We start from the raw sequence: 72,089 nt of genomic DNA, 5'->3' as shown, positions 1-72,089 counted from the left end.
AAATTTTAGTTCTAATTAAAAAATAACCCCAATGAAACATCCTTCACTTCCAAACATATGTTTATGAAATCACATTAATAAGATATATATTTCCTCACCTACCTATCATTGTGAAAAACATAAGGATAAGAAAGATGAAACTCTTCATCTAAAGTAATGCCTAAATGTTTTGAAGTGGCTCTTGATTAATGTTTTTTCCACACCAATGTCTCTTGACATTGTGATAACATTCTTTGTCTCAAGGAATAAGTACAAAACATCTCCCTATACATCAACACCATATGAACCTTTTTATTTTCAACAAGAGTACTAACATCTTAAGTAATTTGATTGAAAAAACTCAATCCTAAGCTAACTGTCTAGAAACCATATAACAACTTGTAGTTTCAGTATTCTAACACAACTCACCAAACAGACAAATAGAAAACCATCGAAATATGGTCCACCATTATGACCCAATCCATTAAACTTCAAGAGATAGAATAAATAATTGGAACATTTTCACAAAGAATCAAAGCTTGATCCTACGTACTATATTGAGATGTGATTCCATTTATGGAAGCTCTTATGTGAAAATGGAAAACTCAGAAAACAAGATCGCAGTTATAATATCACCCAAGATACAATTTGCATATCCTTTATAACTTTAGAAAAATGAGTGTATGGGAACAATAGGAAAAACATACAACTTAAATGGAAAAGCATAGAAATATGTTCCACCACTGTCCCAATCCATCAAACTCCAAGAAATATAAATAATAAATAATTGGTTCATTTTCACAAAGCCTCAAATTTTGATCCTACATATTGTATCGAGGTGTGCTTTCATTTATTAAATGTCTTATGTGAAAATGGAAAACTCAGAAAATAAGATGGCAATGTTAATAGAACCCAATATACAATTCAATATCCCTTTTATTATAATTTATCTTTGAAAAAATAAATGAATGGAAAATAAAGGAGTGAGGAAGATGTGAGGTAAATTAGTAACTAAAGAAATTTTGCATGGTGAACCCGAGAAAATAAACGGAGGAAAGTAAAATGATATCAACTTTCAAATGATAAGTGGGAAAAAGGGGCAGATATCTAATTTTTTAAGAAATTAGTACACTGCATACAAAATCCTACAGCTTGTGAACAACTTGAGTTATTTTTCATGGTGTTTCAGGGATAGGGGCGAGGGGAAGGGTTTCAAGGATGGCTAGAATTTAAGCCCAATTTTTAAAGGAACAACAAAAATATTTAATATATATATATATATATATATATATATATATATATATATATATATATATATATATATATATATATATATATATATATATATATATATATAATTTAAAAACAAAGATTCTACAACATAGTTCTATAATATAAGTCAATAAAAGTAACTGCCTTAGATAATAGATCTAATATAACTTAATAAAAGTAACAAGTCTTAGATAATAGATCTAAAATATCTTGTCTAAATAGATATTATAACCCTCCCAAAAGAAAGGGTTGATATAGGATACACAAACCTACCAAACATGGGAACCAAAACTGTGAAGGAAATTAACCGTCATTACGAAAACATACTACATGGTATTCAAGCATGCAATGCATAGATAACCTTTGTCCAAATTTGAATTTAGAACAACTCGGTGAAATTTTTTTATTTGAGAATTGGAACCAAATGGGAACTATTTTCGATAGTGGGTATTCAAATTTCCTCAAAACCATCCCAACATATCTCCCAAAACTCCTTGTTTTTCAAAAGAACCATCTAGAGGATCTAGGATAAGTCCCCAAACCATCATAAGACTTCTCCCAAACATCCCATTTTCTGGCAAGAAACATTTAGACAATGTGGGAAAGGATCACACATCCTCATAGATGTCTCATTCAAAATAGGTACTTTCCCCTTGCAATGCCCAAGGAGGGGAAAATCTAGAGGATGCATCCCAAAAGTAGGGACAAGTCCCCCTATGCAACATCGTCCTGAGTGCATAACCCATATGATACACTATAAAGTGATCTAAGAGAGTGACACACTAACATATTAACTCATGACCAAGTGTCGAAATTGACCTATATATCCACAAGTAGAATGAATATAAGGAAATTATGAAATCATTCCACAAATGCATGGAAGATAGGCTATCAACCAAGGCCAAAATATCTCCCACTTGAGAGGAAAAACCAAACAAATTCATCTTCTTATAGAGATTCCAATTTAAGAATAGCAAGACCAAGACCCTTAACCTATTTGCCTCTCTAAGACCAAGACACAAATTGATCTCCACCCTTCTGCTCCTTCTTCTCAACTCCTCTTCCACTTCGACCTCCTTCTGCTTCAAACCTTCGACCTCCTTGAATTAGTTCTTGAATCCTAATTTAAAAACCTTAGCTTGTACATAGGACCTCTTCTTATTTCTTGATTTCCTTCGCTCGGGATGGAGTCTCCTTCTAGCTTGACTCGGCCTCCCTCATTCCTTGAACTACTTCCAACTCGACTACCTAAGAGGACTGTAATTCCTCTTGGTTCTTTCTACAACAAAATTCATCTTCTTTCTTTGCTCGTATGTCGAAAAAAATATTCCAAAAAAGGATCCAAATAATACCAGAAACCTCACTTTACTTATGCTTCACTTCATTGGCTAGAGAACTATCTTTCTTGACCCTTTCGTTGATCTTCACACCACTAGTTGACTTCAAAACTTGACGAAAAAGTTCTTACTATGAAATGAGGCCAAGTGGCCTATTTCTATTTGTTTTCCATCATAATAAGCAGACATGATTGCAAGTTCAGTCGACGTGTCATTTAGAGAGGTATTATTATTGTTCTTGAAGTCGACTTGAAGGGAGATGTCGTGTGCTTGTCAGGGAGGGATTTCATAGTTATCTAATGACTCACAAAATGTAACATGCCCAAGAAGGGTTCTTCATACATGACAAACTCGAATTTACTTTTTATGACTAGATGAAAAATCGTAAAGGCTCACAATGGGAGCCATTACTAAAATAAAAATCGTTGCTCATGAAACCTATCTCACAAGCATTACAATATTTTTTTTTCTTTTCATCAATTACATAAAATCACAATTACGCGTCATTATTAAGACCAAACGTAATTACAATTTTCAACATATTTTACTTGTAATTCCTAAGTAGGAGTTAGGAATCTAGTTACAAAAACCAATGACAAATAAAATTTTAAGATTAAAAATGTCATGATAAAAGGAAACCACACTCGAAATTACAAAATTTAAAAAATATGAGGCACCAAATTTATACAAAATTGTATACTAAGGTCTCATTCCAAGACATCGCGAATTTGTGAAAACTATTTGAAGACACTAGATATAATTTACATGACAATTTAATGTTCCAAATTTTAGTATGTGCATGCATTTCCACATGATAATAAAGGATATTCATCTCAAAACCAATCAACCATTACATTGCTAAGAGAACCACTACCTTTTGCACACCCCAATTCACATAGGAATAATGGTATGATGCACACCCTATTCAAAAGGGAATAATAGTGTGATGAGACTTTTGTCCTACTACAAACCAATGTAACACAACAAAGGAGAGATTGGGAAGCATTTCTTCTTAGAAACTTTTCATGTGGTTGTTTTGCCTAACGTAGGATTAGAATCCTAACATTATCATTCATAGAGAGAAAATAATGTATTTAGAAATCCACATGGAGTAACTCTTATATTTCCATCCAACGAATCTTAAGAAATAAATTCACAAGAAAATATTTATTCTTCTGATATTTTCTCCATGGGGTTAACTTGCTTACTTAGAGACTCCAATGAGATTAATTGGTTTTCGTTTATCTCACCAAAGTAACTTAAGTGGGTTAATGGTATATACAAGTTATGTCAATTTTTTTTAGAGTAGCTTTTGGAATAGTAGGTTATGTAAGTTATAAGGGTTGAAAAGGTAAGGAAGGTTGAGTTAAAAGGATTATACAGTTTACATAAGTTGCATAGATCGATATGGTAAGAGAAAATATAAAATTTGGTGTGATATTGGGTTAGCAAGAAAGGTGGCTTTGTGAATTGGAAGATTATGTAGGTTAGTGGGGTAAATTAACATTTAATTGGGTTAGCTAGGTTAATGTTGTAGATTACGGGTGAATAAATATATTAGGTGGTGAGTGAGTTTCGAAAATTAGGCAGATAAGGTGAGTCGGTGGGGTCACATTTGTTGAATAAGGAATAGGTTGTGGAGTAGATTATGTATGTTAGATTTTGGCATTTTGTATTGAATTAGGTTAGTGGATAAGTAGATCTCAATTATGTGCATTATCGACTTATTATTTACAAATTCCTAATTCCATTTAACACTTATAACCAAAGAATTGTCATTAGTAATATGCAGATGATAGTCTTGTTTTATTGTGATCATTGTGAACCATTCCATTGCACAACACTCTCTAGTAGGTCTTCTATAGCTCAATATCTCCTTTAATTAAATTTCTTGTGTTGCAAGAAACTCGATTTCTCCTTGATTTAATCTGATGTTGTAGTACCTACCACTTGATTATTCCTTTAACTGGGTCACTAAGTAGATCATATTTATGGGTGCTCTATTAAAGTACTATGTAAAAAAATCTTGATGTGCATTATTATATAATTTTATTCCATTATAAATGGATTGCTTTTTTCTTTAATAAACAACCTCACTGAGACTTAGACCCATTACGGAAAACATAAACTTAATAACCTGGTCGAGGCTTAGACTCATTGTAAAAAGCATAAACATAATAGAATAAAAATAAAAGAGAGACATTAAAACTAGTCATTACTGAGAGAGCTTTAACTAATACTTCATAAAGAAATCAATTAGATGCACGAGTCCCTATGTGGACAAGCGAATCTGTAAGGCTAATCAGAAGTGCCCTATGTGTGCAAGGAATCATCAAAGACAACAACCACTACTTCAACTATCAAGGAAAAATAAAATTTTAAAATAAAAAATACCAACACTCGAAATTATAAAATTTTTAAAATATGAGGCACCAAATTTATACAGAATTGTATACTAAGGTCTCATTCCAAGACACCGGGAATTTGTGAAAACTATTTAAAGACATTATATACAATTCAATTTAATGTTTTGAAGTTTAATATGTACCTACATTTCCACATAATAAAGGATATTCATTTCAAAATGAATCAACCATTACATTGCTAAGAGAACCACTACCTTTTTGACACCCCATCGGCATAGGAGTAATGGTATAATGCAAACCTGAATAATGGTATCATGCACACCCCTATTCACAATGGAATAATGATATGATGAGACTTATATCCTACTACAAACCAATGTAGCATAGCAAAGGAGAGACTAGGAAGCATTTCCATTCAGAAAATTTTCATGTGGCCATTGAGCCTAACCCGTGACTTTCACCAATTCACCTTACCCAAAATATCCCTTCTACGAATTCTCTAGGAGAGACTTGGAAGGATTGCCATTCAGAAACTTTTGATGTGGCCATTTCACTTAACCTGTGATTTTCACCAATTGACCTTACCCAAAATCTCCCTTCTACGAATTCTCTCTCTGGTGGTATGGTTAGAGACTACAAAAGTGAGAAAATGGCTAAGAAATTAAAAAGATAAAAGACAAACCTGGTTATGTGAGTTACCGCTGGAGGGACAAATCACTACAGCTTTCTTGTAATAATTTGTAGCAATGGTCCAGTCACGATTCTTGGGATTTCGCACAACATAGAGCTCTTTATATCTTTCTAGATCCCCCAAATATGTGAACAATTGATGGCAGGAAACAACGTGGTGACTCCAACCATATGTGGTATTGATGCACCTAGACACCTCCAGTGTTGAAGGGGTGGTGGGAGCCCATAATTTTCCCTGAATTTGAGAATAAGCCCATGGAAATAGCCGCAAGCCTCTTCCAAAAATGCCTTAAACAGATTCACAACCCACGACAAACTATGTTTGTGGAGGTTTCGTCTATCAGTCTTGTTGTTGTAGGGAGATGCAGAAGATTGCGCATTTTGGTGCGGACCTCTTCAATGCCTCTATAATGAAGCATCCAGGGGGCCTGTTCAACTTCTACGGTGTAAGTGTGTGCAGAGGTATCTGATGTGAGAAAGAGGGCTTCATAGCTATCCCTAAGGCTAACACGGACACCTCTAATGGCCGGGTCCAATGAGCCTATGCTCTTTAGCAATGTGGAAAACTTCTTCTTCATGTTGACAATCCTCTGAAATTGTGTCTGCAATCCCTGTTCGAATCCCAGGACTGATCGACATTGCTGGTGATTCTGTTTGGGCGAATTCACTTCTCTCTCTCTTGAAACACTGATGTTCCTACTTACGTGAATTTTTTTTCCTAGTTCATATTCATGTCGCCTACCTGGGCACTCAATATTTCAAACTTCCCATGCTTTCTCTGAGAGCTTCCCGTGACCTCTACGCTTACCCAGTAAAGGGAATTCTTTTGATATTTTCTTTATCGACCCAGTGTTCATTTCTCCTTGTGTAGCTTTGCCTTACCCAAGATTACCATATTGAAGTCTTATGTGACTTACCTACAACCAGGGGTATTGAGGAAGGTGATGTATTGGTGGTAGAGGGATCCATTGGGATTTACATGTTAATGATCTGTAAGGAAAATGGTTACTTTAAAATCTGTAGCTAAAATGACATTGCAGATCAATGACATACAATGTGATTTGAAGTTCTCTTCTCCCTCCATTCTTCGAATCGAACCCGAGACCAGAGAATATAGTTTTTCTAGAAGGTTAAGCCGATGTAAAAGATTAGAATGCGATTACTTAAATATCAGAGATTTAAATTACCTTAGGGAACTTTGTGCTGTACAAGCAAAATTTTTGGGTAAAAAAAATGAAATTAATAGTTGGTCATTATAATGATTTGAAAACTATATATAATTATTGTTTATTTTTTAACCTAAAAATGCGATGATTTATGAACATAATGATAGAATTTTAAGTTTTCTTAAACTATTTATTTATATTATTTTTTATTTTAGGGAACTTTGGGCCAGATGAGCAATGTTTTTGGGTAAAAAATATGAAATTATTAATTGGGTCATTGTAATGTTTTAAAAATTGTATATAATTATTGTTTATTTTTTAACCTAAATTATTTATTTATATTATTTTTTATTTTAGGCCACTTTGGACGGGACGAACAAAGTTTTTGGGTAAAAACTTATGAAATTAATAATTAGGTCATTATAATTATTTAAAAATTGTACGTAATTATTGTTTATTTTTTAACCTAAAAATGCAGTGATTTATGAACATAATGATAGAATTTTATTTTTTCTTAAATTATTTGTTTATATTATTTTTTAATAAATAAAAAACAATATCATTTTTATATTTTTTGGTGTACGATGTTTATCAAGGATAATATGACTGAGAGCTTCCAGCATCCTGATTGCCCTACCATTTAAAATCATGATGGAGGAAAAATTATTAGAGTTTAATGTTAAGCGTGTTATCTAGCCATCAGGGATCACCAAGGTCGATTTTGTCACCTTCTTCCTACTCTCTACAATGACTCTCATTGAAAACATCATATCACTAGTGGTGGGTGCAGTTCGGTATTTGGAATGCATATCACTAAACAATTATGGAATGTTATGAGTGTGTTACCCGAAATCAATGGCTATCTCTTACTCAAGTACATGCTTAGGGTAAGTTATCTATTATATATTTGGCTCTCCCCTAGCTTTTGCATGTTTTATTTATTTTTCATTCTACTTTTTCCTCCTCCCTTCTCTCTTAATCCTCTATTTTTCAACATGATCATCCTTGTTCCTCTTTGATTATATTTTATCTTAATCCCTCTCTCAACTCCATCATGCTCTTTCACCGCTCTATTGGAGTGCTCCTCTACTCCTTTTTTATGTTTGTGTGAGTATTTTCGAGTCTGTTGGCCTTGGCCCTCATTTCCGACCTTGTCCTTCTTCCCCAATTCCTTCCTACTAGTAGCCATAATGCCTCGTCATGGTTGCAAATCCTCTAAACTTGGTGGTAGTAGCAGAGCACAACCTCCCAACACTAAGGCCCAAGCCAATTTAAAGGCCTATGACAATCAATATTGGGAGTGTACCTCACGGTCTACTTATGATGAAATAGATATAACAGAGTAAGAAGTTTAGTTGGAGCATAAGTTCTTGTCTAACATTGAGGTGGTGGAAAGACTAAGACATCGTGAAAAATAATAGATACAATATTTTATTTTCACTTACATTTGATTTTATTTGTATTTGAGAAACTAACATACTTTTACATGTTTTTGGTTGTGATATTACGTGGTATTTACTACAATAATAATCTAAGGTTGCATTTTTATGCAATGATTTTTCTATTAAAGTTTATGGAGGAAACATGTAATATGTTGGATGAAAACAAGCTCTTTTAACTTGGTTTTATTGAAAGCATTTAGTTGTTCTTGAATATTAGATGGGTGCAAACAAAATAGATAATATAGTGAATGGATTAAATTGTTAAAAACGAGTGTTAGTTTCTTAAAATTCATATGTCAAATTTGGAAGGATTAGGATACATATCCTTCTTTAGGTTAAATATATTCAAATTGTTGAATGAACGGGGTTATAAGACCCTATGTTCTCATCTTGAGAAAATGGAGTTCTCTCCTAGTCACTCACATATTTTAGGTTGTTATAAGAAAATTACGTGTTTTTCCTTCAGATGTGAACATTTCATTTTAAGCAGTGTGATAATGAGGTTTCAACGAGGCATCAAAAGAGGGAATGAACATGCACATTCAAGATGCTAGTGTTATGTTATGCATTAGGCATAAGTGCACATCTAAGAAGAATCTAACAAGGGTTGAAGGGTTTGAATACTTGGAGATGTTGGAGGGTTGTAGTCTCAATTATAGGTTTAGACAAGTAAGCTAAGCACCATGAGAAGTTGTGAAGAAAACTTAAGACATTTGACAAGTTGCACGAATGAAACTTGGTAGTGGTACTAATGGAAAATTCCTTTATCAAAGTTCATACCCACTCCTTGGCACTACCAATTTGCAAGACGAAGAAGAAATGTGAAATAGATGTGCAACCAACTAAATAAGTTGGCAAGGTTGTTGCAACATATATAGGTGGTCATGTTCTGTTGCAAAGTGAGGTGTTGGCCCACTCCCATTTTCTATAATTTGTTAATGTTTGAGTTTAATTCCTTATGAATATGATCAATCATATAACCCCCAATATTATAATAAGCTCCATAATTCTATTCATCCTCTGATCCAATAAAGAAGTGTATAAGGAAGTATATCCTTTCATTCAATCTATAATAGAATTTGAATCCCCTATCAATTGCAAGTTTAGATTGTTGAAGTGACAATTAAAATGACTAACATAAATGACTAATTTGTATTATTGTAGTTCTTGTTATATAGTTATATTTTTGTTCCTCGACTAAATTAGTCATTCACATTAGTCATTTTTAGTAGTATCACTTATTAGCTAGTTGTGTATTTTAACTTGGGACTAAATTAGTCATTTATGTTAGTCGTTTTTAGTTTGGTCTCTTAATATTGCTATTTTTTGGCAGTATTTCACTTGGAAAACTTGTGGTGGCTAACATTTTTAGTCACCTAGTGACTAATTTCACCATTTTCTACTAGTGATATGACACTCCACAAACTCCTCCTACTAGGGTGAATCAATCCCACCTCTGCATACGAGATCAGTCCCCTCCATCACATATGATAGGGGGAAGTATTCCATGCTTGGGGACATGATGGTTCCCCTCTTAGCCACTTTATCACTTGATCAACATAAGTCTCAGCCTAGATCCCAACGATCTAGTTGTGGTATATTATCCTTCCATTCCTTGGATAGTTTGTGCTACCAGCCTCTTCGGTGAGCCATATACACTTCAAAAATTGTAGATGCCTGATACCATATATTAAAACACTCTACTCTATGCGATACCACATTTACCATCTGGTCCCCATGTTTGACTTGCTAGTTAGGGATGATCATAGAACTTATCTAATAGTTCATTCCTATATCCCTTTCTTACCCTCATCCTTAACCAAGAACGATTCTTCTAAGAAGCATTGAGGCCATATTTAGACAAGTAAGGCCACCTATCTGAAAGTCGTAGATTATCATTCTGATGGTTAAATTGTTTGCTATGATCTCCAGAAGATTTAGGGCCTTCTCCTCCTCTACAAATTGTCAACAGCTCAATATGCAAATGAATTGGATTTTGAGGCAAACAATCCTTTTATAGGAAAAACCCAAGTTTTTCCATCGCCCATTGCAACCGAACCATACCTCCACTTGATGAATTGTCAAAGCAATTGGAAAGCTCTCACCGGGTTATCTAATGGGTATCTCTTTATGATTGGCAATTTGAACCTTACCCTAGAAGCCATTCTTTTCCATGAGGTCTCACTTTGCTACCTTGTAAAACTAAATCTCTTCATTTCAGACACTCGTACTCTGGTACAAATTTACCTTTATATTGGTTGACTCACGTGTTTATTTTCCTAATGAGTAACAATCATTTACTCATGTTTTCATGGTCCCAACCAGGCCTCCTCCACATTATAGCATCATTGATTCACCCGTGTTCAGAGCATCCAAGATGTGTCACCCTTGTACTTATGAAGTATATTATGAGTCCTCATTGAGTCCAGTTACAATGTTTCATTCGTCCTCATGTTGCATTTCTTCCATTTTATTCATATTCAGTCTCCAATCCTTCTACTTTGTCTTTGTCGAGCCCCCATTTCAGTCATCGACCATCCCCTTTGGAATCAAGTCAGTCACTGCTATGTCAACCAATTTATTATGCTCTAACAATGGAAGTCATCGGTCCACCATCCTTCTTGTTTCCTTCCATCATTATCCCTATTGTTATTCCATCAATCACTCTACTATATTCCCTTGTGCCTTTGTTGAGGATTCATCATTGCCTTGAATCATGTGGGATCTCTTCTTTCGACCTCAACACATTTATTCCAGAATCTTAGTCTAGAGGGAGGTGTAACTTGGTTCTAGCTTCCATATATTTTTGGTGCCTCATATCAAGCAAAGGGAATCAATAGTTCCCTTTGACTTTTTTTCTTCTCATGTGCTCAACTTCAACTCCTTATCGCAATATTTATATTCATACACTTGATGGTTTGGTGATCCAGATGATTGTCCCAGTGATTCCCTTATGTGTGTGGTATGTTTGAAACCTAATGAGGGGGTGCCCATTTAGGTAGCCACCCACATGCCTAGATAACCATAAATGTTGATTCATCCTCTGATGCAGTTATGCAGATTTGATGGGTTCAATTTCCACCGCTTGCATCCGCCACAACATGCATGTCTCTTCCAGATGATCCATTCAAATCTTCATAGCCTTTTCTGTTCAGCAGGGATTCCTTGATTTTGACCCCCCCTCCGAATGTCATGTTGAGGGGCATTATATCTCATGTACTCAGATGCTATTGTCTTCATTCCCAACCTATGTTTTTTGAGGTGCATTGTGTACATGAGATTCGTTGTATTATTTTCTAGTCAATTGATGCCAATGAATCATGTATCATGTACTTTACAACTCAATCACACATTTTCGTGCTCACCATTATTCTTTGTACTCAATTATCTCAGCGGGTATGGGTATGCCTCCCTTGCTTCATTTGAGATCATGTACTACCACATAAAATGATACCTCTATCATTATTGTAAGTCTCGCCCCTCCATTATTTGCCCATCCTTGATTTTCTTTAGATCTCTCTCTCTCTCTCTCTCTCTCTCTCTCTCTCTCTCTCTCTCTCTCTCTCTCGGCATCTCGTGGAAGCATACTTTACAACATACTCTCTCTCTCTCTCTCTCTCTCTCTCTCTCTCTCTCTCTCTCTCTCTCTCTCTCTCTCTCTCTGCATCTTGTGGAAGCATACTTTACAACATATTTCAGTCGTACAGTCAACATATAAATGATCACTTAGACATTTATAGCTAGGTGGATCAAAATATATGATGTACATTTCATTTCACCATAGTAAAATCACTTTCATTGTGGAAAATAATTGAGTAAACCACTTTTATTAAAATAATTTTTGATTTCAATAAAAAAACCCCATGCAAATAATTAGATAAATCATTATCTACTTAATTTTCTCTAGGAATGATTATTAAATCATTATTTAATAAAGCCCGGGAGGCTTTGGATTGATGATGAATTGGTGTACTATTAAGGCACTACTTGCGAGAGGTCACTAGTTCAAATCCCCCGTGGGTTCTTACCTACCAGAGCAAAATCATTATTTAATAATTATGCCTTGTCACATTTGACTAAATCTCTCAGGAATATTTAAATAAATCATTGTTTATTTGAATTTCCTTATTTATGTTACTAGAATAATTATTAAATCACTATTTAATAACTATTTTGATTTCACACCTTTCTTGCTTCTCACTAAATAATTAATAAATCATTTTATTTGTTAATTATTTATAAATAAAGGTATTTAACCAATTTAAATTCCTCTTCCCTCTCCAGTAAATATAATAACATATTTACAGTAGTTAGATCTGAATTTGGTTAATAATATTTTATTATTGACCATTTTTTAGATTAACTCCATACTTTTCTATATAAATGAGGGTTTTTCATTCATTCATCATCATGATCATATTCGTTGTCAATATTATCGTAATTTGTCTTGAGCTCCCATTTTGAGTTCTTCACTTTTGTTTGGGTTTTTCACATTAAGAAAGAGGATCAATTTTTTGAAGCGTCAAAGATATCAAAGGACCCATCCCATGTAGGGGGACTTATAGAGCAATCTATAGATCTACTTCACCAGGTGTTATCAATAAAAGATTAATTCATTTAAAATTGTCTTTCCAATTGGGTTATTATACAAGATACTTTATAATGTTGGTTTTTATTTTGGGTTATATTTTATTTTGCTGCAGATTTTCCATTTGTGTTTCAGATCTAAGATGACAACAACCATCAACTTGTTTTTAGGGTCACTCTTCACCTAATGAATTAAGTGAAGTATTTTTGGTACACCTACCAAGAATTTTCACAGTAACACCTTTGTTAGTAAAATGAACATACATTGTCATATATCCTTATATGGCATGCAAGATTTGGATATACGAATTATGATACTAAAAACTATTGTTATTACTTGCTTTCCAACCATTTCTAGGAAACTAAAGCAATGCAATGCTCACATGACATGAAAACATAGAAAAAAAGCATATCATATTTCTACTTTTATAGCACATAGAAAGTTTGCAATTATTCATTCTTATTTGTGTGTCCCAATTCTTGTTCCTTATTCAAATTGAAACAAATATATGATGAATTTTATTCATTATTACACTAGGACATGTTGGGTATATTTGTCAAAATGAAAGTTAGAATCTTTTAAAACTTTCAAAAGTTTTCATGTATGAATTTAAAATGAGAATACTTGTATATATATATATATATATATATATATATATATATATATATATATATATATATATATATATATATATATATATATATATATATATATATATGTGTGTGTGTGTGTGTGTGTGTGTGTGTGAAATTTATATAATAAAAATAACGATGATAAGAATCAGCATAGATCCATTTTAACTAAGGATTTATCAAGTTATGAGAGGAATCAAATTTCTCTAGATACAAAACTTTCCTCAAAATTTTCACTCGAAAAGAAGTTTGGATGTTGAGAGATTTGATCCTTCTAAGTGCCTGAGATATGGATTTATGCTTGTATATATGAATTGTTGGAAATAATACTGAGAGGGGGGGGGGGTGAATCAGTATTATTAAATCAATATAACTTTTTCATTTCCATATTAAGATTCATATATGCTACTTCAGTTAAGGAAAATTGCGTGTATATGCAACTATGTGTAATGCGACAAGCATATATCTAGTAAACTTATGATTTAGTTAGTTGATCCTTAATGAGTGCATCAGAACATTATTGACCATATGAATAGTGAACAGGAGCAGTAAAATAGAACAGATCATCACACACAAGAAGCACACATGAACACCATGATGTAAGGTGGAAACCCAATGTGGGTGAAAACCACCCGCTGCAAGTCGTCTCAATCTTCTTTTTAATAAGAAAATTCATTTTACAATAGTTCTGTATTGGTGCAGTCTTATACCAGTACATAGGCTTCTACCTGCAGAAGGCTACAACCTTCTTTCGTTCTCGAGACTATCCTAGAAGGGAGCTACTAGTACATAGGTGCCAGCCTACTGAATGCTCCAACATTCACTCGTTTTCTAGCTGCTACTGGAAGGGAGCTACCACCCCCTTAGCTCTTGTACTAGCTAATGTACTAGTACGTAGGTGCCAACCTACAGAAGGCTACAACCTTCTCTTTCTTCCTCCAAGTACTATGTTTCATAAATTTTCGTACTGGATACTCATGGAACACAACATCATACTATGAAGGCCACGTTTCATCCAATTTTCATACTGGACCCATCAATATCATTGAAGCACACAATCAATCAACACTAGCATCATCAATCTCTGAATCACCAAATACTGAATCACTGAAACTCTGTCAACAAAATGTAGTCACCAGAACACAGAGCAGAACACTAAGCTCTGCAACAATATTCAGAACCAACTGTATCATCAAAAATCATGCATCAGAGTGCATACGCTACTTGGAAGTGCCAAACTAGCATGTATTCACAACTTCACCAAAGCAAACCAGCGTATATGTCATTAATTACTTACTTATAACTTAGTTGCACTTCCTGACTTTAGACATACCCAGATCATTTCATATACAAGAATAATACATATGTTAGCAACTAGATCTAGTCCACCAGATCACATAAAGATATGTCATTATGATGCTGATCTATTATAGATCTCATCCATCAACACTGAAGCTAAACACAATCAACCAAACTAACTATGCAGAATACTAACACCAGTAAATAGTCATCAACAACCAGAACCACTTGTAACTTCAAAATCATAGCTCATATGGTATATGCTACTCAGATCTATCTAACCTATGTATGTATGTGCTTCTATCATAGTCAACCAGCGTATACATCTATAAATATTCATTCATGAGTTGCAGTTATTTCAAACTTAATTTATACCCAGATCAGAACATTACATGTGTTAGTATACAGATCTAGAATAAACATGATCAAACCATATAGAGATGATTCATTCCAAGCCATTAGATCCCGATCTATCCTTAGATCTTGTTCTCCATCTACCACTGAGATTCCTCCTTAGCTCAGATCAAGCAAAGAATCATGAACCCATAACCTGCATACTAGATCTCATACTTCATCAGATATTCAAGACTTTCTCAATGTCTTTTCCTAATGATCGTCTTCTCCTTTTATAGTCTTAGGCCTTACTCAATACCATGGTCCAAAACCATTGAGAACCAATACTAGGGACCCAATACCTGGGTTCAACACTTCAGGCGCAATACCAAGGACCAAAACCATAGGTCTAAATACCACGGACCCAAAAATAAGCTTTCCCATATGTACGTGCTTTTCCGTGCATGAAAGTGTGTGCATACACATACGCAAATTTTGATCAGCAATCTCGCATGTATACGCGCCTTTGTATATAGTTAACCTGCGTGTATAACCTCGTGTGTACGCGACTTGGTATATAGTGAACTTGCATATATACTCTTCTTTCTTCATTATTTGTAGTCTGATCATCAACGCTTTGCTACTAACCTGCTGCACTATGATCTGTCATCTGTGTGAGTTGCCATCAAGGACAACACTTGTATCATAATGCCAACAATCTCACCCTTTGGACTTGATGGCAAAGTTAACTTGTCGTACTAATAATTTTCATCTGATTCCTTTGAGTTGTCCTGCATCCCATGTATTCTATCACATCTGATATCTCTTCTGTGGATTCATCTAGTTATAAATAAGTGAGTTGTTCTTATACGAGTGGGTTGCCATCAAGTACAACACATGCATCATAATGCCAACAATCTCCCCCTTTCGACTTGATGGCAACAACACCAAATCACTCTCCCCCTTTGACATCAAGGGAAAAGGGCAGACCAAGATATTCTCTTTCCTTGATAAACATTTCGATGTCCATACTCCCCCTGAGTACCTGTTGAAATCTCTCGATGAGCTGCCCCTTTGTATATGCTAAGGTGTACCAATCTGTCCATTCTCCCTCTGAGTACATGCTGAAATATCTGCTCTGTTGAGGTGTGTTGTTCATGCTCCCCCTGACTGTAAGAAAGGTCTGCAAAAATATGTTCTACAAGAAGAACATGACTCTATAATAAATGACCTTCCTATCACCAAAGGCTCATACGTATCCATCTCCCAACCAAGTGGGGATATACCAATATTGACTCATCCACCCAACCAAGTGGGGATACACCAAATACCAATTGTTTATACATTACTGAAACATTACATCATTTTTCCCATGCATAGTGGGGGTACAAATTACATCATATGACCAAAAGGGATTCATCAAATGAATACAATAGATAGAGACAAACTATTACATTAGGAGTCTTGATGTGACCTCTATATGACATTTATAATAGAGACCAAGCATCTAAATAAGGCCATGATAGTCATCAGCAACTATCATACACAGTGTATGATCTGCTCCATAAGCATCTGTTAACAACATCTAGACCAGCAACCTCTATATGTCCATTAGTGTATAAGTCATCAACCTATAAAAAGGTATGTCTGCATCAACTCATCCTCTTGAACAGAATTCTACATATGACATACAAAATCATTCACATTATATCATATGTGAAAAACACCATAGTCGTCTCATCAAGATCTGCATGATCCAAGTATCATCACTTTGGGAACATCTGCATCAATCAACATACGTAAGTATCGACCTATCATCATCATGTCTCCAACAATGCAACTTTGAGTAATCATTCATGTATCCAACACTATGTATCTTGAGCTCAAGATCATTTGTCAAGACTTCTTGATATCATCAACAGCAACAATCCTCATCCACATGAGTGTCAAGAACTATAGGAATCCTACATCATAATTGTATTATATGATCTTTATGCATATGAAGGCAACAGCATATGAGTGACTCATCATCAAGTGTATTCAAGCTTTGTACTTCTCCTTATTTTTATGAAGATCACCATGTAAGCACCATATATGCATCCACAAATATGATGAGAACACCAACTATGTAAACCCAAGAATCATATGAGATTTTGTCATGGAAAAATCATAACCATATCATAGCAAGATGTATCATTTAGCCATATAAGCATCATCGCTAAGGACTATTAACCATAATGCCAACAATGCATTATTAAAAGCATATGCTCCCCCTGAACCTGTGCCATCTTGCTTACCAAATCTGATCATGCATATATCAGCAAGAAGTATCATCATCCACAAGTTAAGATCAAATCATTCCTAAACATCTTACAAATATCAAGACATTTCACACAACATCAATAGATTGCAACCATTATGAAACAGAGCAAATAATGAACTGAATCATATCAGGCCCCTTTTCCTGAGCCTGTCCCACTGCTTTTCCTCAAACTAACATATATGCGACTGTGCAGTAACCAACTCGCGTATATACACAACTTCCCTTTATGAAACTTGCGTATGAGATTTAGGACACTGACAAGGAAAAATTTAAGTATGGAAAATTTTCTTGAAGTTTAAAACATTGGCGAATCTCACTAATCCCTAATATGCAAATTATAAATGTTTATTGATATATTTGTAAAATTAATCAAATTTATAATTATTTTATATATAGTCTCTCTATAATGTTGGCGATTTTTAAGGTAAAATAATTTTATATTCTAAAATTTGGGCGAATCGTCTTTTATAAAATTGGAAATTGGCGAATCTTTTTTGTGGAAAAATCATGGAAAATTAGCCCACTGGGCGAACATTAGCCCCTAAAATTTTCCATGGACACTGATGTTTTGCACTTTAAGGTCTCTTTGAATCTGTTATGTCTGCATATTGTTCTGTGCCACATCTTTCTAACTGTACTTCCTTCTTCTTCCATATCTTCAAGTGTGATGATGTTTTCTCCTTTTGGTATGGTGCCCATAATTCATTCCTGCATTCCTTTGTTGTATGTCCAAGCTTGTTACATGCATAACATGTTACATGTTTCATATTGCTTCTCTAGCAATCAATAGCTCTGTGACCAAACATATTGCAAGCAAAGCAATATCCCTTAAAGTACCTGGAACGTGATGATCTTTCTTAGTGATAGTCTTGAACCATTTTTCTTTAGCATCTGGCTGCAACATGTCCAAGATTATGACATACATAACATTCAACATTATTCATTTGAGGAATTGACCGACTATTATTTCCATAGTTAGGAACAAAAGATTTTCTTTAAAGAATTTCTTTCCTTGGTTGTTGATGGGATTGACCTCTCATCTCCTTGTTGAGCATTTCAAATTTTACATTAGAGTCCCTTGTCTTACTTTGTGAACTAGATTCTCCTTCATGAAAACCAAGATCGGTTTTGATAGCAAGAGACCTTTGACTACTAAGAATATCATCCAAGATCTTAGTACTATCTTGAAATCGTAAGAGATTATCCTTTTCTTCTAAGTTATCTTTAAGAATATTTACCTCAACCTGATGTTGCTCCTCCTTTTCATGATACTGCTTCTTCATGTTTTCTTTAGCTTTTCTTCCTTCTTCCAACTGATGTCTTAGTTCAAGAAATTCGTTTTCTTTTTTTTCAAGAGCTTGGAGTAGTTCTTTATTCTACCTTTTTGATTCTTCAAGATCTTCTTTTAGCGATAGGATTGTAGCTTCAAGACTTTCATAGTAACTGGATCTATCTCTGAGTTTTCTTGATTATTGTGCTCCTTTTAGTGACTTCATTTCTTAATGATGTCACTTCATCCTGTACTTTTTACATTGATCTTCCTTGTCCTTGAATAACTTACCTTGTTTCGTTCCTCTAGTTGAGCTTTTAGTTTGGTAGCTTCTTCTTTGAAGGCACATTCACTTTTGTTCAATAGATCTTGTTGATCTCTAATTTTGTCTGTAAGCCTTTTAAATTCTGCCTCTATTTTATATCTTTCTTGCTCACCCATACGAGAAAATTCAGTTGTTTCGCTATCACTTTCATCATCTTCAAATGGATGGATAAATGTATCACCAGAGTATAACAAATTTATACCTGCTAGTTATTTTTCTTGTTCATCTTCATTCTGAAGTGATTCTGAATTTGAAGTGCTTCTTCCACATATTCCCCAATCAATTCTCCCACTGTCATAAATCTTCTGATATGTTTTTTTCTTCTTAGGCACTTTCTTCTTAAGCTTCTTTCCCATTGATCTACGGATCTCCTTCAAGTGATCAAGCTTCTACCAAAGGACCTGCTCTGATTCCAATTGTTGGAAATAATACTGAGAGGGGGGGCTGAATTAGTATTATTAAGTCAATATAACTTTTTCATTTCCATATTAAGATTCATATATGCTACCTCAGTTAAGGAAAACCACGTGTATACGCAACAGTGTGTAATGCAACAAGCATATATCCAATAAACTTATGGTTCAGTTAGTTTATCCTTAATGAGTGCATCAGAGCATTATTAACTATATGAACAATAAACAGGAGCAGTAAAATAGAACAGATCATCACACACACGAAGCACACTTGAACACCATGATGTAAGGTGGAAAACCAATGTGGGTGAAAACCACCTGCTACAAGTCATCTCATTCTTCTTTTTAATAAGAAACTTCATTTTACAATAGTTCTGTATTGGTGCAGTCTTATACGAGTACATAGGCTTCTACCTGCAGAAGGCTACAATCTTCTTTCGTTCTCCAGACTCTCTTGGAAGGGAGCTACAACCCCCTTAGATCTTGTACTAGCCGATGTACTAGTACGTAGGTGCCAACCTACTGAATGCTCCAACCTTCACTCGTTTTCCAGCTGCTACTGGAAGGGAGCTACCGCCCCCTTAGCTCTTGTACTAGCTGATGTACTAGTATGTAGGTACCGACCTATAGAAGGCTACAACCTTATCTTTCTTCCTCTAGGTACCACGTTTCATAAATTTTCAGACTGGATACTCATGGAACAAAACATCATACTCTGAAGGCCATGCTTCATCTAATTTTCATACTGGACCCATCAATATCATTGAAGCACACAATCAATCAACACTAGCATCATCAATCTCTGAATCACCAAATACTGAATCACTGAAACTTTGTCAACAAAATGCAGTCACTAGAACACGGAGTAGAACACAGAGCAGAACACTGAACTCTGCAACAATATTTAGAACCAACTGTATCATCAAAAATCATGCATCAGAGTGCATACACTACTTGGAAGTGCCAAACGAGCATGTATTCGCAACTTCACCAAAGCGAACCAACGTATATGTCGTTAATTACTTACTTATAACAACGTTGCACTTCCTGACTTCAGAAATACCCGGATCATTTCATATACAAGGATAATACATATGTTAACAACCAGATCTAGTCCATCAGATCACTTAAAGATAAGTCATTATGATCCTGATCTATTATAGATCTCATCCATCAACACTGAAGCTAAACACAATCAACCAAACTGACTATGCAGAATACTAACACCAATAAACAGTCATCAACAACCAGAACCACTTGTAACTTCAACATCATATCTCATATGGTATATGCTACTTGGATGTATCTAGCCTACATATGTACGCGCTTCTATCATAGTCAACCAGCGTATACATTTGTAAATATTCATTCATGAGTTGCAGCTATTTCAAACTTAAGTTATACCCAGATCAGAGCATTGCATGTGTCAGTATATAGATCTAGAATAAACATGATCAAACCATATATAGATGATTCATTCCAAGCCATTAGATCCCGATCTATCCTTAGATCTTGTTCTCCATCTACCGTTGAGATTCCTCGTTAGCTCAGATCAAGCAAAGCATCATGAACCCATAACCTGCATACTAGATCTCATACTTGATCAGATATTCAAGACTTTCTCAATGCCTTTGCCTAATGATCTTCTTCTCCTTTTATAGTCCTAGGCCTTACTCAATACCATGGTCAGAAACCATTGAGAACCAATACTAGGGACCCAATACCTAGGTTCAACACTTTTGACACAATACCAAGGACCAAAACCATAGATTTAAATACCACGGATGCAAAACTAAGCTTTCCCACATGTACGCACTTTTCGTGCATGAAAGTGTGTGCATACGTATACACGACTTTTGATCAGTAATCCCCCGTGTATACGCGCCTTTGTATATAGTGAACCTGCATGTATAACCTGTGTGTGTACGCGACTTGGTATATAGTGAACTCGCGTATATACTCTTCTTTCTTCATTCTTTGTAGTCTGATCATCAACTCTTTGCTACTGACCTGCTGCACTATGATCTGTCATCTGTGTGAGTTTCCATCAAGGACAACACTTGTATCATAATTCCAACATGAAGTTCGATATTGAAATAAATTAGTTAATAATTTATTTATGTATTAGCAAATTGTATAAAAACGTATTAAAAATTGTAGGTATTATATATGTTTCACACATTCAAAACTGAAAATATAAGTTGTTTTTTTTAATTGCTTATACCTTTTAAAAATTGATATAAAATTATGTTAGTTCATATGGATTTCCAATATTTTGTTTAAGTTGAGAATAAGAGTGAAATATTTTTACCACATATACTTCATATTAGGGTATAATGTATGAAAAGTTGAGTGAGTACAATGAGAGTAGAATTAATTATATTTTATAATATTTTTAATTAGAACTAACCAAACATGTATATATATTTTTGTTTCTCATTATAATCCACATTAATTTTTTTAATATAGAGAATATTTTATTTGTATTATAAAAGAACATATCAACTTGAAGTTGTGTATTGAAAGAATTACACATCTTCTTCATACTAAGTTATAGAATACATTTCTCAACACAAAAATAAATTTATTTTAACCATAAATAATCTTAATTCCAAACAAACCTTAAATTTGAGATGTCATATATATATATATATATGTTTTTTCCTAAAAATGATTTATATTTCTTTAAAACATTAAAATATGTATAATTTGAATATTTTAATTTCTTTTCAATCTCCAACAATGTGCTAATATATTGACTTCATTGTAATATAAACTTCGATACCTCTTAAAATATTTAAAACACTCAAATTTAAATGTGAGAACTAATATAATATAATTTACTTTAGAATCAATTTGTTTAAATAGTTGTTGTATATTTAAAATAAAATTTATTCTTGCTAATTAATTATTAATTTTTTAAAGTAATATAATTATTTTAAATAATTATAATTAATTTATTATATTCATCTATAATAATTAACTTAATAAGATATATTTTTGGTGGTCGATAAGAATGAGTTATATATTTTCTTTTTAGGTTTAAATTTTGCAAATTATTTAATGAATATTACTATAATAGTTTCAAACTTATGATATACTGAAACATGTATATTCCTCATATAAGACATATAATATATGGAGGTACTTCTCAAACTAGAAATAATAATTACTTTAATTACAAATTAACAATTCCTCATCAACATATTTCTAGAACATATTTTACATAAATGCCAATACGATATAAAAAATATTTTCAAAATTATATATATATATATATATAGTTTTAGGCTATATATTAAAAAATACCTAATCAAATAGAAAAGAAATAAAATTAAAAAATTAACATAAGTGTCCATAGAGTAACCATGAGGGGAATGAATGACTAGTATTATAAATATCTAAATTCTATAATAAAGTTTTAGGCAATATATTAAAAAATCCTTAATAATAAAATTGAAAGTGAACATAAACATCCATATAAAAACCATAAATTAATATAATTAATGCAAATTTCATCATAACGGTTAAACAATGAACACACATATTCATGAAAAGACCATAAACAAATAAATATCTAGATAGCAATATATTAAAAATTCCTTAATCAAATTGAAAATAATAAAATTGAAGAATAAACATAATCATCCCTACAAAAACCATAAATTAACCATAAATTGGTATAAATAATTGAACTTGCCTATGACAACTGAACTGTGTACATAAGTATCCATATAGAAGCAATAACTAAAATGAATGACTGTTAATATAACAAAAATTTGTATTAACCGTTGCAAAGTATAAATGGCGAATCGATATTAATAAAAAATTAATTCTGGAGAGTGAAGTACTACCAGAATATTATAAACTACCAATGTTAACTGAGATAAAACTGCACCACACAAAACCAAGATATGAACCAAACATCCCAGCAAGTAGATGTTGATACTTTACAGAGTCTTAAAATGACAGACATGATTAAGAGCTAGAAGAAAAAGTTAATAGCCACCTCACCATAAATAATGTGGCAAGTAAATCAGATATCAAACCAATTAAAGATGAAATGAAAAAATTGATAGAATTAGACCATGAGCATAGAAAATTTTAGGGGCGAATGTTCGCCCTTCGCCGAAATTAAGGGGTTTTAAATTTTTAGTGGATGAATATTTTGTATCATAGTACATTTTTACAAATCACCTCAAATAGCCCACCTTATTTTAAGGGAGAGGGTAAAAAAGGTAAATTTAGCCCTTGAAATTAGGAGTTACAACCTTCCATTCGCCCATTTTCAAGAATAGGTTTTATTTAGGTGAATCCATTCGCCCATTTTCAAGAATAGGTTTTATTTAGGTGAATCCATTGGCCCATTTTCAAGAATAGGTTTTATTTAAAGAGGCATGGTAAATTAATAAAAATATAAATAAATGAGAGGTATGGTAAATAAATAAAACATTTTTTATATTTACTCCATAAGTCACCTTATATACATGCAAGGGTGTAAACAAATAAAAATATAAGTAAAGTGGAGGTATGGTAAATAAATAAAACCTCTTTTAATATTTAGTCCATAACCTTCATTCTATTTATGAAGGCTCAAGAAAGAGGTTTTATTTAAGTGAATCCTATAAATACCATATTTGTAAAAGAGGTAGGGTAAATTAATAAAAATATAAATAAACGAGAGGTATGGTAAACAAATAAAACATTTTTTTATATTTACTCCATAAGTCACCTTATATTTACGAACACTCAAAAAATGCGTTATATTTAGGTGAAACCTATGGGAAAAATACTATGGGACAAATACCATGGACTAGATTGTTATTAATACCATGCAAAAAAACATTATTAACCCTAATATTAGTATTAATAAAATAAAAATGGCACATGGTATTCGCCCATGGTATTCCCCAAAATGGACATGGTATTGACCCATGGTATTCACCTAGAATGTAGCCTATTTAAATGGGGGAATTAAACCAGCATAGATCCATCTTTACTCTAGATCTACTAACCCCCGAGAGGTATCAAATATGGTGATATGCAAACTAGTATAGAGTGAAAAAATATTTGATCCAATCAAGAGTAAAAATGGATGTTGTAATTTAATGTATGTTAAACATTTCAGCTTGGTTAAAATAAAAAATAAAATAAAAATCAACTATTAAATTTATTAATTTTTATAAATTACTAATAGTAATTTTTAAGCTCTAGGTTTATGGTAACCCATGGTATTGACCCATGGTAATACCATGGTATTCATGTGAGCATAGACTATTTAAAGGGGAAATTCTATCATCTTAGATCCATCTTAATTCTGGGTCTACCAAGTGATCAGAGGGATAAATAGATTTCATCCCCTTAAGAGTGGTAGATGAGGAGTTAAGATGGATATAGGTTGGTTTTTATGATAATGAAGATATTAAATTGACTTAAGAATTATATTGTGAAAGCATCTTAAGGTGAATGGTTAAAGCATAGACATTGGACAAGTATATTTGTATACTTCTGTTTTAAACTGAAACAAATCCAGGGCTAAAAGGAATGGATTGATTGCACTAGTCATCCTTCTATAAATTTCCAACATATGCTGGAGTAAACAGATTGTAATTTGGGTAATTTTCTAATTGAAAAAAGGAACATACTTTTGTATTGGCAGGGTGGTTACGAGGTCCCTAGAAGTGATGAATTTGAATTTTTCGTGGTTTTATATATAGTATTAGGTTTTTTCTCATGCTTTCTGTGAATGGCACGGGTGAATTTTATCCTACACCCCCTAGGTTATCGATATGTAATTTCGGTAATTTTGATTTCAAAAGATATTTTAAAGGAATGCAATGATTTCATTTGTGTATTCTATAAACACAAGATTTTAGAATTGACTAAAATATTTGCCATGCCTGGTCAGAGATTTGCTAAAAAATTATATATACATATCATATTATTGATAAAATCGCCTTCCATTTTTCCTATATACCATGGAGATTCGCCCATTTATTATACATGTAAATTTAGGGGGGGTTCTTAAAATTTTCCCTAACCATGAGCATAACAAAAGGGCCTTGGACCTTATAATCTTCGGTTTTAAAGAGGACGTAGACGAGGATACTTTAGCCATAGCTCAGACAGAATTACATAACATATTACAAATTGAAACAACGTGTCTCACAAAAGCAGCAAGGTTGGGGAAACTAACTAAGAATAAAGGAAGGCTGATCTGAATAAAGGTGAGCTCTACTGACCATAAGTATGACATATTTAGTAAAACCTCAAGTCTAAAAGGAATGGGAATATTTATAAATGAAGATATCAATCCAGAAGCTCAAGTAGAATTGAGAAAGCAAGTTCAAAAGGTAAAGGAAGCTAGGAAGGAAGGAAAATGGACAATAATAAAAAATATAAAAGTCGTTATTTGATATAGAAACCAAAAAGATAATAATAAATAAAAATTCACCATGCTCTGAATTCTTTCTTAAAATTGTTGGGGCTTTCCATGGGACAAAGGCCCTAATCAAAGTTGGATCTCGAATGATGTTGATATTATTTTTCTTGTTGAAACTTGGGAGCAAGAAGAGTAGATGGCTTTACATTATGGTCTACCTGGAATAAGCGATCCTCCCATAGAGACATTGGGGGTATAGCTTGTTACATTAAGAATAACATCTCTCCCCATGCTACGATTCATAAAAACGACCCTTACAACCAATATAGCTGGATAGAAATTACTGGCATTTATGATAAAAAGACCTACATAGCAATTTGTTATTCCCCCCATCAATTCTAACTTCTATAAGAAAAACAATCTAGATAAAAATAGTCCTTAGAATAGTTTAGAGAATGATATTTCTCAGTGTTCCACCAAGGTTCGGGGACGAGGGGGCGTGGGAGCTGCCAATGCAAAAGCTCCCTACCATTTTTTAGGAAACGTGGGGGAGCGTCAGGGTCTTAAAAATTTATAAATATAAAATATAATTTATTAATTGAGTCCACTATGACAATTTGCCAATTTGGTTTGAATTGAAAAGATGCAAAGCATGATCATTGATATGAATATCATTTAACATTATCTAAATTTATAATATCATATAAGTTTTCTTTTGGACAATGGTTTCTAAGTTTGCTATTAACATCTGCCAAGTGTATTAATTTATTCACCTCATTTGGTAAGTTATATTCCTTGAGTTAAAGAATTCCTAGAGCAAGAAAGCAATGAATTTGAAAATTTACATAATCCTTCTTAGAAGAAAACTTAAACAAAGAGAGAACTGTCCTTAGAAAAACAATGATGACCAATTTTTTGGTAGAAAAAGGTGGCATGGAAGAAGTAAACTACCAAATTCCAGATCTTTATGAGGTGCAGCACAGTGGCACACTATAGATTTAAATTTTGGTCAGACAGAGGGAGAGCTTCAGCTTGATAAGGTAGCCAGTAGCCATTGAATTCTTTGAAAAGGTAAATGAACAGATCAGGAAGACTGCATTGGCAGTAGAAGGGGCAACTACAATGGGTTGTCCAGCTTTATTGGAAATTTGGATCCAATAGCTAGAAAGTTTGTTATATAATATAGACAGTACACCATATGCTGAAAATCATACTATGTAATTAACTCCAAAAAATTATGAAAATTGTATGATGTAATAATAAAAACCAACATCTATGATTGTAAACCTAATTAGTCAAAGGATTGAATCCATAAAACACCCTTCATGGGATCTTGGAAAAGGATTATTGGATGAACAGAAGTGGAGGAATATGATACCTACATTAAATCTTTGGAAGGTAAAAATTTAAAGCAAGGATTGCAAGAACTTGATGAAATATTGGAGGCCTTGACATTGGATTATTTTCAATAAAACCAAAGTTTCTGTTTTTTTGTATTGTGTGGAAATCAACATCTTCATAAGTTTGCAGGCTGTGTAAAAGACTATATAATGGAGTATTGGGATAAGCTCTAACACAGGCGAGAAACAATGTTTCATATTTAGATGGATAAACTTCTCCAAACCTTTGTGTTATATAATATATTTTAAAGTTGAAACGGTTCATATATTTTAGAGCCGCAATCATGTTTTTATAAAAGCTTCTAGCTTAATTGGCATCAATATGAGCGTTGTCATATACATTATTAGCAATATTGCTCAATCATACCGATGTTGACTGGGCAGGGTGTAGAAGGGCATTTATGATTTAACCATGGAAAAACATTGTAATTTAACTCTAACTGCACCAACAGTACACACGCATCACAAAAGCAAACCGATTTCAATTTTCAGGGCTACTTCACAGCAATAAATTTTATATTGATATTAGTTAGGCAGGCCATAGATTTTCAACTGATAATATTAATATATGAATAGAGGCTAGCCTATTTGGTTGACAGTGGACACTGCTCTGAGACAGACACTCTGATGATTGCCTAAACTTCATTCACATGCCCAATGATTCGGAAAGGGTTGATGTACTGTGCAATGATAAATCATAAAAACTGCAGAATATATGTAAAATCGAGACAAGGCCGTCATATGAAAACCAGTGTGGCCGTAGACAAGGTCGTCCAGCGTCATATGAAACCCTGCATAATATATTTAAAATTTTTAATTTATAACTGAAACATGGAAACTTGGTTTCTTTCGAGACCATGGTGACTCTACGGGAGAACTGATGGCTGGAAGTTACGATAGCATTGTCGCTTAAAAAAAAGTTAAAACAGCCGTCAAGACGCACCAAACAATGCGCACTATTGATATGTTGGAGACTTATAAGTTATATTGTTATATCACTTATTGAACTGTTAGTCTGTTACTAACCTGTTCAGCTGTAGCAGTCCGCTCCTCAACACGCAGCGCTGCTCAGCGAGGTGCTGCTCACACGATGCTCGATGGGAGCTGCTACTTCTAGGACGCTTGACCAGAGAGAGGGAGTAGTTCTGGAATGATGAATCGGAAATCCAAACAGTGAAATAGTGAGTGGAGCGCTCAGCAAACTTGCAAAGGCTGTGAGTGTTTTGTTCATGGCTTAGGTGCCGTTTTTGTAACATGAAACCGCCATTTTCCAAAACCCTAAACGTTAATTAACTCTTAATTAAAGATTAAATTCAGCGTTTAATTAATTTAAATGGTTTTTAATGTGCCACGTCCCCCCTCGCCCCCTTACGCCCCCCTTCGTCCCCCCTCGCCCCCTCACATCCCCCCACGCCCCCCTTTTAGGAAACGTCCCCTCAAGGAAGGGAAACGCCCCCCTGGCACGTCCCCCTGAGTTTCCTTATTTTTGGGAGCGTGGGGAAACGTCCCCTTCTAGTCCCCAAGTCCCTGAAGCGTGGGGGAGCGAGGAAACTAGACCCCTAGGGGGGGGGGCGAGTCCCTGTGGAACACTGATATTTCTAGCCTAAGGAATGAAGGCAATATCCTTTTAATGGGTGACTGTAATGCTCAAACTTCAAGCAACCAAGCTATTGTTCTAAGAAATCATTCCAACCCTAATCCTCTTTAGTTAGACGAAGACCTTCCTCTGGCTAGCTGGTACAAAAGGAGCTTTGAAGACCTCGGGGAGAATTTGTTTCGGTTAGAGCTATTCAAACTTTGTATTGCTAAGGATCTCATAATTTGCAATGGTCTAAAGAAGTGGCCCAATTCTAGCCAGATGACCTGCATCCATGGGCTTGGTAGTAGCGTGGTGAACTATGTTATCTCTGATCTCCCTCTATACAATGAAATAACAAATTTTCACATCTTAAACGACCACGAGCCTGACTATGATCATAGGACTTTACTTACAACTCTCAATTTTGTCATGCATAGAGATCCCATAGAAGATAATCCTTATAGCCAAAAGAAGTTAATCTTTGATAGAAATAAAAAAGATCTCTTTCTAAATGAATTAAAAACTAATTTGCTTCATTTATCTAGTATAGACAACATAGAAGATATCTATCATAATTTTACTACAACCCTCTCATATTCTATTAACAAGTTCTCAATTGAAGTTTCAAGTAATAAAAGAATATAAAAAACAACCCATGGTATGACAGAGATTGTAAAAGTGTGAAGAGAGCAATTAAGGAAGTTGTTGATGAATCTCTTAAAATTGGCAAGATAAAAATATACAAAACCCTAACTAAAAGGAAAAAAAGGCAATATATTCATAAAAGACAAGAGAATCTCTTACACCTCTCTAAGGTAGTTTCAAATAAATTATGGAGGAAAATTCTAACTAGGAAAACTAAAGATAATAATAAAATTGATTTACGTGATTGGAATTCCTATCTTAAAAATCTTTATGAATCTCCAAATGTCATGGATAACTTTGAAACCCTGCTCACAACGAAATAAGTTTTCTCATTAGAAGACATTGATTTTGGGGTTAATTGCTTGGCTAATGGGAAAGATAAGGACATTGAAGGTTACCAGGTGGAAATCTTAAAAATTGGAGGTCTTTTCCTCATCCCCCACATTCACAAGCTTTTCGATCAAGCGGTCAAGCAAGGGTTCCCTAAACCATGGACTCAAAGCCTCATTATCCCTATTCTTAAAAGTGGGGATACAAATAACCCCTATAATTATCAAACAATTATGATCAGCCCTCTCCTACCCAAGTTATATGGTATTCTTTTAGAAAGAAAGTTGAGCATATGGCTTGAAAGTGAAGGTAAGCAGGCTAAAGGCTAAGTGGGTTTTAGAAAGTAGCACTCAACAACAGACCACCTCGTTATGCTTAAGGATCATTGTGGAGGAATGCCACAATGATAAATCCAAACTCTTTTGTTGCTTTGTGGACTTTAGAAAGGCTTTCGGTATGGTTCCTAGAAGCAACCTTTCGAACATATTAGAAGAGCTAAAGGTTCCTTTTGAGTTGAGAGCTGATGCTATAAGTTTATATGAGAATGTAATTGCCAAGTTAAAGAGAAATGAGGGGTGGTCGAAAGATATTAAGTGTAATATCATAGTTAAACAAGGCTTCCCCCTCTCCCCTACCCTATTTGGCATTTACATTGACAAGCTAGAAGGTTGTGTAGAGGAAGCAGGATTTGCTTGCACGATCGTAGCTAGGATAGTCATCATCCTTCTTCTCTATGTTGATGATATTGTTCTTCTTGCAAGGTGCCCATATGATCTTGATAAGCAACTTATACTTCTTAAGGATTTCTGATCCACCATGGGTATGATTGTTAACACTAACAAAACAAAAGTTGTGATTATCAAATCCAAGAAGAACACTTACGCTAATTTTATGTATGACAACAGTAACTTGGAGAAAGTGTCTTCCTACAAGTACCTAGGAATTGATATTCATCACAAGCTCAACTGGAACTATAGCATTGAGAAAAGAATTAATGGGGGATGGAAAGCTTATTTTGGTCTAGAAAATAATTGTAAAATGGAAAACCTCATAATGTGGGATAGAAAGAAGTTCCTCTGGAACTTTAGTCACTTTGATTATCTTATATGGATGTGAGGTTTGGGGTTGTAGCATCTCTAGACAATCCTGGAGAAATATTGAGAAAATCCAGAAGTGTTTTATAACGTATTACCTCAAAATTAAAAGAAACACACCCTATCTTATTCTCCTTATAGATTTGGGTATTTCCCCTATTGAGAGCCTATTTATGACTAGGCTTCTATTGTACAAGCACAAACTCAATAACACAGGATACCATAGACTTCCTAAGCTAGCTTTAAATGCCAGCCAAAACCACCTAAGGCTCAAACAAGGTTGGTATAAAGACACCAGGGCCTGGTTAAACCATTGGGAGATCGACGAGAATGTTGCATTGCAAAACATTAATAACATTAAAAATATTGTTACTTCTAAGTTCAAAGAAAAAATGTGGTGTGAGAAATATTTAGTAGCTAAATGAAAATTAAGATATTATAAAGAGGTCATCAACCCCACTCTAGAAGATCAAAAGTATCTCTCTATTTTAACTAGCTCAAAGAAGAAAATTAATATAGCCAAGATTAGAACGAACTCTTGTGAGCTCCATAGTGAAACGGGTTGTTGGGAAGTTCCTAAAATACCATGAATAGAAAGGTTCTTCCATCTCTGTGAGAATACAAAAATCGAGGATGAAAATCACTTCCTTTTAGAGTGCCCCGCGTATAACCACATTAGATCTCAGTTTCAAAATATTTGTTGCAATACTGAGCTTCCTAGCCTTTTACATTGTCAAAATTACAGTCAACTCAGGAGGCTTCTCTCCAAGCTTTTTGAGCATAGGAATAAAATCTTAAATCAAACCAAATAATTTGTTTATTCAGGTATGATAGAACAAACTTTGGTCTCAGTGGATGTTAACCATCATCATCATCATCATCAAAATATTCTATTTAGTTGAAATGTAAAATTATGTACAGAGTTGACATTGAAATATTTATTTAACATGGGTGATGCAATATTTTATTTGTAGATGACATTAACCCAATTAAAATGTTTTTTTGTTAATATATTTTAAATGCACATAGATATTATTTAACACTACATATTAAAATATTCTATTTATAAGCTACATTGACTTTCTATTATTATCTTTTATCCTACCACACTTGACTCATGGTGAATGTGTACACTGTGAATCCCTTAAAAAATGCTCCATATCAATTTCATATTACTATTATTAGGAAAAAAAATAAAACTTTTATTTACTTCTTCTCATTGAAGATTGAAATTTTTTTATCATCATCATTAAAATATATATAAACTTTGTAATTTCCTTCCATGAGATCTCTTTCTATCTAGACAACAAGGGAGGGGACAAGTCCCTCTAACCTCACCCCCCTCTTTCTATTTGTGTTAGCCACCCCTCCCACCTTTTTCTTTTTGATATGTCCTTCTATCTTGAGATTTTGAGGAGTGGTAATTCCTTCCAATGCATTACAAGATATGGTCAGATTCATTTATTGATGCTTAATGTGATCTTCCACTTATTGAGCCTTTTTCTTCTTGACATGTCCTTCTACCTTAAGATTTTGGGGAGTGGTAATTCTTGTCAATGCTTCATAAGATATGATTGGATTAACTTCTTCTTTCTTTGGGGTTGGTTCCTGATGTGTATCCTCTTCTTTTGATGTTTCTTAATCATTTTCTTCCTCCTCTTCACAATATATGTAAAATAATTTCTTTTCAGTACACTTATGACCTTTAGTGTATTTGTTATCACAAATGTAACAAAGCCCTTTTTCTCTTTTTTCCTCCAATCGTTGTGGTGTAAACCTTGTAGGTTGTGGAAAACTAGGAGAAAAAACACTTCCATATTTATAGTTGTGAGTGGTAGGATTCCTTGTTTCATAATTCCGCTTTCAATTTTTCTTGCCAACCTAAATGCCTTCTCCAATGAATCAGGTTCCCAAAGATGAACATCATGTTGAATGTTATGCTTTAAAATCCCTATGAAGAAACCAATACTTTGCTTCTATAGAATATTATTTACCCTTATATTCAATTTTTGGAAGTCCTCAATGTTATTATTTCCAGTTTGACACTAGACTATGAAGGAATTCCTTCTGTTATTATAGATTCTATAAGCATGGTCATAATGTGATGGGCTACAAGATAGGTTTTCATGGAAATTATAGGATGGATAAGGCCTCTCCAGATAATAAAAGAGTGGTGAAGTATACAACAAATGAAGTGGTTGCAATCTCCTCATCACCCAAGCTTAGAGACAAATCACCTGCAATAGCTACTAGCTTCCACATCTCCTCTTTGGGGACAGCAATGGATCATACGTCCACAAAAGTAAGAGTGGAAGTTATGGTGTTACATGGGGATGGACTCAAAAATTATATGGACCATTCGAAGTTGTCATTAAATATGTAGAACAAGGTTAGTTTTTTCCTACTCCCTCTTTTTCATATATTGCTATCAATTTCTATAGATTGGAGAAGGAATGATGCACTTTGAGGCATGCTTCTATTGTGCACAGTGATGGGAACTCTACTTATTGGATAAAATTGGTTCCAAGTATTTTCCCTATATCCTTGCCTATATTTACCCTTCTCCAATATAATAATTTCTTGAAGTTAATTCCTCGAAATCTAACACCCATTAACATAGATATTACTTAAGACCAAAATTTTTTCTTCCTTTGCCTCCAATTTCGGAAATGGGTTTGATTTTTAATACCTCATTTGAGATTTCAATCGAGAATTGTGGTTCAAAGTTGAACCTCTCTAATGTGAAAACCAAAGCAGCCCTAGAATAGCCTACTAGAAAAAAATACACCATTGATGGTATTATTAGATAATTATGTACCCCAACAAAATCTCCCTAGTGATCTTTCTCTCTTTTAATAGTCAGGGTTTGGCCAACCCATCTGAAGAACTAGCCCTTCATATAATTTTTGCTTCAAATCATGTTTTACTACTCCTCTTTGGGTAGCAGAGAGCGTGTGAGCGTTTTGGGGCTCAAAGCCCGTAATTTTGGGAAAGGTATGGTAAGGACTCCGCGAAGTTCAGAGTGCAAATTGTAAATGATTCTAGTCAAAGGGTTGCCCACCCAAAAATAATGTAAAATAATAGGAGGTAAGTCACTTGCCCATGGTCCGCAGACCATGGGAATGTATAAATAGAGTGAGGCTCTATGGGTAGAAAGTCAGCTCTTTGATATGTACTTTTGGATCTGATATGTAATGGGTTTTTCAGAAATGAAGTTCGGAAGCGTCTGTAAGTCCGAGTCAAGGGGGTTGGTAGGTAGATAGAGGCTCTGCTACTATGTGCACAAAGGCCTAGTAGAGTCTGCAGTTGTGTGCACAGACCCCTGCAGCTGAGTGCACAGGGCAGATCTCGATGTATTGGTGAAAGAAGTGAACAAAGGTAAGTTGATTCTGAAATTCTGTATTAAATTTGAATTATTGTGGATTTGGCGAATTTGTGGTTAATATAACTGTTTTATCTATGCGCGTATGATTATGGTAGGAGTTTGTATCTTTTCTAAGTGCATGATCTGGGTATTTCTATTAAATGTTTTCTTAAAGACCATAAAAAGTAGATCTAATCTATAAATAACGCATTAACAAGTATTAAGGAGTTTTCTGGATTTGGGTCTACACGGGGCAAACAAGCACGAAGCCGCTGAACAGTGTGTGAACCTTCCAAACCACATCAAGACATCCCAAGGGTGCGGAAACCTAGTTCCAGCACCCTCCGTTGCTACCTCGGGTGAGACCTCAGTCCGCGCTCTGTGCGCTATTGCCGAAAGTGCCAGTAGCTGCGGGATTTGTTTAGTTAAATAACTCTTTTGAACCTGGGTCAGGCCCCTATAAGCCAACAAATGGTTCCATTGCCGGGGACCAAGATCTGCCTAAGGGATATCTGATGTCGGAACACTGGAATCCTACAAAGAAAGAGCTTGAAGAGTGGCTAGATCAGAAGCTTCATGAGTTCGTGGTTCAGGAAAATAGAAATCCGCGGATATCGGAGGAAGGATGCTTGGATCGTTACACATACACAGATATCCATGAAATATTCTTCATAACGTTCCTGATATAGTTGTATGAGTGGATCATGAGGTTAGCTGATAGTGTGGGAAGGTGTAGGCTAGATCAACCTATTCTGTGGACTCCAGAATTGGTGCGAAGGCTAGAAGCATCTGAAGATAAAATCACCTGCGCAGTAGATCACTAGTTGGATCGGATAATAGGACGTTTTATTACTTAGTTCACAATAGACACAATTGTGAGTTATAGTGAAGCAGAAAGGTGCTTTCTCCGAGGACCCCAGGGTAAGTACATTAAATCATTGAATACTTGGATTAACATGCTATTCTGTGAAAAACAGATTATGCACATTTATTGATGTCTGGCGTCACACAGAGTGGAAGAGGCTACCAAGGAACTAAAGGATTAGAGAACATTCTGCTAATTTCTATTTCACAAGGTTCTCTCTAAGAAGTGTGGTCTGGTTGATTAAACAACATTTTCCACCGATACCACCTCCGTCTATGCCGTTACCTACTTCACCGACGTCAAATCCATCTTCACCCACTCCACCTCCATCTCCACCACCACCAAAGGTTGGGATGGCAATCACAGTCAAGTTGTTGATATTTAAGGGTGCAGGAAATGAGGAACCAAGTTAGTTCTAGTTTGTGGTAAGGGTTGTATGGGAAGCCCAAGGCATAACAGATGATAACATCAAAAAGGCTACCCTGGTTAGAACACTACAGGACCACACGTTGACGTGGTATATAAAGTATTCAAGCGATCATCTGAATGCGGGAATAACAACAATCCAGGATGCCTTGGACAAAGAATTTGGTCGACCAAAATCAGAGACACAGTCGTTCATTGGGTTCAAAGAGATAGCGATGTTATCGGGTGAAACCTCGTGGGATTTGGATCAGAGATTAAAAAGCACAATCCGCGAGGCTAACATGACATTGATGGATGTGCAGCACTGTGCGTGGTTTGTGGCATCCTTGACACCACATCTAAGGATGGAACTATCATATAAAAAGATCTCAACCCAAGCTAAATCATTAGAAACCGTGATTGCATGAAACCCCAATATAGGATCCGGGGTTGGGAGTTCAGCAAATCCATGCGTAATTACAAAACCTATGCTTAGAGATGCTAAGTTTGAAACAAGGATAGGCATCAAGGTCAAAAGGGCATGAAGAAGTATGGTGTATCAAATGTAAGGGTCAGGGCCACAACAAGGAACATTGTCCGGTCTTTGCCAACTATGTAGTGGCAGGGGGACCCATACCATTGCGACCATAGGTTCAAGCTGGGCCAACCGTGGCACCCACACTATAGTGCATGATATGCCAAGAAGGAGGAAATCATGCCATGGACAACTGTCATCTATTACAGAACCTGAGATAGCCCCCCCCAAGCGATTATTTTGCAACTTTTGTAGGACAGTGGGCCATGATGAAAGAAATTGATGGAGCTACAAGATGTTGATGGATCGAACACCTACTTATAGGATGTAGATGGAGGCACATGGGCAAGATCCTACCGCAGAAATAGCGTGGGATGGATTCCAAGGATGCAAATGGGGTCGAGGGGGAATTGGACCCAGACGCAGACGAGGACAATTGATCTACTATAATTGTGGAGGACTAGGGCACTACGTGTGTGATTGTACGAAGTTGACCAGAACCTGTTGCCCATACTATTACCAATTTGACCACGAAGCAGTCGATTGCCGCATGCTAATTACTCAAATGTGGGAACAAGGAGTACTTCCAGTCACCCCCACTCAGAACGTCCAAATGGTGAAGGCTGAACCCCACGCGGAAGACCCTAACATGAATATGATTCTTAGAAGTGGTGCAACTACGAGAGAAGATAAAGGGAAGTGACCAGAGGAGGATGCATGGGTTCACAAGGCTTCCATGAAACAACTAGAGTTTGACCTGGAGGGCTCAAAGGCAACATTTATGGAGGCCAAGAAGAACTTTGCGGAGGCTTCCACTTCTGGTAGCACGGATCAAACAGAATTGGAGAAGGACACTTCTATGCTAACTACCTTCTTAGAGACATGCATGAAGCTACTCTAGGATACCAAAGTACTGAAGGGATTGCAAGAGTTAATAACTAGGTGCACAAGATCGGATGAACCTCAAATGGTACGGAAGTTGGGAAAGCATGCGTTGCGAACAGGGCAGTAAATGCGATTGACTGCCTAGATTGGGGACTATGAGATGGATCAAGTTGTTCTAGACTTGGGGTCAGATGCAAATGTCCTACCTAAACAAACCTGGGAGCACATGGGTAGGCTCGCACTATAATGGTCCCCTATCTAGCTGCGGATGGTGAATCAACAGAAGATCTTACCTATGGGAAGACCGCAAGGAGTTATAGTAGACATCGATAGTGTAAGCACACTAACTGATTTTGAGGTCATATAGATTGTGGATGATAGTAACCCATATCCTACATTATTAGGGATAGACTGGGCAATGGATATGAATGGAGTCATCAACTTAAAGAAATGAAAAATGATATTCGAGAAAAAATCTCTCCGCATAGTGGTTCTGCTAGACTCGGCCAAAGGAGCACGTTATACCGAGCCAATTCGCAATGAGGACAGCGACGATGAACTAGATTGTAATTACCAGATCACCACGCAGGATTAGGACCGAGTGAATCTGACCGCGGATGGACAAAAATTCATGGGACCATGACAGTTCTTGCACATCGAACACAAATGAAGAGATTGAGCGGTGGTAGAATTGATTGCATGAGGTAACGACACTAAATTGTAATATGATGGTTAGATTGCTACGCTATGCAACCATGGAAACAAGGGATAGGCCAATGGACGAGGATGCCACGCAGGTGGTCGACCAGCACAAAATGACAATTCTGAGACAAAGGCCGCAGGATGACCTTATGATGACACCATGCGCAATGATTATCCACGAATGGAGCAGATGCCCAAAGGTTCAGCAAAATTCTCGTGGATATCAAAAGCAGGTATGTGCAAGGGTTACGAGGCAATCCCATTCACCAGCAGCCAGTGACAAAGTCAATAGGGGAACGAGGGGGAGTTCGCTCAGCATTCGCTCGAGAAAACGACCCACCGAGAAATTATGGATACCACGGGTTCAATGGGCCTATACCAGAAGGGAGGCATAGATGACAGTGTCAAGAAGTAAACGGATAGGAGCCCAAACTAAGCAGGGTAGCAGCAGGTGTCACGAAATCAAGAACCTATGGGCACAACTCCAGAAGAAAAGTGTGCTAGTTGGGGGAGGAAGTAGCAAAATGAAAGGTAGCAACGCCCACAAAGGCTGTGTGAGTATGCGCATAAGGGAATTGGTCCCGGTTGGGTATCCCACAGAATGCGAATGGGCCACAACCCTGCTATCATGACTATTCCCGCACCTACGGAAGGATACACCCCACACAACGACGCACAAAGAGATAACAACTACAAAGACACTCAGAAGGTGCTCGCAGTCTGGGTTAGTAGGGACATTCCGAAATTGCACCAGGAGTGCGACCACCTCACTAGCTGTAGGAAGCACAGTCCCAACACCCCAAGCAGTTGGAAGAGGGCGTGGGACTATAAACAAGTTTGTGGGAGGCTGACGCGGCAAAATGGTTATCTACAGAGTCATGTGGGCCACAACATCACGGCAGCGCCCGAGTGACAGTGTTGCCACGCGAAAAACGTGAGAATTGACCATTAACATCACTATTCTTGACAAGAAAGTCAAGTTATGTCAGGGAGGAGTGGGCAGCAGGCCATTAAGATGAAAGTATTGAGCTAGATATGAAAATATCTACTGCCTAAATGATGTTAATAAGCTAGAAGTGCAGGGAAGGGATTCATTCAAATTTACATGTTCATCTAATAACCTCTAGATGACACTGGGATATTTGAGATTGGAACCAATAATGACCAGCAAACACTCGACTACCAAGGTTTCCATGAGTACCATGGCAAGAACCCGAGCATGGTTTGCGGAAGAACTATACTCAACCTAGGAGGCACTAAATGAAGCCACCACGGTCCCCAAGTCCCAAAATCCCCATGCACACCACGGTCTTGGAAGAATAAGCAACCGATGGGGCTAGTCAGGATATCATCGAGGTTCAATAAGTTATCAGGAACTGAAAAGGGCAAAGCAATCACCACCGAACCTAAGGAGGACGATGAAGATTTGCAAGCTTTGATCGATCAAATTGATGCATAAGATGATGGCAAAGAGGATGCTTTCCAAATCCCATCATGACCCCCATATATTCCCCCATGGATTGGCATGCTTAAGCTACCAAAGGAAGTGGACGTTGCAAAGAACATGCTCTAAACCCTGCTTCTTCTGGATGAGATAAGGTTCGATGGGCTACCGCTGGGCCGAGTCCCGAGTATCAAGTTTGAAGACTGGAACCTTGCAAATAGCAACAAGTTCCCCAAATTGGATGAAGACAAATTACTGCCGTGGAAGTGGTTACTAGGTGTGGAGAAGGCGGGGTTACTCAATCTAAGGTGGATACCTCACTATCACTGCACAACCCTCACCATCTGTGTTATTCGGCAGTTACTATGTCTGGTACATGATGGGTTTCTCTAGTTGTAGGAGCCGATTCTGATCACAGCTGATTTGGTACACCGAATTATCCACTTGGCTGTAAAAGGGAATGACCCACCAACATAGCTAGAACAAGTAGCAATGCAAGTCGCGCTGAAACAACGAAGGCTAAATAAGTTGGAGAAGCAGAAGTGGGGGTATGCAATAGCAAGCATCAAAGACTGAGGGGTTTGAATTGCTACCCAGTCACTAGCTAGTAAACTAATGAGGAAGTGTTGTGCAGATGAGGTGCCAGCTCCCATCATTGTGCTTGCGGAACAGTGCGCGATAGGGATTCAGTTTAACTGGGCACAGTTCTTATGCGACGAATTTTTGACAAACTGTCAGGAAGCACAAGACAAAGGTAAGACATTTTATTATGCATGGTTGCTACTATCAATCCTTCTGGTTGCAGGAGAACTACTGCAGGGTAGCCAGTTTCCCAGCATTGAAGATAGCCTACCGGAAGTAGTGCGGTATACTTCGCTCTAGGCTACAAAGGACACAACGAGGGCTTCTGACATCAAGGTTTTTTGGACCTTCATGGAGGGTACTATCCAGACACGGATCACTCGCAGACCCCGAATGTCTCCAACAATCTACAACACTTTGCAAAGCATGGCCGAGTTCAAAGCAGACATGCATAACTTATATATCCAGGCGCGGAAGGATCTGAAGCGAGCATGGGTCATGCTTCCGTTCATGGCAATAGATGATGCTATTTATGTGGTGTTAGCAACATGGCCCCCAGAATGGCGTGCCCCTGCCAAGGCTGTACTAGAAAAATGGCAGCGCAGCAGCGTAAAAAGGACCTCCAATAGTGACTCACTAACTTGGCAAAAAAGGCCCGTTAAGGACAATAGGCAGCTTCGCAGAAGGAAGCACCCAAGGAAGTGCTAACCGAAGGAACCATGACAAATCAGGAAATGGCCTCGGACCACGATATGCAATAGGAGAAGGAGATATAGGAATGCATAGACCATCTTACTGAATCAAACCTCGTCAAGCGACCACGCAGCACGGAATCACCGCACACATGCAAAAAGTCAAAGACAGCCAAAGCTCTAGAGAAGGAGTTTCTTGACAGCAGCAAACCATTGAGTAATGTCCCTACCGATGCATTAATGGAACTGATCACTGAGTAGACAACTGTGTTGGGGGAGATCCAACCAAGTTGCAAGCGTTATAGGTGCGACCACCTAGCGGGATAAGCCTACAATTAACTAAGGGCATAGCTGCAGTTGAATAGATGGTGCATACCAATATAATGAACACCTTAGTGTTGCCAGCAGGTGTTGTCTTGGCCGAAGTAGAGGAGGATGTGTGAAGTTGGGGATTGAATCTGGCCGCTCTTCCTATAGAAACCTTATAACAACTACAAGATGGGGTAACCACTCAGCTTCGTGCTCAGAAAGATGTCCCCTCCACATAGTGATGGAGCAGAAGGGAAATCTAGAGTAGGTCAGTCTCCAGCAGGATGATTTGATCTCATACAAACAGGAAGTGGAGTAGGCCATGATGGCTACTTGTAGAAAGGTCCTAGAGTTAGCTATCCCAGCTAAACTTCCAACCACTGACAAGATTCATTGCATGGCCACAGGATTCCATATGGCCCAGGAGGAGGCCGCAAAGGCTCAATGGGAATTAAATCTACAAATTGAAAATCTAAGACTGAAAGCACAACCGACCACACCGCTGGAAATCTGGGAATAACGCCGCAGTCAAATTCAAGAAAGATTGAAAATGATAAAGTGAATTGTACGATATTTCTTGGGACTATTAGATCAGTCCCTCCTTACGCTCACCGCCCTCCAGGAAGACCCAACCATACAATAGGTAGAAACTGAGGCGCAAGAGTTGCAACAGGCTTATGACATAGTCCGAGGGACTATGCAGATGGTCGCTATCATGCAGCAGTTGGCTAAAATGAAGGAGGCCGAGGCTCTCAAGACACAAGTTGACGCCGCATCACATAAGGAGGCAGTGCTTAAGAAATGCATACAACCTTGGATTGATGAAGCATTCACGGTCTCCACAGCCATAGAAGGAAAGATAGCACACATGCAAGCCGTATGTGATCCCGGACAGGTAACTCCAAGTGATACGGATGCATCAGCAGCTCGCTTTGAATAGGTACAAAAGCTAGCGACCGAGTGTGTTGCAAGCACAAGCAATGCGCAGAAATTGTTGAATGACCTCCGCATGAAGATTACCGCACCAAGCAAGTGACTCAGGACGAGTCACGATGATTGTATTAAGGGACTGTTGTGTAGCAAAGGGCTCGCATAACAGTGTTGGGGCTCAAAGCCTACAATTTTGGGAAAGGTATGGTAAGGACTCCTGTTATCAGGAAATCCAGTGTCTATGCAGAGCTGCAAGTCCCACTAAGACTGGTAGCTATCTTAGAAACAAACAAACTAAAACTACTTTCGTTTTCCTTTATGAGAAGTAGATAAGAGGGGAACAAAGGAGACCAACCTCTGTCTTGCGCTTGGTTCCTTACTTGATTCCTCTCCCTTCTGATATATCTTTGCCACTCGCTTCCTTATCTACCCAGCTTCAAAGAGCACCTGTGGAACCAAAGCAGCATAACACTATCCAAGAATAGAGATCTACTATTATAAACAATATAGGACCAGATATATATTAACCACACAAATGCATATATCATCAATCATACAAGAATGTGGAGGAAAACTTGAATAGCTTTATTAATAATCAAGAATAGCAAAGAGGATTACAACCAATTGTTCTAACCCAGTTTCATCCTCTCAGCAAGAAATCCTTTCTTCACCTCATGAAAAGCTTAGATCACCCAACACTATGATGTTACACCAAGAAACCAGCAACACTTCCTTACAAGATACAAAATTCCAGCCTCTGGATCTCTGGGATGAGGGATCCATATATAAATGTTTGCAAGGGGGGTGAGTCAGCCTCTGAGATTTGATTAGTCTCCTCTCTCTGATAGTTCTTGATTCCACTTGGAGATTAATGATCTCTTACTCATCCCTGGGCAAATGTAGAGAGGCAAGTGTCACACGAGAAGTTTCTTGAAGATTCCATGATCTTCCACCTCGCAAATTGACCCTGCGATTTGTCCACTCTCGCCCATCGCACCCCATAGAAGGGCTTTTCAGTATGCATCTCACCTCCTGTGTGCATTTAGGTGGGATGTAGCGCACTTTGACCATGGAGCAGGTGAGATGGTCCAGTTTTGACCAGTTCTGAGTAGTTTTTCATGGAGAACTTCTGGGAGATGATGTAGTCAGCTAACCTTGTTCTTTTAGGGGTCGAAACAACACTTTTAGGGACTTAGGAGCCCTTGGTTTATGGACATTTATGATTGGGGGTTTAGTGCCCAAAAATTTTTATAACAGTTGCCCCCTAAACCATGAGGTCGTTAAGCTTTTGATGTCGAGTGAAATGCTTTATCATGAGGATCCGAAGTGTTTTCAAGTTGGAAGGCAACCTGTAATAAGATACAATACAATACATTATCTTCATAATATTTTCATGATCTAGCTGAGGCGGGCATTCCTATGCTCAACTTTATAAATCCATTCTCATGTACATAAGACAGACAATCGTCTGCATGCAAACTGATGATTCTGGTAGAGCCATCATCCCTTGTGCTAGATGATTATCTGTTCAGCAATGATGTAGATTTGATGTCTTTATTTTCCTGAATATATATCGCAGCACAGATGGATGAAACTAGATCCAGGGTCTTCAATCTCGTTCGATATTCATTCAAAGTACAAATTGATCCATGTGAGAGATGTTCTGGAGTCGAACATGGAAAGACATCGCCTGATTACCAGCCAATGATGTAAGCTGTTAACAGGTGCGAGAGGAATCATCGATAATGATGATGACCCTCAAGGTACTACAATACAATTTAGGTGGTGTGAATAAGGGACTTGGCGTCGAACACCACGCAAAATCTTTCAGTCGAAGGCCATTGATGTAAACCTGTCGCCGGAAGTGAGAAACTTGCCATTGAGGAATGCAAGCTTCAAAGTACTGAAAGTGTTGTTCCTAGATCCACTTCCTGGATAATGAGCTGATGTCGACAAGAAGTGATCCGTCATAGGAGGGCCTTAGTGAATCCCACATCAATGACACGGAACGGAGCAAATGATTTTAATGGAGGTGAAAACGATTTGATGACATAAGGTTCACGGTGGCAGTCATGAAAGAATGGAGCGTAAATGTATTGCAGTGGATGAGACACAGGTGAATTCTCTGAGCGACTTCTCTTGAACATATCGGTGACACTGACATTATGGATTGGTAGCGTTAACCCCAAATATGGATGCTGTGATGGACCAATGGTGATATGATCGGTGAACGGAACAACCCAATCCGACTCGGATGCGGAGTGAAAGTGTCATGTTCAAGAGCGACTTGCTACCAACAAAGTTTCTTCAAGTTTTCTTCCCAATTCTTCCCCAGTCATTGCTAACCAGTACCTCTTTATTTTTTTCAAGCTTGAGGAGGATAAAATATTCTTGTTCTATAATATTCCCTTCGGGCAAACCCATCGCTATGTTTTAACGAGCCTAGCGATAGTGAAACTCGTTCTTGTCTGTATGGACAAGTTTGTCGCTATTCGGTTTTAACGAGTTTAACGACAAAGATAACTCGACCCTTTTCAATTTTAGAGAGTCTGAAAGGGACGTAAAGAAAACTTCAACAATCCTTTTTCGTCATATAATCCCTTAAGTCCGAAAAAGTATAAAATAATACAAAAGGGATGAATTTTCGGTAATTTTAACGAGCCGAACAAAACAAGTGCTCGATCTTTTTGTGTAATAATCCCTCAAGTCCAAAAATATTAAAATATAAAGGAGGGATAGCACTTCCGGTCACTTTAACGAGCTGGAGAGGCCAATTTCTCAGCAATCTTTTCATATTTTACGAGTCAGATGAAAAGAGCTTAAAGGAGACTCATTTTTCGAGGAACGAGTGACAAATTCGGGTAGTAACTAATTCCAGGTAAGGTTTGGAATTTTCCAATCACGGCAGTGTCACAAGGACGGCTAACAGGATCACTCTTTGCAGCTGTTCCTCAAAAAGGGTAAACAATCAAATGGAGGTGAATGATCGGCCAATACAGAGTGGAGGTGATGATGAGAAAATGACCTAGGCTTGAAAGGCTGATGATAATGCATTCACGATGGTTATTTACTGCAAATTGGTTCATTTTTTAATGAATGAGCTTAAACTCTAGGGAAAACATTTGCTCATTGCTTATGTTTATTTTTTAACGAGCTTGAATTCCACATTAAAACTGCTCGATATAATGGTCATTGATTACCTTGATTTTACCATTGACAACTTTGTTCCTTCAAAGGTTGCACTACCTGCTCAATTGCTTCATCAAACTAGTTAGAAACGAACAATGTATGTTTGAAAAATGAGCCAAAACACTAATATTTTACTTGAATTACGTGAAAAGTAATTTAAAAGTGGTTTTTACCTCTCATTTTACCATTTCATTTGAACTTTGGTTTGTTGGAGCTTTGGGGGTTCCTTCCCCCTTGATTTTCACTAGCTGATTCTGAGAGATTCTGTGGATGATTCTTGGCACCGTCTGGACCAGGTAAGAGCTAAACCTGAGCTCTTCAGTTTCATTCTTTCCTTTTTGAATTCAGATCATGTTTTCTGGTTTTCCTGAGCCTCTGGGGTTTGAAAAACTCGCCTTGGCTCCATCACACTGTTTCTATATCGAAAGGTGCGATGCATGCTGGTTTGGCCACTGGCCAGTCAGCATGCATCCCACCTAGAACACTACTGGGGGTGCGATGGGCGCAAGGAGGGAAACTTGTGCACAGTTTTTCATGGAAATTTTTGCCTGTTTTTCACCAAATCAGGATCCTGACTCTCCTCTTGCTTGTTTTCAGAGATTCATCGGAGAAAAATGCCTGTTACATGGCGAGAACATAAGCATGAAGAAGAGGACATGCTTGCTTTACATGATCCGGTTATAGTAAATGCACTGCGGAACTGTGGCCCGTTCAAGTTTTTTCACATCTCCAGCATGAGGCAAAAAATCAACTTGTTGCAATATTTTCTCGATGCATGGGATCCTACAAACCAGGTGTTCTAGATTAGGGGCAAATCTATCCCTTTGACTATCATGGACATCTATTTTTTGACTGGCTTATCAAGGCGTGGTGCCCCTATCTCATTATCAGGTTCGGCCCATGGGGGTGAATCCGTGAGAGATTACATTCGCAGGTATTGCAGAGAGGGATCTCAGCCGAGTAAGGATGGCAAGATCAATATCCGATATTTCACTGATAGGTTCCTCAGGACCATTTTGTTCACTTTTGCTAGACTGGCTGGTAGTGCGGCTCTTCATGTGGCCAACAGGTCTTATATGCAGTATGCCCTGGAATGCCTTGAACCAAAGGTGTTCAGCTGGTGTGATGCAGTACTCACTGTGATTAAAGAAAAACTGACCAAGGTGAAAAATGGAAGATTGAAGAACTTTGGATCTGGTTCTATTTTGACCGCTTTTACCTTGGAAAAGATCCCGCTGATGCAGCGGTAGTATGTTTCACTTGGTTTACCTCCAATGACTGAGCCATGGATGTAGAGATGGGTTGAACTTATGGCCAGACATGCTAGTCAGTCCCAGGTTTCCTTTTCTGATACCTTCTTCGAGTGGTTCAACCATCAGGAGATGGTTTTTTCCAAGTATCCATATGCTGGTATGGATTTCCGGGGTGACCCGGATTTGGTACTACTGACTAGCGAGCAACGGGTTGTCATCGGTAAATTCTTTGACCACATCTTTGTTTATCATTTCTGTTTATAATTTTCTTGTGCTTTCTTCTATTAGGACTAATCAAAGCTCATGTACTCATGCAGATGTTGGACCAGTTTGGCCAGTAGTACGAGTGAGAGTGCCAGCTGCCGCTCCAGCAGGAGAGGCTGTGGGAAGGGCTATCCTTCATGACCTTTATGTGGCCGAGACTCTTTCAGCATTGTAGGATCAGGTCGAAGGCCTAACTCTTGGTATTCCAGACGTGAGGACTGACGAGCCGCCTCTGAGGTTGCAGTGACATACTACTGGCATGCCGAGCCAATGGACTAGGCTTCTACGCATGATTGCACAGGCGGTGACTTGTTATCACCAACATCATTAGACTAGGGTGCCCTCTAGCGTTTTGAGTTTTGGTTCATCTGACCAATTTTGTCTTGGTTACAGAACATTATGTGTAAACCATAAACAATTATATATATCTATATCTATATATATATATATATATATATATATATATATATATATATATATATATATATATATATATATATATTTTGATTTTCGAAGTTTTATTTTGGTTAAGTTACATGATCCTGATGCAAATATTGATGAAATGCTTCTTTTTATGAATGTTGCAAATGTCTATCTTTCACATAATTTTTCAATGAGTCCATGTTATCGAGAAAAGTGTCTATTCAGAACGACCCTATCCCACTAAGGTGTGACAGTGACCTTAGAAACAAACAGAGAAAACTACTTTTGTATTCTTCTTTATGAATTATAAACGAAGAGGAATAGGATGAACCAACCTATGTCTTGCGCTAGTCCTTTGATCCAATCTATCTCCTCTTTGACAGCTTCCAGCTACTTGCTCCCTTACTTGCCCAACTTCACAATACCTGCAAGATCACAGAAGAAGGAAACTATACAAAGACATGGGTTTATGTTCATAAAAAGCTTAGGATCAGATTTAAGCTAAACATACAAATGTAACAAACATCAATGATACACAAGCATGTAGGAGAAACTCAAATAGTTTTATTGATATAACAAGAAGATCTAGGAGAAGTTACAACCAATGATTCCTGATCCAGCATCAACCTCCCAGCAAAGAAGCCCCTCTTCACCTCCAACAAAGCATAAATCACCCAATACTCTGATATCTATCTCAAAACCAACAGCAATTCTTTGCAATGTACAAAATTCCAGCCTCCAGATCTCTAGGATGAGGGATCCACATATAGATGTATGCAAGGAAGATGAGTCAGCTTATGATTTGACTAGTGGCTTCTCTCTGTCAGTTCTTGCTTCCACTTGGAGACTGAGAGCCTCTTACTCATCCTTTGTCGAACTCAGTGAGGCAAGTGTCATTGGAGAAGATTCTGGAAGCTTCCATTGTCTTTCCACCTCGTGGAATGGCACTGCCGTTTGTCATTTCCCGCTCAACGCACCCTGGTAGTGCATTTAAGTGCGTTTCAACGCACCTAGCTAGTGTATTTGGGTGCTATGCAACACAGCTAGCCAGTGGAGCAGCTGAAATGATCCTGATTTGACTGATTCTGAGCAGTTTCTGGTGGAGAACTTCTGGGAGAAGCTGTAATTTGTTGACCTTGTTCTTTAGGGGTCGGAAAAACACTTTTAGGGACTTAGGATCCCTTGGTTTATGGACATTTCATGCTTAGAGCTGTAAGGCACAAAAATGTCTATAACAGTTTCCCCCTAAAGTATGAGGCCGTTTATCGGGTGAAATGCTTTATTAGGAGGATCCGAAGTTCTTTCAATGTTGGGAGGAGACCTGTAATAAAATACAATACAATACATTATCTTCATACTGTTTTTCATGATATAGATGAGGCGGGCATTCCCATGCTCAGCTTTATAAATTCATTTTCATGTACATAAGACAGACAATCGTCTGATGGTAGACTGATGATTCTGATAGAGCCATCATCCTTTTGGTAGGATGATTATCTGTGCTGCAATGTTGTACATTTCAATGTCTTTATTTTCCTAAATTTATATCGTAGCCCAGATGGATGAAACTAGATCCGGGGTCTTCAATCTCGTCTGATCTTCACTCGAAGTACAAGTCGATCCATGTGAGAAATGTTTTGAAGTCGAACATGGAAAGACATCGCTTGATTACTAGTCAATGATGTAAACTGTTAACAAGCGCGAGAGGAATCACCGATAATGATAATGACCCTCAAGGTACTGCAGTATAATTCACGTGGTGTGAATAAAGGACTTGGCGTCGAACACCACGCAAAATCTTTCGGTCGAAGGTCATTGAGGTATACCTGTCGCCGGAAGTGAGAAACTTGCCATTGAGGCATGCAAGCTTCAAAGTACTGAATGGGGTGTTCCTAGATCAACTTCTTGGATAATGAGCTGATGTCGACAAGAAGCGACCCGTCAAAGGAGGGCCTTAATGAATCCCACATCAAAGACACAGAATGGAGCAAATGATTTTGATGGAGGCGAAAACAATCTGATGATATACGGTTCAGGATGGCGGTCATGAAAGAATGAAGTATAATGTATGGTAGTGGATGGGACACAGGTGGACTCTCTGGATGACTTCTTTTGAACATGTCAGCAACACTGTTGTGATGGATTGGTAGCATTTACCCCAAATGTGGATGGTATGGTGTGACCATGGTGATGTGACCGGTGAATGAAACAGCCCAACCCGACTCGGACATGGAGTGGAAGTGTCATGTTCAAGAGCGACTTGCTACCAATAAAGATTCTTTGAGTTTTCTTCCCAATTTTTCCCCAATCATTGCTGACCAGTACCTCTTTATTTTTGTCAAGCTTGAGGAGGATAACATATGCTTGTTCTATTGCCCTTCGGGCAAACCCATCGCTATGTTTTAACGAGCCTAGCGATAGTGAAACTTGTTCTCGTCTAAAGAAAATTTTGTCGCTATTAATATTTTTAACGAGTTTAACGACAAAAATAACTCGGTCCTTTTCATTTTTAGAGAGTCTGAAAAGGTACGTAAAGGTAACTCCGAAATTCCTTTTTCGTCATCTAATCCCTTAAGTCCGAAAAAGTATAAAACAATACAGAAGGGATGAATTTTCGATAGTTTTAACGAGCCGAACAAAACAAGCGCTCGATCTTTTTATGCAATAATCCCTCAGGTCCAAAAATATTAAAATCTAGAGGAGGGATAGCTCTTCCTGTCGCTTTAACGAGCTGGAAGGCCAAAACTCGACAATCTTTTCATATTTTACGAGTCAGTTGAAAAGAGCTTAAAGAAGACTCGTCTTTTGAGGAACGAGTGATAAACAGGGTAGCAGCTAATTCCAGGTAAGGTTTGGAATTTTCCAATCACGGCAGTGTCACAAGGATGGCTAGTGAAATCACTCTTCGCAGCTATTCCTCAAAATGGGTAAACAATCAAATGGAGGTGAATGATCGGCCAATGAAAAAGTGGAGGTGACGGTGCAAACACGACCAAGGCTTTAATGGCTGAAGTACTACATTCACGGTGGTTATTTACCAGGGAATAGTTCATTTTTTAACGAGCTTAAACGCGAGTTAAAACATTTGCTCATGTCTTAAGTTTATTTTTTAATGAGCTTGAACTATGCGCTAAAACTGCTCGATTAGATGGTCTTGTTTTGATTTTTTACCATAAATAGCTTTGTCCTTCCAAAGATCGTACTGTATTTTCAACTGCTTCATCAAACTAGTCAGAAATGAACAATATTTGCTTGAAAAAGAGATTATAACGCTAATATTTTACTTTGAACTACATAAAAGTAATTTAAAAGTGTTTTTTACCTCTCATTTTACCATTTCATTTGAACTTGGTTTGTTGGAGCTTTGGAGGTGCTTTTCCTCCTCGATTTTCATCAGTTGATTTCGGGAGATTCTGTGGACGATTCGCGGCACCGTCTGGACCAGGTAGGAGCTAAACCTGAGCTCTTTCATTTCATGGTTTCCATTTTGCATTTTGAGCCTTATTTCCTACTTTTCTAAGCCCCTGGGGTTTGAGGGATTCTTTCTGCCATCAACGCACCCTTAGTGCATCGAAACCTGCGTTGAATGCTGGCTTGTATGAAGGCAGTTTGACATTCAACGTAGCTAGAAGACTGTTGCAGGTGCGTTGGGTGCAGAAAAGGAATTTGTTGGACAATTTTTGATGGAATTTTTGCCTGCTTCTCACCAAAATCAGGATCTAACTCCTCTCTTGTTTGTTTTTTCAGAGATTTGGGAGCAAGATGACCCTTACATGGCAAGAACGTGAGCATGAAGAGGAGGACATGATTTCCCTACATGATCCAGTTACAGTGAATGCGCTGCGGAATTGTGGCTTGCTGAAGTTCTTCTGCATTTCTAGCATGAGACAGCAGATCAACTTACTGCAGTATTTTCTCGATGCTTGGGACCCTATCAATCAATTTTTCCAGATTAGGGGCAAATCTATCCCCTTGACTGCAGTAGACATCTATTTCTTGACTGGCTTGTCGAGGCGAGGTGCCCCCATCTCTTTGTTAGGTTCGGCCCGAGGAGGCGATTCTGTGAGAGATTACATCCACCGGTATTGTAGAGAAGGATCTCAGCCGAGTAAATACGGCAAGATCATCATCCGTGATGTCACTGACAGGTCCCTTAGGACTATCCTGTTTACTTTTGGTAGGATGGCCGGTAGTGCGTCTCTTCATGTAGCCAACAGATCCTATATGCAGCATGCCTTGGAATGCCTCCAACCGAAGGTGTTCAACTAGTGCGACGCAGTACTTCTTGTGATGAAAGAACAGTTGATCAAGATAAAGAATGGGAGGTTGAAGAACTTTGGGTATGGTTCTATTTTGACTGCCTTTGCCTTGGAGAAGATACCACTGATGCAACCGCAGTACATTGCACTTGATTTACCTTCTCCTACTGAACCACGTATGCAGAGATGGGTTGACCATATGTCTAGGCATGTTGGTCAATCTCAGATTTCATTTTCTGATACCTTCTTCAGGTGGTTTGATCATCAGGAGATAGTTTATGCCGAGTATCCATATGCTAGCATGGACTTCCGGGGTGATCCAGATTTAGTACTGCCGGATGGCGAGCAGTGGGGTGCTATTGGTAAAATTCTTGACCATATTGTTGTTTATCGTTTTTTTCTTGTAATTTCCTTGTGCTTTATTCTATCAAGACTTTAATCAAACTCATGTGTACATGCAGATGTTGGTCCCGTTCGTCCAGTAGTTCACCTGAGAGTACCAGTTGTTGCCCCAGTCAGAGAGGCCGCCGGAAGGGCTATTATTCGCGACCTCGATGTGGCCGAGACTCTCATAGTTGTGCAGGAGCAGGTTGAGAGCCTCACTCTCGGTATTCCAGATGTGAGGATTGACGAGCTACCTTTGCAGTTACAGTGGCATACTACTGGTGTGCCCAGACGATGGACTCGTCTCTTACGCATGATCGCACAGGCTGTGACTTGCTATCACGAGCATCATTAGACTAGGGTGCCCCCTATCATTTTGAGTTTTTTGGGTCACGTGACCGATTTTGTCTTGGTTACATAACATTATATGTAAACCATAAACAGCTATATATATTTTTGATTTTCGGGGTTTTATTTTGGTTGAGCTATATGATCCACATGTAAAACATTGATGATGTATTTCTTTTTATAAATGTTGCAAATGTCTATCTAACACATAGTTTGCTAATGAGTCGGTTAATGTGTTTAAGTTTCTGGAAATATGTTGGTATTGAATAAGATCAAATTGTCTTTCCAAAATCTTAACCCTTAGGAACATGTGATAAATAGCTGGATTTCGAACAGAATATATACCATTGAGTTGTAGTATTACGAGTTGTGAGTCTAGCCTGACAATTAGTCGGCGTATACCATGTGTGATGGCATCAGAGAGAAGTTATATCAACGCACTATACTCAGCGATGTTATTCGTTGATCGACCAATACATATACCTCTGAAGCTTACTAACTCGCCGCTTGGATCAAAAATGGCCCAGGCTGCGGAGGATAGGTTCCGCGAACTACGACTCGCTCTGTCGGCATATCCAACACATGGCTCCAATGGGTTTGACATCTGCAATAAGTGTAAAAAGTGGATTACTCGACCAAAACAAACCCTTTAGCGAAAACAAAAATATAACAAAAGCATATTGGTTACTATTTATGCATAGTAACACTTGAGGTACAACCCATTACGGGGTTGCACCAGTGGAATTCCGTCATAATCCATTAACTCGTAGGCTCCCTTTGCTAATACTCATTTAACAATATAGGGGCCCATCCATAAAGACTTAAATTTATCTGCTCCCAATTTATCGGATTCTTGGTCGTAAAGCAAGACCAAATCACCTTCTGAGAAGACACGGGGTTTGACATTTTTGTCGAACTGCGCCTTGACTTGTTTCTTATGGGCTTGAAAGGGTCTGCTCTGGAGATCTAGGTAGTGGAGTCGCCATTTTGTTATTGGGAAAAGTGTCTATTCAGAACGACCCTATCCCACTAAGGTGTGACAGTGACCTTAGAAACAAACAGAGAAAACTACTTTTGTATTCTTCTTTATGAACTATAAATGAAGAGGAATAGGATGAACCAACCTATGTCTTGCGCTAGTCCTTTGATCCAATCTCTCTCCTCTTTGACAGCTTCCAGCTACTTGCTCCCTTACTTGCCCAGCTTCACAATACCTGCAAGATCACAGAAGAAGGAAACTATACAAAGACATGGTTTTATGTTCATAAAAAGCTTAGGATCATATTTAAGCTAAACATACAAATGTAACAAACATCAATGATACACAAGCATGTAGGAGAAACTCAAATAGTTTTATTGATATAACAAGAAGATCCAGGAGGAGTTACAACTGATGATTCCTGATCCAGCATCAACCTCCCAGCAAAGAAGCCCCTCTTCACCTCCAACAAAGCATAAATCACCCAATACTCTGATATCTATCTCAAAACCAACAACAATTCTTTGCAATGTACAAAATTCCAGCCTCCGGATCTCTGGGATGAGGGATCCATATATAGATGTATGCAAGGAAGATGAGTCAGCTTATGATTTGACTAGTGGCTTCTCTCTGTCAGTTCTTGCTTCCACTTGGAGACTGAGAGCCTCTTACTCATCCTTGGTCGAACTCAGTGAGGCAAGTGTCATTGGAGAAGATTCTGGAAGCTTCCATTGTCTTTCCACCTCACGGAATGGCACTGACATTTGTCATTTCCCACTCAACGCACCCTGGTAGTGCATTTAAGTGCGTTGCAATGCACCTAGCTAGTGTGTTTGGGTGCTATGCAACGCAGCTAGCTAGTGGAGCAGCTGAAATGATCCTGATTTGACTGATTCTGAGCAGTTTCTGGTGGAGAACTTCTGGGAGAAGCTGTAATTTGTTGACCTTGTTCCTTTAGGTGTCGGAACAACACTTTTAGGGACTTAGGATCCCTTAGTTTATGGACATTTCATGCTTAGAGCTGTAAGGCACAAAAATGTCTATAACAGTCCGTTAATGTGTTTAAGTTTCAGGAAATATGCTGATATTCAATAAAATCAAATTGCCTTTCCAAAATTTTGACCCTTAGGAACATGCGATAGATAGCAGGATTTCGAACAAAGTAGATATCAGTGAGCTATAGTATGACGAGTTGTGAGTCTAGCCTGACGACAAGTCGGCGTATGCCATGTGTGATGGCATCAGAAAGAAGTTCTATCAATGCACTATATTCAGTGATGTTATTTGTTGACTGACCAATACATACCCCTCTGAAACTTACAAACTCGCCGCTTGGATCAAAAATGGCCCAGGACGTAGAAGATAGGTTCTGCAAACTACGAATCGCTCTGTCGGCATATCCAACAAAGGATTCCAATAGGTTTGACATCTGTGACAAATGTAAAAAGTGGATTACTTGACCAAAACAATTACTCTTAGCGAAAACAAAAATGTAACAAAAGCATAGGGGTTACTACACTGAATCATGTGTAGTAACGCTTAAGGTACAAACCGTTACGGGGTTGTGCCAGTGGAATCCCATCATAATCCACTAGCTCGTACGCCCCTTTTGCTAATACATGCTTAACAATATAGGGGCCCATCCACAAAGACTTGAATTTACCTGCTCCCAATTTATCAGATTCTTGGTCATAAAGTAAGACCAAGTCACCTTCTGAGAAGACACGGGGTTTGACATTCTTGTCGAACTCCGCCTTGACTCTTTTCTTATGGGCTTCGTTAGATAAAGCGGCATCATGACGAGTTTCATCCAATTGGATTAGTTCCAAGAAACGAGCCTCCTCTTCTGAAGTTCCAAGGAGAAGGTCGACTGTGAGTTTGAGGGCCGAGATCTCACACTGAAATGGTAAGACTGCTTCTAGGCCATACACCAGTTGAAAGGGTGTAAACTTGGTTGCATTCCTTACCAATGTTCGGTATGCCCAAAAGGCTGAGTACAGGATCAGGTGCTAACTCCTTTTGTGGACTCCAATCATCCTTTGCAGCATCCGCTTTAGGACTTTGTTGATTGCTTCAACTTGTCTGTTGGCTTGCGAGTAATATGGAGTAGAGCTATCGTGGGACAACCCCAATTTGGTAGCCAATTTAACCATCATGTGATTGCGAAAATGCGATCCATGAGCTATGACTATGGCCTGTAGAATGCCGAATCTAGCGACTACATGATTAAAAAAGAAAAGGGCAGTTGTTTCGTCAGTGTTGTTTAATGTAGGCATCGCCTCGGCCCATTTGGTAAAATAGTGTACCACGACTATGATATACCCATGTGCCCTGGTCAAGGTGGGGTTACATGTCATGAAATCTATGCCCCATTTGGCAAATGGCCCAACAACAACTATTGGTTGTAGTGGTGCGGGTGGTCTTCTGGTTTTTCTATCTAAAATTTGACATGCATGGCAACTTCTGACTGCGATTATGCAATTTTTGAACCTTGTTGGCCAGAAGTATCCTGCTCATAAAATTTTTGTGTCGTAGCGTAACCAGATTGATGTCCCCCACATGCACCTAAATGGCAATCATTCAGGACTTTTTCGACCACCTCATGGGTGAGGCACCTCCTCAGAACTGTATCGACACCACGACAATAAAGTGTATCACCGATGATCATGTAGTCTTTTGATTGGTATCAAATACGTTTTTGATGTTCAAATATGTGGTATCTCCATACCATGGATTGCTTGAAGATATCAGAAACAAAGATTCATCCACGATGGTTTCTTTGGATGTTTCATCGTTGGATGATGATGGGAGATCGCATAGTAATTCTGCGAATACCAGGGATTTCTTTGATTTGGATTTTACAAATTCTAGATCAAACTCTTGAAGAATTTCTATCCATTTTGAATATTTGCCCCCCAGCAATTGTCGTGACAATATATAAGTCATGGGGTTACAATCTAACAAAATGGTAGTTTTTCGAAAGAGGATGTAGTGTCAAAATCTCTGTATCGCTTGAGCAGCTACGAGAGCTAGCTTTTCAACATAGGAACACTTGCTTTCTGTATCATTTAAGTTTCTACTCAAATAACATATAGGATGTTCAATTCCGTTGTTTTCTTGAACTAAAACCATTGCGATGGTTGTATCCGCTGCAGCCAGATACAGGTTAAAGTATTTTTGATAATCAGGAGCGTACATTAATGATGCTTTCATTAGGGATTATTTTAAAGCATCAAAGGAAGATTGCGTGACCTGATCCCAGACGAAGGGTACTTATTTTTTCAATAGACGTGTATAACCTTTATCAAGTTTGACGTAATTTGTAATGAACCTTCTCAGAAATATTTCTTTCCCTTGGAATTTCTGAATCTGAAGAAAATTTGAAGGTGGAGGCAGATTTATGATTGCCTGAACCTTACATGGGTCGAGATGAATCCCGTCCTTTGAGACTACAAAGCCAAGTAAATGAACAGAACTGACACAAAACACACATTTGTGTGGATTGATTCGTATCTTGTAGTGTCGGCAACTTAGAAATATCGCTCTTAAACGCTGCAGATGATCGGTCCGCTTTCGCGAATGAGCCGGAAGATCGTCAAGATATGGCTGAATGATGTTTTTGATGCCATGGAAGGCATAATTCATTGCCCTCTGAAATGTTGTGCCTGTGTTCTTTAAACCAAAGGGTAACTTGCAATATGCAAATGTGCCCCATGGAGAACTAAATGTAGTCTTTGACTGGTCCTATGGGAGGATCTTTATTTGATTATACCCGGAGAATCCATCCATAAATGAAAAGATTTCACATCTGGCACATTCATCAATTATCTGGTCAATAAAGGGTGTAGGGTAGTTGTCTTTTGGACAAGCTTGATTTACATCCCTATAATCGACGCACACTCTAATCGTTCCTTGTTTTTTCATTACAGGAACAATGTTCGATGCCCAATCGGTTAGAGGAACCGGGTAAATAAATCCAACATGGAGAAGTTTTTCAACTTCTGCCTTGATGGCAGCGGCTTTCTTGGGGTGCACCAACCGTAGCCATTGTCGTACTAGTTTGAGATCTGGATACATCTTTATTTCATGTTCAACTATACTCGAGTCAATGCCTGGAATTTCATCATATGACCAAGCAAAGACATCTCTGAATTCACGGAAAAGAACTTTGTATATTTCCAGTTCTGAAGGAGAACAACATTTGCCAACATAAATATTCTCTACAACATCTGTTTTGGTCGAGATATTTATGGCGATAGTTTCTTCAATATTGGACAAGTTTCGCTCGGAATCCACCGTGTTTACAATATTTGATAGGAGATAAAAAACTGAAGGATGATGAAGGTCATCAGGAGTATCTTCTTGACAATATGGAAGATGGGAACGATGGTGATAATCTTCCCATGGCACCACGTCAATTATCATTGACTGAACAATTCCTTTGTCGGTGTAATGCACTTGCGACCAAGGATCTAAAGGGGTGTCATATTCCTTAGACCTATCTATCCAAACGCTTGATGAGCATTGTTAGGACTCAGAATTGACCATTTTTGACCTTATATTTTTGCCATAATACTATCCTTTTTCAGTTCAATATTTGAAAGCTTTGATTACATAATGACTTAATCACCCCAAGGTATGAGGTAACTCTCCGCATATCTATATGTTTAATTATTCATTGCATATTCATGAATATCTTTATATTTATCTTTGGAAAAGCTAATTATGTTGCCAAGTAACCGCTGGACTGTCTAAAAGTCTGCAGGAATTATAATTCATAGTTGTTGTTGTTAGCCTCCTATACCAATAGGTTTTCATCTCTCATGATTGACAGTGGAAGTGCCAAAAATGTTCATCTTCCATGCTACTAAGGTTCCATTTTTGTGAAAGAAGCAGACAGTTAAAAAATGTAAAGAGGGTATGCCTTAAAAGAAAAATCAAAAGGCAAGAAAATGAATTGGTCAAAGAAAAAATAAAAGAAATGAACCCTAAACAAAGACCATGAAAGTGGCTAGTCCAAATTGCCACTACTACTTTGATGGGTGGTCCAACAGCTCATGCTGGGCCTCACCATGTTTTAAATTGCATGTTGTAGACTAGAGAGGAAGTACCTGTTCAAACAGTTTAAGCTTGACAGATGACTAGGTGGATAGAGAAATAAAGGAGCCCAACTGCTTAATCTGGGCCCTTGGAAGTCATAAGGGTAGACTTAGATAGGAGGACAGCAAAAAGAAAAGAGAATTATCAGGGTTTGCAAGGCTAAGTGCACCCATCTAAAGGAAGAAAAAATGTTAGGCATATTAGGCAGGGTAGGCAGTTGAAGGTTGCAGAATACAAGATCCAAGCATATGACATGAGGAAACCCACATCTGATCACAACAACAGGAGAAAGGCAAGAGCAATGGCCTATTTGGCAAAGTACTAAACCATCACTAACTTCCCTCATCCCCTTCAAAAGTTTCTTACTAACCTCCCCATGAGCACTGCAGGATCTGCCTGATCAGTCCTCCTTACACTCCTCATTTGTAAAAATTTCATGTCAGAAGTGACTTCTCTCTTTGAAAAGAAGCCACATTTCTTGTGTAAAAATTCTTTTCATTTTGATCTACTCCCTAACTAAGTTTGATTCCTAAAATGCTTAGTAACTGTCACTTCCCATTCACATTCCCCTCCAAATACTAACTACTAACTCTATCTACACTAAACCCCCTATGGTCCCCTTTCACTATTACTATAACACCATGGTGTATAAAACCCCAAACAATGTATAAATATCCCCCCTCTTTAGCATTATAGCTAAATAGTATGTCTATGGGAGACATTAGTCCACCAGGGACTATAGTCAACCCTTGTTTTGGGAATTACTCTAACCCCTCGTTAGACTAATAGCCCACCCTTAACCCTCATATAGACCCCATTTTCCGAAAAATACTCACGCAAACCCTTTCCCCCCACTCAAACCTAAGTTTAACCATTTGTTGACCCCCGACATATTAACCTATATGCATTTAAAACCCATTGAAAACCCCTTAACCAAAGTTTTTCAACCCGCGGCATATTAAATATTGTTTAATCAACTGGCGGTCCCCACCCAAACTTGCGCATTGGGTCGAGGCACCCGCCAGCCGTCCATCTCCCGCTGCCCCCAATCCAACGGTGGGCGGTTGATTTGAGATCTCAACCTGCCGTCCTTTAGCGTCCGGGGAGCGGGCGGTTTTGGCCCCCGTACACTGGACGCGTGGCAGCCGACGGAGGTGTTCAGAGCCCCCCTCCCCGATACCGCGTTCTGCCAAAAGCGGTGCGGGGAGACCGCTTACCACCCTCCCCGATACTGCCTCCTCCCTCACGTCACCCACATGTCATCATGACGTCAGGTCACCGGACCCCGCCACCGCGCCTCGTGTCCCTCCACATCACCTTGCCACCCCGCACATCCCGCCACCGTGTCCCACCATGCTGGCCTCCAGCTCAGCATCCACGTCACCTTCCGTATTCGGGCCCGCCATGACGTCATGCTGACGTCATCGGCAGAAAAGCGCCAATGACCCATATTTTCCAAATTTATCGCTAAAAACGTGCTATTTGGCCGTTTTATGTCATTTTCGTTGAAAACAAAGAAGAGCCGTTTTATCTGTTCACTATAAAAATTGCCGCCAAGCCGCGAATTCAAAGCTCCAGACGCCGCCACTTACCAAATCAAGTGTGTTATTCATCCACTGTTCAACTCGGCAGCTCTCGGCGACGTTTATCTAGGTATTTGCCCAAATTCACCTATTTTCCCCCATGTTCATGCCATTTCTCTGCAAAATTCTCCACTAATACCTGGTAAATCCAAAAATAATTGCTGTCATTCAATAATTGCTGGCCCAAAACAATCTACATTGCCCCCTGCTCCAAAATTTGAGGTTAAACAACCGTTCTCGGCCTTGAAATTGCAAATTGACCCTCCAATCGCCCGACATTGTTCCCTTTTGCCTGGTACATACTTGAAGGACCGAATTTTACTAAGTTATAATCATACCCCTTCCTCTGCAATTTGTCCTCATTATTCACAATCCCTGTGAAATTACCAAAGCAGAGCAGAGGCAAGCCTGCCTAACCTGCCTGTTCCTCTTTGAAGTATAGATCCAGCATCATCTGCATTCAGTCTGCCACCTGACCTTTGAGAAACCTTGCAAACTATTGCACTTACCTTGTAACATTCAGAAATTACATAATGGCTGCACCTGCACCCACAGCTCTCAGTGTTGCCCCCATGAATCCACCTAATAAAGAGCTGGAGTCCCTGCCTCTTGCTGACAGAGATTTCCTCATTCAAGACTTTGTGGGTGATAGGAACCATTTGCAGACCTTCAGGGAATTGAGAGATAACTACTTGAACAACAAAGATACATATGGGATATGGGAATCTAATCTACCTTATTACTTCCTCCCATCTGTCAACATTTTCCCAGAGATTATCCGCCTATGTGCTGAGAATTATGATGCAAATCACAGAGCTGTCAAGTCTCCATCTGGGAGCATCCTCTTTCACATTAATGCTGAGTCCATCAACCAGATGCTCAACTTCAATCAAACCCAGCTGCTGTTTCCTTTTTCCATGAACTATCTGCTGGATACATGTGCCAAGCTTTCCACTGCTGACATCCAGAAGATCACCCAGACATTTATGAGGCCTGACCGCCAGCCCACAGGGCCACCTCCCTACTTGTATGTCCACTTTACTGATGTAGGCAAACTTCTACTGGACATGATTGCTTATGTGTTGGCCTATAAAACTAGTGAGTTTGTTGATGAGACAGTGCTGGTGTTATTAGCTGCTTATAGCCCAGGCCAACCTCCTGCCTACAAGTATAACTTTGCTAAATTCATAGCAAACAAGATACATGAGCAGCTTTTCAAAGTAGACAGGGAGGGCATATTCAAGTATTCATCTTACATCTACCACTTGTTCATGTATTATCAATCCGAGGCCTTTCCATGCCATATCAAGAAGTTGGATTCTAAGGGAGAAAGAATATATGTTATCTTCTGGACATCTGTCTATCACCAAGTCCAAGATTCACCATATTCATATTGTGAATTTATTGATCAATTTGTATATCCAGTCTCTTGCTTATTGATGAGGACCCCTCCTCCTAGACTGTCATTTGATATCCAAAAAACTCTGCAGCTGTCAAAAAATTATAAAATAGGTGATTGGTACCTATACCAAGATCACACAGTCATCAAAATTTATGGCTGTGAGCTCTGTCCATACAGGTTCCCCAAATATGTACCAATGAGACTGTTTGCCTTGGAGTACTATAGGCAGCTCATTCACTCTGACCTCACCCACTTCCACAGTGCTAAAAGGAAAGCCCATCTCAAGTTTAAGCACCACCTGGGCCCTTCATCATGAACAAAAAAGAGGGATGGCAAGATGCTCACGAGATCCTCAAAGACAAGTACAAGCTCTCAAAAAGCTTCTGGTGGGTCCCTTATGACCCTGAAGGCTTCATCTGTGCCAGGAGGGTTAAGTACAGGTTGCTAGGCCTTGAGCATTGTAAATATCCACATATTCAGCAATATGCCAATCAGGAAGAATGGTTGCAGGATACTTTAATTGAGAAACTAACTGAAGAAGAGATAATGCAAAAGAATGTCAAGGATTTGGAAAAAACTCTTGACTTGGATTCTGTGCAGTAGGTAATCTTCAAGCAACCACATCCAGTGGGAGAAGGGACTTCAGCTACAACAACTGCACCAGCCACCCAGGCACCCTCTATAGCAGCATCAGGAACAGATAAAGGTAAAGGAATAATGGGTGCAGCAGAAGAAACAGTAAAGGAAAAGCCTGCCTCCTCAATTGGGCAGCAACAAGAACAGACCCCTCCACCGCAAACTGAACCACCAACAGCACCTATATTGCAGACTCCTTCACATGAGGAGAGGGGCAAGAAGAGAGATAGAGAAGAGTCCACTCCTGATAGTGGATCCTCCCAGCAACCTAAGGCCAAGAGGCAAAAGGTTGACTCCCCAGAGATAGAAGAAATAAGTGAAGAAGTCCATGACAGTCCAAGGAAAGAAGGGGGAGACAGCCAACAAACAGGTACAAGCTCCTTTCAGCAGGAGCAGGGATTACATCTTGGCATGGAGGTGTCCTCCTCCACTCAGCAGAGCAAGAAGCCTTCAAGCACCAAGGCTTCCTTCAAACAAATAATGGCACAAAATGACTTGCTGAGAATAGAAGTGTACAAACAGTTTCTCAAGGCAACTCCAGCCAAGCAAGAAAGGTTGATGTCTGTATATGACATACAAGAGGAGAAAATGATCCTCAGCCACTTCAAACCTAAGGTGTCGTAGCCTCAATCAGCTGCAGATTTTGTAAGAACAAGGGTGGAAGTCATGGCAAAGGACATTCACCCCATGGACCAGATTGAACTGCAGAAACAAACAGGAGAAATGGTCTATGCCACCTTGGTAGACAGGGCCACAATGGCCCATGAATTAAAAGAATCATTGAAGAATACCAACATTCAGTTGGATTTTGAGAGAATGTCCTCCATGGCTAAGGAAAATAGGATTAAATCACTGGAGGACATCATCATAGACCTAGGACATGATCCTAAGGACCCAAAGCGCGTCAGAGCCCTTATGAAGAAAAAAGAAGATGATCTTAATGCCTTGAAGAAAAGGTTGAAGCTACTGCCCACCGAGCATCCCCAAACAGCAGAGTTACAGAAGGAAAAGGAGGCCGATGAGAAACTTGATTTAATAATGCAGCTCAATCAGAAGGTCCTTGATTTGGAAAAGGAGCTGGAGGGGGCACTGTAGGACAAGCAGGGAGAATCCACATCCCAAGCTCCTCCAACTACTTAAACCACTGCAACAACTACAGAGGCAGCAGTTGCCCCTGTAACAACTACGCAACAACAAAAGCAGCGGCAACAACAACAGCTCCATACTCCAGCTTAAACATGGAGGATTTGACAAACGCTATCAAAGAAATGGAGCTCCAGGCTACTGAGATCAAGCAGGCCAAGGAAAAGTTGGCAGAACTAGAAGCCAAATATGACAAGTCAAAGATGACTGTAGCAGAACAGTCTAGAGAAATTAAGGCCCTCAGAGACAAAATAAAGGCCTTGGAAAAGGAGCTCAAACTTGAAACTCCTCTGGCAGAAATAAAGAGAATTGTGTGGGCCCGGATTGACTACTCCCTGACTAAACAATGGAAGTCAATCAAGACAGTCCATGAACAAATGGAGTTGATTGGCCAAGCAAAAATTGAGATACAGAAAGCCAGGGAAACATTAGGGAACATGCCTGAACAGGCCAACAGAATGGTCAATTTTCTCAACCATCAGACCAAGGAAGAACTAGCAGCCCTAAATATTGTAAATAGAATAGAGGTTGTCCTTACAGCCAAAAAGGTGCTGACTCTCAGGAATTTTGTGCAGACTGTAGAGAGAAAATGTCATGAGATGCAGGCTGAGGTTGATGAATTCAAGCTCAAAATGGGAGCATTACAAGAAAGAGGATTGCCCAGCCTGCTAGCCAGCACAGGAAGACTGCTCCCCCATGAGCAATATTCCACCAGGATGACAACCTTCATCGAAAATCAAATCACTGCATCCGCCAGCACCTCTGAGGAAACAGGGCCTCCTACAGGGCAGGGCCTCTATGATAAGTTAGAAAATCTATTTTTTATTGAGCATGAGGTAAATCACCTTTTTGAGGTTCCACCAAATTTTTATAGATATACAGAGGCAGATGAAACACTGATAAAAATACGAAGACATCAGCTGCCTAAAGAGGATTGGTGGCAGGCAATGCTGCAAATTTTGCCTCAATAAATCTCGGCTGCTCAATCCTAATCAGCTTCAAACTCAGCATAAGGCAAAAAGGTAGAATCTGGTCAGCACACAAGGCAACAGAAAAGGGTGACTCAGCGAAAGACAGCGTCAGCAAGCCAAAAGATAAGAAATACGCAAATTTTGGGCAGCTCATCTTCAGCCGACTCCAACGGTCAAGAAGTCAACATTCTCTGACCATTTTTGACAGCTAAGGCACTTGGGAGTTATTACAGGATTTACTTTCTCAGCTACAATGCTCCAGGAGTTGGCATGATATTAATGAAACATTTACTCATCAGCTAGATATTTCTGATGTAAATTTTGTATATATACCTCCCCTTGTAACGTATTTGGGGTTGGTGATTTTCATTCTGAGGCAAATGTATTGTATATTTTCAGAGAATCTAATACAAAGGCTGGAAAAGCTCGGTGATTTCCTGAATGTTTGATGTCTTGGTGATGCTATGCGTGCTGTTGCAGAATTCCTGTGTTGTCTAATGGAACAATAAGTTTTCTTAATCTATGTTTTGTCTTCTTATATTTGTTTGAATCATACAGATGTTTCACTAATCTAACAATAAAGAAAAGGAATAGTACAGGAAATGTTTGATTACACCTTGTGCTCAATCTCTATTGCTGAAAATGTTTTCTTCAGAATTAATCATGAACATGAATTCTTAATTGCTCATGCTTGCATTAATTCTATAAATATGAATGTTATATAGAAATTCTTCACTGCTTCTAAATAATATTCCCACTGTTCTCCATATCAAGTTGTTGAAAGATCCTTAATTGCCTTTCATACCTTGATCACATCACCCCCATTACAGGTTTAAAGAATTGTTTCTTAGACAGTTATCTGGCTCTGCAGCATCACTATTGTATCAGCACAGACATATCAAGCAAGTAAAGTATCACTGACTCCACGCCCAATGGCCTAGAACACCCTGGTAATCATATATATATATCTTGACTGAAATCATCATCCAACAAACTCCAAAACCAAACCTTGAGCATTATACCTAGCCTAAACTATTATTCAAACAAAGTTAAAACATAAAGAGAGAGCCCTCGCTGGTCATAGGTAGGCTAGAACCTGTGACCCAAAGATTGGTTAGTGGTTACCTCGGCCGTATTCCCTTGGGAGTCAAAGGGAACAACCTGAGTGATAACAGCTGTAACACCAGAAACAGCAATTACGCAGTTGCTGCAACACCAGAAGCAACAACTACGCAATTGCTATAGCCAGCAACAGCAACCATCTAAAGCAGGGAAATGCTATTTTTGCAACAACTGGAAATAAAAAACGACAACTATCTGAAGATCGCCAGAATTCCGCGCTGACGCAGCATGATCAGCAATTGCCCAAAAAGGGTAAAACACAGTTGCTAAAATATCAGGAACAACACGGGTTTACTAAATCAGCAACCATGGGGAAACGACGAAGGATAATACGAGGATCCCAAGAAGACGGTCGAAGTTTGGTTACCAGCAGTGTAACAGAAACAAACTCAAGAAAGAATACACTATCGCATTGTTATAACAACATCCTGTAACTCTTATTTTTGGTTAACTGAATGAACTGTGATAATCTATTGTAATAGATGTCTCCTCTATAAAGAGGAGACATCTACATTAGAGAAGGGGAGAAAAATAGTTTTGTAAGGGGAATTTTGAAAAGACAACAGCAAAGTCTGAACTTTTATTGTAACTGAATCTTTTGGCAGATGAATAGAGGATTGTTCTGAGCACCTAATCTCGCATTTGTGTTCTGGGGAATCTTGTGAGAGGAACCGGGCCCACCTTCCTCACAAGATTCTCCCATTTACTTTTCTGTCAAGTGTGTAAGTGTGTTTGGTGATTTCTTTATGCTGATACTCTGTTTTGGATTCTGTAGCATTACCTCTGATAATTTCCTTTTTGCTGGAACTCTGTTTTGTTAATTGTTTGAAACTGTACTTCACCGGTGAATTAGAATTGCAGTGTGTATTAGCAATCTGGTTATAGGGGCAGGTGCTGAACGTCCTTGCTTGGAGGATAGGGTCCTAATCCTTTGATAACAGAGCATCCACCACTTTTCTTTTCAGATTTGTCATCTTAAATTAACTGCTTTCATTTTATCTTTACAGTACACTGTTATGACATAACGTGAGAATTACGTATACTACAGTTTATTTTTAATGCTTTTAGAGTTAAGTACATACAGTACGCGGTAGCCTTTGAAATAAAAGACTTTCCCAGGTTGACAATTTAATGTGGTACTTGATTGTTAATCAATAAAAAATTCAACTAGCCAACATTTTGGCGCCGTTGCCGGGGAAGGCGACTAAAAATTTCTAAAAGCATTGATGATTTCTTTTTGAGAATAATATGTGCATGAGAGTACGTAGGAAACCTAATTTCACAGGCGGAAAAGGCAGAGGAGGAAGAAAAACCTTTATTGACGAAATCATCTCAAAGGTCGAAACATCACAGAGGACAAGTTCCCGGAGACCTCAGATCCAGTATTCCTCACAAACAGATCGACAGACGGAGGAAGTACTGGGACCTGAAAGGAAGCTGGAAATACCAGAATACACTGAGGAACCGGTAGAAGAACCTGAAGAAACGGAAGACACAGAAGATAAAGCAAGTGATTCAGGAAAAACACCAATGGAGGATAACATAACAGAAGGAAGAGGGGAAAATTCACTCTCTACCCTGGAGTTCCCTATTGGGGAGCTCCCAAGAGGAGCAACCCCCATGAAGAACATTCCACTCTCAGCATTACCCAACTTTCATGGGTTATCCTCTGAAGACCCGGATGAATTCCTCTTTGAATTCGATATATTATGTAGAAGTTATGATTATGTAAGTCCTAATCAGAAATTGAAACTGTTTCCAGCAACACTGAAAGGGAATGCGTTAAGGTAGTTTATGAGCTTAGGAGCGCAGGAAATCACTACCTGGGATCAGATGAAAGAAGGCTTTCTGGCCAAGTATCAAGATTACTACCGGACAAGAGAAAGAAAGGAAGAATTGTTTAAAATGGTTCAGAAGGAGGACGAGGATCTGGAAGATTTTGTGGAAAGATTGCACTATAATCTGCAGCGGTCTGACCACCCCAACATGAGTAAAGATATTCTGAAAACTATATTGCTGAAAGGGGTATGAGATGACTGCTTGGACATGTTGAACATGCTGGGAAAAGGGGACATTTCCAAGGAACCATTTGATGAAATTATCAATCTCTGCATGAGATGTTCAAGAGGAGCAGTGAGCAAATCAAAAAGCAGGGACAATGTATATTCAAGAGTTCAGAAGTCAGCAAGTGGAGGAGCAACAAGGGCTGAAATAGGTAATTTGTTAGAAGAATTTAAAACTGAAATGTTAAGTTCTTTTGCTTCACAAATTGATGCTCTGCAGGTAAAGAAGAAACAGGCAGAAGCAGAAGCTGCCCTAGCTATTTTTTGTTCCAAATGCAGAGGAAAACACCCACTCAGGGAATGCCCACTAGATAAAGTACAAATCTGCACAATCTGCGAAAAGGACCATGAGACCCAGAAATGCCCCTCTCTGCCTGGAATTAAGGCAGCATTGCAGTCAATTGAAGAAGAAGCTGAAGCATTGTACCTAATGACACAAAGGAGGCAATGGCCACAAAGACAAGGTATGAATTCTAACACAACATTTAGTCGTTGGAATAATCACTCTCCTTTTCAAACAAATTACCCACCCATGAACCAAATGCAGTACCCACCCTTTAACACAATGAATTTTCCACCTATGCAGCAACCAAATCTTCCTTTTCCTGATCCTACTATATGGAATCCTTGGGCTCCCCAGCAACCATATTTTAATCAATGGAATCCAAACTGGGCAGGCCAACAGATGCCATTTCCTCAACATCAACAGGCTCTTTCCTTACCATCCAATACTCCTCCAAATAACCAGGCAATTAGACCGCAGCTGCCTGTGCAACCCAACCCCAACCCAAATAATAATAAAGCCTTGCAAGTAATTGATATTCAAAATCAGCCTATCTCCCCATGCAATGTAACGATATCCATCTTCGTTCAGGGAGAATTGTTGAACCCATCATTGATGACATCACTGAATCTGATAAAGAGGAAGTTAGAAAAGAAAAACCAGCTAAAAATAATGCTGAAACAGTTGAATCAGCATCTAATAACAATGATCAAACAGCAGATCCGCCATTCCCTGAACGTCTGGCTCTCACTAAAACACTGGAACAACCTGCTTTTAACCTTTTAGGTGAACTACAGAATTTATATGTTAAAATCCCATTATTACAAGCACTAAGAGATGTTCCCATTTATGCTAGGACTGTTAGAGATATCTGCATAAAAAACCCTAGAAGAAAAGCTAAGGACCCCCTCACAGTTCATGTGATGGGAGAACTGACTGCTTTAATGACAGAAAAAGATCCTCCTGTGAAATATGGTGACCCTGGTCACCCTACAGTAATAGTCCAGGTTGGAAAACCCTTGTCTCTAAAGTTCTAGTAGATTTAGGAGCTGCAATAAATATTATGACACTCGAAACAACACAATTGCTTCAGTTAAAAAACTTTATTAGGGAAACTCCAACCATCCTAGAATTGGCTGATCGCTCTACAATTAAACCAGAAGGGGTCATTGAAGATTTAATAATTTCTGTAGAATCCTGGAATTACCCAGCTGACTTTGTGGTGTTACAAACTAAAACAAAGTTGGGGGGTCATCCGCTGATTCTAAGAAGACCTTGGCTGGCTACAGCAGATGCTTTCATTAGCTGTAGATGAGGATCAATGACGATCTCTAATGGACAGGAAACAAAACAGCTTACCCTTTATCCTCATGCTACACCCATGATTAATAATGACAATTCTGTATGGGTAGATTATGAGGATGAAGAGACCCAACCTATATTGACTATCGGACAAGCCTTAACTTTCAAAGACTCTACCGAAGACGAATTAATCAGCAGCTTCATTTCTGAACCATCTTCGGTCAACCCAAAAATGTACAATCACTTCACTGCAATCTTGGAATCTGAATCTCAACAGAACTTGGAAGATAAAAATTTATTTCAGACAACAGTAGGCAGCCCCTCCAAAAGTACAACAATAGAAATTGAGCCTGGCAAAACATTAAATATAAATCCTAATTTAACTGATAATGAAAAACAGCAGTTAATAAAGTTACTCCAGGAAAATAAAGAAGCATTTGCATGGGACTATACATACATGAAAGGGATATCTCCTGAGCTATGCACTCACCGGATTTATATTAAAGAGGGATCTCGGCCAGTCTGTCAACCCCAGCGGCGAATGAACCCCAACCTAAGGGAAATTGTGAAGGAGGAACTTCAAAAACTCTTGAATGCAGGATTTATATACCCTATATCTCATAGTGAGTGGGTTTCCCCACTTGTAATTGTACCCAAGAAAAATGGCAAATGGAGAGTATGTGTGGATTACAGAGCACTGAATAAAGCCACCCAGAAGGACCATTTCCCTTAAACATTCATTGATCAGGTATTGGATAATTTGGCAGGTAAGAAATTCTTTTCATTTTTGGATGGATTTATCAGATACAATCAGATCAAGATTGCACCCCGAGACCAGGACAAGACCACGTTTACTAGCCCATGGGGGACCTTTGCTTACAGGGTACTTCCATTTGGGCTATGTAATGCTCCAGCAACATTTCAAAGAGCAGTGATAGGGATTTTTTCTGATATGCTAAATGATTCATTAGAAATATTTATGGATGACTTTACTCCTTATGGAGTAACTTTTGAAGATGCACTGCAGAATCTTGAAAAAGTACTTAAGCGGTGTATAGAAGCACACCTTGCCTTAAGCACTAAAAAGTGTCATATGATGGTGAATCAAGGTATTGTATTGGGTCACTTTGTCTCATTCCTAGGAATTCAAGTCAATCCAGCTAAAATACAGGTAATTCAGACTCTCCCTATCCCCAAAACACAAACTGATATAAGAAGCTTTTTAGGACATGCTGGATACTATAGAAGATTTATTAAGAATTTTTCCAAAATGGCTTCTCCTCTATTTGTGTTATTAACAAAGAATGTTGAATTTAAGTGGACTGATGATTGTGAAAAAGCATTTAATGAACTTAAACATCAGTTGTCTGCAGCTCCCATTTTGAGAGGACCTGATTGGGCACTACCCTTTCATATATCCTCTGATGCCTCAGATACTGCAATTGGAGCTGTCTTGGGTCAAGAAGAAAATAGTCTTCCCTATGCCATTTATTTTATCAGTAAGAATATGACACCAGCTGAATTGAATTATATAGTCACTGAGAAGGAATTCCTAGCAGTTATTTATGCAATAAATAAATTTCGACATTATATTACTGGCTACACTACTTTTGTGCATACTGATCACTAGGCCATTTAATATTTGATGAATAAATCAGTTACAAATGCTCGAGTCACCAGATGGTTGTTATTATTGCAAGAATTTGACATCACAATTGTAGATAGGCCAGGAAAAGAAAATGTAGTTGCTGATTTCCTTTCTCGATTAAAAACTGATGAAAATGCTCTAGTAGATGATTCTTTTCCTGATGAGTATTTATTTGCAGTATCTGCTCACTCACCTTGGTATGCGGACATTGCCAATTATCTAGTTGCAGGAAAATTACCATCACACCTATCACACAGGGAAAGAAGAAAGATCATTCAGCAAAGTGCTAGGTACAGATGGATAAGCGGGTGTCTTTTCCATACAGGAATCAATCAAGAAATCTGAAGGTGCATTGGTGAAGATGAAATTTATGATGTACTAAAAGCTTGCCATGATGGCCCTTGTGGAGGACATTTTGCAGATAAGAGAACAGCACACAAGGTACTCAGAATGGGTTATTATTGGCCATCACTTTTCAAAGATGCCTGAAAATATGTGAAGGCCTGTGATAGCTGTCAAAGAATGGGCCAGCCTAATCACAGGGACGAAATGCCACTCAATCCCCAGGTAATTCTTGAACCTTTTGAGAAATGGGCATTAGATTTTATAGGTCCCATTAATCCTCCATCCAATCAAAGAGTGTACATATTAGTATGCACGGATTACATGACTAAATGGGTAGAAGCTAAGGCACTCCTGAAAGCTAATGAAGAAGCAGTACTAACATTTTTATTTGAAGAAATCTTTGTTAGATTTAGATTGCCTAGAGAATTAGTCACAGATGGAGGACCTCCTCTCAACTCTCATGGCTTCAAAAATACGCTTCAGAAATATCATATTAAGCACAAAATGACTACACCTTATCAACCCCAAGCAAATGGGCAGGTAGAAAGCACCAATAAAGTCATAGAAGCCATCTTAACAAAAACAATAAAGGAGAATAGAAGGGACTGGTTTCAAAGGTTGCCCGAGGCATTATGGGCCTATAGAACTACTTGGAGGAATACCATAGGTTTTTCACCCTATGAATTAGTTTTTGGAAAGAATGCTATTTTCCATGTAGAGTTTGAGATGAAAACTTTAAGAACTGCCTTAGCTGTTAACCTTGATTTGACTGATGTACAGACAGCCAGGTTACAGAAACTTCAAGAATTGGATGAGAAAAGACTGGATGCCATCCATCAGACAACCATGATACAGCAACAAAGAAGCAAGTGGCATGACAGAACCATCAAGAAAAAGAAGTTTCAGAAAGGTAACTGGGCTCTACTTTATGATTCCCGTTTCGAGAATTTCCAAGGTAAGTTAAGAACAAGGTGGTTAGGGCCTTATGAAGTGGATGTTGTTTTTCCAAATGGGACAGTTAGACTTTTAACAATTGATGGAAGCAGAACACCGCTACTAGTGAATGGCTATCAACTTCGGTTATATTAGAGGCCTGTTTCTAAAGAAGATTTTAAAGCCACTTGCATGGCAATTAAACAGTATTCTTTTCCGGGGGAACTTGCTGTCCCTCAAAGCACTTAAATTTCTGTTATTTATGCATTTTTTTTTCTTAGATTAGATATTCTTTTTTTTAACTACTAATAATCCCTGCCAAGGGTTACCATATTATGTCTCAGTATTTTGCAGATTTGAGCTATGGAGAATAGCTGAGAACGAAAGCTTTAAAGGAATCACTTTGCGGACTTGGAATTCCCGTTGCTGCAATTCCCGTTGCTGCAACACCAATTCCCGTTGCTTCAACACCAATTCCTATTGCTGCAACACCATTTCCCATTGTTGCAACACCGATCCCGTTGCTGCAACACCTTTTCCCGTTACTACAACATTTTTTCCCATTGATGTAACATCACTTCCAGTGGCTGCAACACCAACCACGTTGCCGCAACACCACTTCCCGATCTCGTAATACCTTTTTCAGCAGTTCTCTCATTTATAAAAGTACCAGTCTCTCCACTTCAGCCCCCAAGAAACGATTTTTTATAAAATACACCACTTCTCTTGATGATTACAATATTCCACTATCACTTCCCGTCATTATTATTAAAAATTGCCCGGTATTCCCATGCTCTTAGATCCGTTGTAATCATTGTGATCCAGCAAAAGATAAGATAAGACTTTTCGACGCAGCAACCAAAAAGGTAAAACATAAAGGT

Source organism: Pinus tabuliformis, chromosome 5_1 (genome assembly GCF_031772625.1).
Source record: "Pinus tabuliformis cultivar Carrire ecotype Pingquan chromosome 5_1, CPIR1, whole genome shotgun sequence".
NCBI classification, from domain to species: Eukaryota; Viridiplantae; Streptophyta; class Pinopsida; order Pinales; family Pinaceae; genus Pinus; species Pinus tabuliformis.
The sequence above is the reverse complement of the archived record's forward strand: the minus strand, read 5'-3'. Positions refer to the sequence as shown.